The sequence below is a fragment of the Punica granatum genome, chromosome 5 (genome assembly GCF_007655135.1).
Source record: "Punica granatum isolate Tunisia-2019 chromosome 5, ASM765513v2, whole genome shotgun sequence".
NCBI classification, from domain to species: Eukaryota; Viridiplantae; Streptophyta; class Magnoliopsida; order Myrtales; family Lythraceae; genus Punica; species Punica granatum.
Genome location: NC_045131.1, coordinates 21,304,538 through 21,376,626, shown reverse-complemented (window position 1 = coordinate 21,376,626; position 72,089 = coordinate 21,304,538). Strand labels below are relative to the sequence as shown.

The 72,089-nt window shown below is 40.7% G+C and overlaps 2 protein-coding genes across 4 annotated transcripts; both read left to right on the top strand.

Annotated features, from left to right (window-relative positions):
* Positions 1-2,691: 2,691 nt before the first annotated feature.
* Positions 2,692-6,288, top strand: LOC116208025 (beta-amylase 1, chloroplastic). Its single transcript, XM_031541201.1, has 4 exons — positions 2,692-3,281; positions 4,674-4,884; positions 5,000-5,110; positions 5,208-6,288. The coding sequence occupies exons 1-4, from the start codon at positions 2,692-2,694 to the stop codon at positions 6,015-6,017; spliced, it is 1,722 nt and encodes a 573-aa protein (XP_031397061.1). The 3' UTR covers positions 6,018-6,288.
* A 12,273-nt stretch (positions 6,289-18,561) lies between these two features.
* LOC116208046 lies at positions 18,562-46,223 on the top strand. 3 transcript variants are annotated; one of them, XM_031541249.1, is made up of 18 exons: positions 18,563-18,941; positions 19,276-19,334; positions 19,585-19,666; positions 20,270-20,337; positions 22,409-22,478; positions 25,067-25,148; positions 27,371-27,435; positions 36,507-37,535; positions 37,689-37,751; positions 37,838-37,884; positions 38,395-38,440; positions 38,557-38,636; positions 41,700-41,813; positions 42,610-42,691; positions 43,066-43,191; positions 43,860-43,940; positions 44,733-44,858; positions 45,663-46,223. In XM_031541249.1, the coding sequence occupies exons 1-18, from the start codon at positions 18,621-18,623 to the stop codon at positions 45,726-45,728; spliced, it is 2,607 nt and encodes an 868-aa protein (XP_031397109.1). In that variant the 5' UTR covers positions 18,563-18,620; the 3' UTR covers positions 45,729-46,223. The 3 variants fall into 3 exon arrangements, with proteins under 3 accessions (XP_031397110.1, XP_031397109.1, XP_031397111.1); XM_031541250.1 differs by lacking the exon at positions 41,700-41,813 and having other exon boundaries at positions 18,562-18,941; XM_031541251.1 differs by lacking the exons at positions 18,563-18,941; positions 19,276-19,334 and having other exon boundaries at positions 19,586-19,670.
* Positions 46,224-72,089: the final 25,866 nt, after the last annotated feature.

Genomic DNA, 72,089 nt, shown 5'->3' with positions numbered 1-72,089 from the left:
GTGATAATTAATAAATTTGGCTTATGAAAAAGACGCTAACAAACACAAAATGAGGACAGAAGAGATATAGTTCAGTATTATAGTAAATAAAATAAATAATAAAAGGTTTATCAATCTTGAAAAATTTACCTTATTATTATCATTCTTTTGTAAATTCATAAGAAAAATAATGCAAGGCATGTGATAATTAATAAACTTGGCTTTTGAAAAGGATGCTTACAAACACAAAATGAGGACATAAGAGATATATAATTCAGTATTATAGTAAATAAAGTAAATAATAAACGGTTTATCAATCTTGAAAAAGTTACCTTATTATTATTATTCTTTTATAAATTCATTATTTTTTGTTGTATCCTACATTCTTCTCATCCATCGCTGAAAATAATTATTTTGAATAGCGATATTAATTGTAAAATAACCCATGCAGTGCATGAGTACTAAACTAGTTTAACGTAGTCAACTCATGTGCTAACTTGATAATATCTTGGTGACATTGTCCTAATAAATTGGACTTGTTGATTCTTTTAGGAGATATTGCTGGGGCATATATACATATATGTATATATATATATAAACAGTGAATTTTGATTTATTATATATATATATATATATCTTTGTACAAGTGGCTTATTGTTGTCCCTATATTTCTGCATATATAAAAATAAATCTTTTTCTCAATAATCCGAAATCAATTTCTTGGCAAAAATTTTATAAACAGGTTAATCTTTAGTGCACCAAAATGATTATGCAGAATACGAGCTCTTAAATTATGTAAAAATTTTGTGGTGAAAAAAATTACATAAAATATCATCTTCTTGCTCCATCTCAAGCATTCTCCTAGCTCGCATTATCTTTATTGCCTCTTTTACAAGAGAATGTTATGTGAGGTTAATACATTATGGTAGCATATGCGAATTTCAATAAAAATGTTGAGGAAAATACAAAAGAAATAGGTGTTTTGAGTTGCACAAAACTATGTGAAAAACTTTGAATGAAGACGCACACCACAATGTATGTGATTATAATTAGAATCATTTTTTTTCTTTTGGTAATTGAAAAAATTATATATTTGGTCCTCTAGGTGTGGATATTTTTCTATTTTAGTCCCTTTTCTATTTTTTTATCGTTTAGATTCTATGCTTTTAAATATTTTTCTATTTTAGTCCTTTTTCTTTCTTTTAATTAGTTTTCATCTAATACCTTTGATTACTTTTTTATTTTCGTCATTTTATCATATTTTTTATTAGAGAAAATTTGAACTTTGAACCTCAACCTTTTAAAATTATTCTTTTATCTTAATTCTTTCTTTGGTTCCATTTTTTCTTAATATTAAATGTTTTGTTTCTTATTCTTCATTCATTCAAATTTCCATAAAAATGTTCACACGACATTTTTGAAATTTATAAAAAAACTTATTATTAAAATTTTAAAAATAAAACAAAATTTATCGAAATATATTTTGAGAGGGAGGATGGTAAATTGAGAGGGAGAGAGAGACGGCGATAGCTGATATGGGATGAAATCGGGTACCACCACCCTAAGAAAGGTCACATTAGGCCTATACCTCCATCAACGATTATACTTTGTAACATCATTACGTGCATCAAGGTTTACCACGTTCTTGCTTAGTGTGTCACTACCAACTTCATAGGTGTGGTTGTGATTATCGAACCACAATCACCTTTACTTTTTATGTATTTTTTCATTTCGTTACTCACAAATTTGAGTAACGATTCTCCGAACGCAAACTGCCATTCCTCTGTCAAGATTGCCTATGACCACAACGCTAGTCCTTGCTCATTCTCTCGAGTAGATTCACGATCTTTCTTTTATTATTTTGATATATTTTGTTTTAATTTTGAAATTAAAATAATAATCTTTTCATATTTTAATTTATGAGAATCCAAGGGGTAGAACCATAGCAGTATAAGAAATAAAATGTTTAATATTAAGAAAATTTGAACAAAATAAAAGAACTAAGATATAAAAATAATTTTAAAAAGTTGATGATTAAAGTTAAAATTTTCTCTAATAAAAATGAAAATAGAAAAGTAATCAAAGGTATTTGATGAAAAAGAATCAACAAAAAGGAAAATGACTGAAATAGAAAAGTATTTGAAAGTGTAAGATTTAAACGATAAAAAAAATTAAAAAAAGGATGAAAATAAAAAATTATACAAACTTAAAGATTAAATGTATACTTTTTTCCTCTCTGAGTAGAATTAGATATTTTGACATGTGACTATAAATTTTTTTTTTGTAAGAGTATATGTTGGGATTTTCACTATTTCTCTTAATTATGGCATCATTAATTATTGGAGCCACATATGGAAAGCTACACACGTCACGCGAGAAGGCGTGCTCTGTCAACAACTGGTTTTGTTTTGCCCTCGAAATTGTAAATAGACTTTGCCCAAAAGGAACAATTTCTTGGCAGGCTGAGATGCAATAAAATATTCAGGGTCAAATATAGAAATATAACGAACTTTGAGAGGTAAGTTGAAATTAACCACAAAATCTTATCTGATTGGATCCCTATAAATTGCAAACGCTCCCTCCACCTCTCGTCAAAATCCAAACCTGACAGTTCTCTTCAAAGTTTCGAATTCAAAGAATTTTCATCCCAGCAAACGCAGAAGAAGGAATTAGAAGCAGAAGCAGCTTCGATTCGGAGAGGTTTCGGTATCGATGGCGTTGAGCATCACTCATCAGATTGGGGCCCTAGCTGGGACTCCGATCCAGCCGGAGAGCAGCTCGGGGGAGTCGACGGCGACGGTGAGCGCGGCTGCTGTGTGGAAGACCCCTGCTGCGGGGCTACGGTGCAGGGCCAGGGCTCCGGATGCGGTGGACGCTGTGTCACCACCGGTGAGCCCGTGCAGGTCACCGGGGCTAGGGCCAATCCGCGCCGATCTGACGGCGGCCTGCTCGGCCTTCGAGGTGGAGGCGCCGACCAGGGAGTACGTGGAGGGGAGTCAGAAGACCGGGGCGAAGGGGAAGGGGGTGCCGGTGTTCGTGATGATGCCGCTGGACAGCGTGACCATGAATAACACAGTGAACCGGCGGAAGGCGATGAACGCTAGCCTGCAGGCGCTGAAGAGCGCCGGGGTGGAGGGTGTGATGATGGACGTGTGGTGGGGTTTGGTGGAGAGGGACGCGCCGGGGAGCTACAACTGGGGAGGGTACGCTGAGCTGCTGGAGATGGCGAAGAAGCACGGCCTTAAGGTCCAGACTGTCATGTCCTTCCACCAGTGCGGTGGCAACGTCGGCGACTCTTGCTTGTGCGTATTCTCACCTCTCTTTCCTCTCTCCTCATGACTTTTCTTTGACAGTAGAAAGAGACGGTTAGCCATTGAAGGAGAAAACATGAAGATACAATCTTTGCCCCTTTTTGGAAAGATGTTTAACGAATCCGCCATCATGTTTTAAGTGTTTTGGCAATTAGATGTCCTTGAGAACTGAAAAAGGCTGTTGATTAAACTATTCAACCCTTTTGAAATTTTGCTGTTGTGGAGAAGAAGATTTTGCATTTAGATTTTGAGGTTGGTCCTGTTTATCGTACTTTCGGCATCTCTGTCCTTTCTTGATGGGTTTTGTTCTTTTTAACACTCTCCCTCTCTCTCTCTCTCTCTCTCTCTCTCTCTCTCTCTCTCTATATATATATATATATATATATATATGTACGGTCCCATATATGCAACATAAGATACTTTTGTCTATGGGGCTTGAAGGAAGGTGAGGTAGTATTAGTAAAGGTTCTGGATAGGAAGGCGTGTGGAGGACCAAAAGGAAGAAGAGGGACCAAATTTAGGAAAGGGAATAGATGATATTTAGACTTCTCTTCTTTCTGGTTTATTTATGGTTTGTTATCGAATTATTTAAAGTAGCATGTTGGAGAACCGTGCACGATATAAATGGTGGTAAGTCGGCTTCTTTAAGTCTCAGTCACCAATGAAAAATGAGACGGGAAGGAAAGAGGGGGATGGGTGGTTGCGTTTCCGTGAGATTTGAATGAATAGTTCGACTTTTTTGCTGGCTCTTCTTAGCTGTAACAAAGTTTACTAAAAGTAGCTTGTCATTAGTTTGCCAAAACGTTGATAAATAGAGCAGTGCAAGTTAGAATGGAATGAATGATCGCTGCGAGATCCAGGGAGATGATTCTCCTTTTCTTCATTTTGTTAAGCGGTCTTTTCTCTCGACAATGATAAAAGTAGAGAACACGTTGCTTTTATTCTCAATTAGAAATTTTGAGATCTGAATCCGGGTTATAAAAGAATCATCTATCTAAACTGCTATGCTGCTCAATAAGTTGACTTTTTATTTAGATTACTTGTTTAGACAATAAACAGCATAATATATTCCGGAGATGGTCTGATGAACATGTGTTTGCACCAGTTTTGGAGAATCACAAAATTGTCATTCAAATTAGTTTATTGCATTCTGTCTCCATATATGTAACCTTGTAGAATCACTTTGAACTAATACCGCCAGCCGTAGTACGCTGTTATGTTATGCGAGCTTATGCTTGCTGTTATGTTATGTGAGTTTATGCTTGGTCATGCAGAAGCTGTTGCAACATTTGAATATGTGCCTGTAAATGGCTCAAAATCTATAATTGTGATAACTGAGTTCTGCTACATATTCCCCATCTAACGGCTGTATCGTTCATGCAGTATTCCTTTACCAAAGTGGGTCGGTGAAGAAATGGATAAAGATCCTAATATTGCATACACTGACCAATGGGGGAGGAGAAACTATGAATATGTATCCCTTGGCTGTGATACTTTGCCAGTCCTCAAAGGGAGGACACCTGTCCAATGTTATGCTGACTTCATGCGAGCATTCAGAAACAACTTCAGTCACCTTCTTGGTGACACCATTGTGGTATGTGCTAATTTATGCTAGCCATTGCGGCTTCTCTTCCCTTTTCTTTGAGTACGTGTAAGAGTTTGGGCTAAATGGAGCATCTGCTAAAGTATTTGTGATTGGTGTCATCCAGGAAATCCAAGTAGGAATGGGTCCAGCAGGGGAGCTTCGGTACCCTTCATACCCAGAGCAGAATGGAACCTGGAAATTTCCAGGAATTGGAGCATTTCAATGTTATGACAAGGTAGTTATTATGTCTGGTTCCCAAATTGTTTTATAACCTTAGCTGCTTCCTTTGATCTTGTTCTATGTCTAAACTTGTTATCACCCACTCTTTGCAGTATATGCTAAGTAGCTTAAAGGCTGCAGCAGAGGCTGCCAGTAAGCCCGAGTGGGGCCACACTGGACCAACTGATGCAGGTCACTACAACAACTGGCCTGAGGACACCCCCTTCTTCAGGAAAGAAGGTGGAGGTTGGAACAGCCCTTATGGTGAATTCTTCCTCTCTTGGTATTCCCAGATGCTACTAGACCATGGGGAGAGAATCCTGTCCTCAGCGAAGTCAACCTTCGAGAACACAGGGGTCAAGATCTCGGTGAAAATCGCTGGCATCCACTGGCACTATGGGACGCGATCCCATGCACCCGAGCTTACCGCAGGGTACTACAACACGCGGCACCGAGATGGGTATCTCCCTATTGCGCAGATGTTGGGCCGGCATGGTGCAGTATTCAATTTCACATGCATTGAAATGCGGGACCATGAGCAACCACAGGACGCCCTCTGCGCTCCTGAGAAACTTGTGAGGCAGGTGGCCTTGGCCACTCGTGAGGCCCAGGTCCCGCTTGCTGGTGAGAATGCTCTGCCTCGATATGATGACTATGCGCTCGAGCAGATCTTGAGGTCCTCGTTGCTAGACATTGAAGGTTGCCCTCGCGAGGACAGGGAGATGTGCGCCTTCACGTACCTGAGGATGAACCCCGACCTGTTCCAGGCAGATAACTGGAGGCATTTCGTGGCGTTTGTGAAGAAGATGGGGGAAGGAAAGGACCTCCACAGGTGCCAGGAGGAGATCGAGAGGGAGGCCGAGCGCTTTGTGCACGTGACCCAGCCTCTTGTTCAGGAGGCTGCTGTTGCTCTCATGCATTAAGATGGGCTTTGAGAATGAAGGTTGCAGGTGGCAAGTGTTAGGATTACTATGAAACAATCTCGCTTTGTATCTTTAATTAAATTTTTTCTTTCTTTCTTCCATCTGAAGGGTTACAGCTTGGTTCATTGAGTTGCTGTTGCTGTGACCACATATAGTAATGAGGATGTTAATACATGTATATCATGAACACAGAAGCATATCGTCTCTTATATATGACTAAAAAATATGCAATATACGAAGTTTCTATGCTTAGTTAGATACGATGCTGTGATGATTCTTTGTTCCAATATATCTGGTGGGTGGAAATCGTCTTTTGTATAAAGAAACAGCAGCATTGGCTTTAAGCGGACCAGTTCCAACTATTTTGCTCTAATGGATCTGCGTGGTATTCATCTTTACTTGCTCTGTTATTTTCTTTGCCATGGAACCTTCCGCTAAGCTCTATTCATAATGATCCTGTTGGATGGACCTTATGAGTACCTTCCTTGGAGTTCTAAGCGATTCTTTTTTGGCGGGGATATGCTCTGACTCGGACTTTGTCATGAGCTAAAAAGTAATTTGATCGATTGATTCTGGTGTGTCAGGCTCAGTTGATAGGCAAAGTTGCCATGGAGATTCTGTTGATGTACTGGTGTTCTTTTTCTTTCTTTCTTTTTTTTTTTTTGATGAAAATGTGCTGGTGTTCGTTCACGAGCAAACGTTATTGTTCCACTGCATGCCAGTTGCCCGTTGCTTTCTGTGATCCCTTAAGCGAAAACTGCTAGTTTTGACCACTAGTGAAACAGTGACCAATCAAGACGGGCAATTGATTTTTCGTACCGAAGATGTAAATACAGTTTTTCGACGGACACGTGATCCTTTGCTGGAAAAAAGGAGAGTAGAAAGCTGGAAGGGCTCTGCCTTTTGCTGAGCATTAGACATCAATCACATGAAAGATGGTTCAAGTCGGCTCCAATTATTGGGATCCGTTGTAACATCCCGTCTATTAATAGAAATAAATTACTGGTTCATATTTGAGCTCACAAGAGTGTGTTATATGCCACGAATTTCCGGTGTGCAGCCAATGGGAGGACACGTGAATGATCGAGAAGTTTCAGGAATAAAGACATGCTTCTAATTTGTATAGAAACCGAAATTTTGGTTCCCCATCAAATACCGCATGGGATTTGAATTCTTAATTTGGTAACATCTTTATCTGTGATCGGCATTTCGGCTGGAGGTCCCAACTCTGGATCTATCCGGAATTAGGATTCCCTGATGGCGCTGCGCTCAATGGTAATTCTCTGTTCATGGAGGAATAAAGGAAATGAAATGAAATTACGCATTTGCCCACGTTTGATCACAATTTTCTTTTTTTTTTTTTCATAGGACGTTTGGTTTATCGGTATGGCTATCCTTAGGGACCACCGTCTCCCACCAAGGCGCTAGTCCTGAGTGGGAAACGGCTTGCTTGAGCTCCTCGGATTCGTGTTAACTCATCTGCAGACTTTTTTGGCGATACACAAAATTCTTGCCGTAGGTGAATTACGGTCGCATGGGAGGCGATTCGAACTTGGAACGTTAAAGTAACTTTTTCAGCACAATGTAACAAGAACCGTGTGGTGTATTAACACCCAATTACCTAACAAGTCTCATTTTTTTCGCTGAATAACCTAACGAGTCTCATAGCTATGGAGCCGCGAGTTCTCCACTAATTATCGCGAGACGTTGGATTCGACCATAAGTGACTAACATTGGGTACAATAGGATTCCCCAACTCACACTTTTTAAGGACATAAGTCCTATAGTTTAAAAAAAATAATATTTTTCGAGGAGCGCTGAGGCGACTAGTAGCTTTGATTTGGTTTCAAAATGGGGAATCGAGTCTGGTAATTCTGTTACAATTGAAATGATGGCAGGACAATTATTCACACTAAATCGATATCCTAGCAAAGTTTACAAGCTCATGCGAGATATTGGGAATCTCGAGTAGATGCATTTGTAGAAATTTCTCAAATACTGTGCGTTTGGATTCAGAGTTAAAGTAACTTTGATTTTGATTGTGGAAAAGGACAAATGAGTTGGGATTACAAATTTGACTTGGAAAATGTGTGTGTTTGTTGTATAGTGTGTTGAGTTAAAGTTAAAATTTTTGACTTGAGAAATGTATATTTTTATTATGTAATGTGTTGAATTAAAATCAAAATGATTTCAACTCCTAAAACAAACATGCCTATAGTTAATATTGGTATTTGGAAGTTGTAATAACCTGATGTGGAGAAAAATATCGGACAAGGAATATTCTCCCACCAAGGGGAATCTCACTCGATGGATACCCGATCTCCTTCTATTCTTGTCTTTCACTTCTTGTGCCTGCATCAATCTCACGTGTTTAGTTGTCACTATTCTGAGTTCCGTGGACCAAGGAAACCAAGGTCAGCGGGGGACTCGAGAAGATTTGCCGAAGAACCCCCTCGATGCTTAAGTTAGGGTCTTACTAAAGAGAGGATTCAATTCACAATATAGGAACAACCAACTTACTTATATCTGAGTGTAAGGTCAATATTTATAAGGAGATGCTAGAAACAGTGCCCGAGCTATTGTGGGCCTGTTCGATCGTTATTTGGGCTTGGGCCCATTAAGTTGGGTCGAGTCCGTTTGTCTGCGACTGTCCAATCCCGCTCGGGAGAGGGCGCACGAATTTATCGGCTCGAGTCGATGGAGGCTCAGTGAGCCTCCCACTCGTGGACGTGGGAGTGGAGGACGTTTGTGATACTTGATGGGCCCATTCAGGGGTTACCGATATCTATTGAGCCTAGAGGGGTCCGATGGGCCTTCATGGATCTGTCAAGTCCGGTTCGGTATATTTCCCCTATCATAACCCTTGGTAGTTAGAAGCCCCAATAATATGGACAGATGTACATGCAGGTTATATAAGGGGTTTTCCTCTCACTTGTAGTATACAGTCATTTGAGCATTAAAGATTCTCTCCTTAAAATCTTGTGCCGTTTATTAAGCATTAGAGATTCTCTCCTTAAAATCTTGTAGTGTTTATGAGGCTAACTTCGGACGAGCTCATAACACTGAGGACTTTTGAGCAATATACAATTTAAGAAGTCCTAACTATATTTTGGATAAATCAAGGAAAGATTTTTGAAAAGGAAAGATGTGATGTCTTGATCCATAAGTTAGGAACAATAGGTTATTATATTTTATTTAGTAATTAAGAAGATAATTATGAAATATTCTATAGGAATATATAGGATGTTTACGATTTGATTTTTACTTTGATTTTGTTGTTAGCTCTAAGATTCTAGTTTCCTATTCTTGGTTGTATTAGGATTCTATTTAAACCTGTAGGCCTATGACCATGAGTTGAGAGTTTTCTCTTTTATCGTAACCTTTTAGATGCTATTTATCAAGTCTAGACATGTTACATTCCGTTCGAGTTTGCATTAAAATTTAGACACGAGAAACCGTAGTCCACGCTACGTTAGTTGATATTAGAGCAAAAACTTAAGCTAGCTAATGAAGTTGGTCATAACCATCCTCTTGTCGAAAAACTAGGGTAGGCTATCTGATCACTTGATTAGAAGTCGGTGTTTTAATTCATGGAGGTAAAGATTAGGAGGCTAGATGCTTTCATGAATGACAGAAACTGGGACGAGGAAGGCGGAGGTAGGGAATATCAAGTGTTTCCTCGTGAGCCACCTAACGTTCTATGCGTTCTTGCGAATCGTACAATCCAAGTCTATGATGTCCGGATCAAGATGGAGGGTACAATATAATTGTGAATTTTTGCAGGAGCATAAGATATCTATGGAATCCATCCAAAAAGAATTCCTACTTTTGATGAAAGAGTACGCGATGAGTAGTTTATGGATTGGATTTTTGATGCAGATCAATTCTTTGATTACTATGAAATTTCAAATAATGGAAACTGAGTGGATAGGGTGGTTTATTTATGGGAGAGACTGCAACCAGACCGTATAGAAAATGAGAAAGACCCTATTTTTACATGGAGACCTTCCAAGCGATTACTAAAGGTCCGATTTCTATTGCAAGACTACAAGCAATATTTGTTTCTACTAAACTAAGGTTGTATGCATGGGCAGTGAACAGTACATGAGTATTACGATGAAATCCGAATTTTTTTCGAAAGGCAATGCATTTAATGAGTCAAAGGGCCAATGAATCGCCAAGGAGATGCAGTCAACAATTCGAGAAAAGATGCAGTTTAAGGCCGGTACTACAACTGATCCTCAAAATAGTTTTGAGAGCAAGATTATGGCCGACACTGAGGAATCGAAGAAATCACAAGTGATGCTTGTTCCAGAGTTGCCATCGGAAGAGCGAATTAAGGAAATTCCGAAGAAGAGTGATGTTAAAAAAAAAGAAGGCTTCACATCTCGAGGTTAAGTATTTCATTTATAAATGGTTATTGATATTAATGAGAATAAACAAATACCATGTTTGTAGAGGTTACAGTGAAATAAATCTTACGTTACGAGGTCGGCCTTTCCTCTAAAGATCACCCATTATAGAGCTGATCATGGCAATACCTCTTCCCTGCACATTTCATGTGGACCTTTCCTAGTTTGATTTATTTTCAGGAACTTTAAAGATTAATGATTTGTTTGATTTTAGGATTAAAATTTTACTTTATCTAACTCAACACTATTCTTCCCCAAATTCAACATTATAACCATTATTATTTTGTCTTTTTTTTTTTAATAATAATATCTCACTCTTATTTTTTTCTAACCATTTTTATAATCAATTTTTTTTTATAATAAATTCCATAGCTACTTTACATTTATACACACACACATATATATATATATATATTTAATACATTCATATATTTTTTTAACATTTATAATAATTATTTTTTGTCTTTTCTTATTCCTTAAAATTGAGTTAAGTTGAGTTAAAATCTCAACTAAAAAACCAAACACATTGTAAAAGATTTACAATTAATTTTCTTAGATTGTGTAATTTGGGTTTAAGATATGAAAATTTCGCATAGGGTACTAATCTTATCGCATAATAAATTCCTTTTTTTTGGAAATTCATAATTTATTTAATTTCAAAGATTATTTGCTAATTTAAAGTTTTATAAAAACTGTGGCTCGACGCTTATTCCCCTTAAATGATATCTCATGTTCGAGTATTGTAAATGGAGAAAATCTATAGTTGGAGAATTTCACTCCCTTAGTAGGTGAATTCAACTCGAATTGAATTAATCGACGATCTATTGAATTTTTGGATATTAGAATATATTGAGAAAAAAAGTTTGCGCCCAACACGCAATTTTTTTAAGAGCAATTACAGTTGCGAAGCCTGCCTAGCCAAAGCGTTGATGGCCGGGCCCGTCTTTCGATTTCCTAACGCACTTGGGATCACACATAACGCACTAGCATCGGGCAATAAAATTCACCCCTCGATTTATTCAGAATTACATGTTCGCCACTACCTCCTCCACACCAAAATCGATCAAACCCTAATTGAGGTGCCTTCTCTTCCGATTCAGTCGTCAAATTCCCCCAGCCACGTCAAGATTTCTGCAATTCAGTCTGTTGTCCGTGATCCGAAGTTGAAATCGTGGTTGTTTTCCAGTGAGAAGTTGAAATCGTGGTTGCTGCTGGTGAGAAGTTGGTCGCTCGATTGTTGGTTACTGCAGGAGTTGGAACTTGGCAGTGTTGATCATCCATGAGCATTCGATTGTTGGTTGCCAAGTTTTGAGCATCCGAGAAGCCCGATTGTTACTGATGGGGAGCAGGTCAGTTGAAATGCCGATTAATGGTGTTCTGCTGTGTTGAAAAGTCCGATTGTTTTGGTTTTGGTTTGTTGTTGCAGATGGCGTTATGCTGTGTTGTTTTGTTGCAATGTTGTCCGATTGTTCGTAATGTTGCTGGATGGTTTGCTGCTGGAACCCGAGCTAAGATTGTTCGTAATGTTGCTGCTGGAACTCGAGCTAAGATTGTGAGGCTTGAGGATGGATAATTTTTAACAGATGGTGTAATGTTGTGTAGTTTTGGTTTGTTTTTGGGTTGTTCTGGGACAAATGTATTGTAATTCGTCAATTCATACGTGCTGTAATTCATGGACAACTCCTCATCCAACAAATAGAAAAAAATCAGGTGTCTTGAATTTTAGTTGTCCTAGGCGAATTATTATCGTCAAGTCTATACATTTCAACTATGAATTTCATTTTGAACAAAATGAATCGGCAGTACATCTTCCCCTCATAAAGTTCTTCACTTTCTTTGATGGAGAATGTTATCCCTTTCACTAGGTTGATCCTAAATTGAATAATACATGCACGATATATTAAAAATTATGCTTTCTGTTCGGTATTAGATTTATATTTACTATATTGTTTGGTTTTATGAAGGAACGATTATGAGGTTGGTGAGGAGAATAATGTTAAAGGATATGATGTAGATGGACAGAGGGATCATTTTGAATATGAAGGTACTGAACATGTTGATTCAGGGGTTTACTGGGATGAGGAATGTATATTTAATGACGATGTTGAAGGTCATTTAGGTGAAGAAGAAGAGCATCCTGGTGATCGATTAGATTTTGAAAATGGAGTGCAGATAGTTGTTAAGATTATCACAAACAACAGCGAATATGGTCATCTCCAGTGATGAAGAGGAAGGCTATATTTCAGAAGAGTTAGTGAACAAGTGTATCTCTGATGATGATAAGAGTGAAAAGGAGTTGAGAAAGTACTCCGAGTTTGATGAAAATGCCACATTTGGGGAGGTTCAATTATAGTTACACATGTTATTCCTGAACTTAATTATGTTCAAGAAAGCTATGACAGATTATAATATGGTAGTAGGAAGGGTATTCAAGTTTGTGAAGAATGACAACGAAAAAGTTAGGGCAAAGTGTAGATCGGAAGGGTGCAAATGGGAGATCTTTTGTTCTTGGAGTAATGAGGTGAAAACTTTCAAAGTAAAGAAGTTCGTGGAGCCACATACTTGTGCTAGGGGGTTCAAAAACAAGCAAGCTAATAAGAAGTGGTTGGCTACTTAACTTGTTGATGAATTAAGATCATACCCGACGATGTCAGCACATGATACTTTTGAGTGGTTTAAAAGGTATAGAGGTATTCATGTAGATGACTATCAGATATACAGAGCAATGAAGTTGGCCAAAACAATTGTAGAAGGATCTGAGAAGTTGCAATATAAAAAATTGTGGGACTATTGTGAGGAACTTAAGAGGCGGAATCCTAATTCTACATTTGGTTTGCAAGTAAATAGACCTATTCTAGAGTTGCCACCAACATTTGATAGGCTATACATTTGCTTTAATGCAAATGTTCAGGGGTTTAAAGCAGGATACAGGCCCCTCATTGGGCTGGATGAGTGTTTTCTAAAGGGATACTACGGAGGACGGTTACTGTCTGCTGTTGCTCAAGATGGCAATCAACATCTCTATGTGATTGCAATAGCTGTTGTTGAGCAAGAAAGTAGGGGGATACATGGAGTTGGTTTTTGACAAATTTGCTAAGGGATATTGGACAGTACAATAACAATGGTTGGAACTTTATATCAGATCAATAGAAGGTACCTATCAACCAAGCAACTGTAATTTTTTAACATTGACTAAAACTAGAATTTTATTTGACAATAAAGATTCTTGGAGGGTTTGAAATTGGCTATGGAGGAATTATGTCCTGGTGCTCCACATAGGAATTGTGTATTGCACATATGGATGAACTTCTACAGCAAGTACAAGAACATGGACCTAACCAAGCAACTCTGGAAATGTGCAAGAAGTACCACAATGGTGGAGTTTGATCAGAATATGATGATAATGAAGAGAATGAATGAGGATGCATGGGCATGGCTGAAAAGATTCAAGCCTGACGCTTTGGAGCAAAGCTGGATTCAGTGATTATCCTAAGAATGATAATCTACTAAACAATACTTGTGAGCAGTTTAACTCGAAGATTGTGAAGTTTAGAGGTAAGCCAATCATTACGATGCTTGAGGATATTAGATGTTATTTGATAGGGAAGATGAATAAGCATAGATTGAGGGCAAATAGCTTTGTGGGTCTAATTTGTGCAGTAGCACAAAGTAGGCTAGATAAGTGTAGAAAAGATAGTTCATATTGGACCCCTGAATGGGTTGGTGATGCAGCGAGTTACAAATTTCAAGTATGGAAAGCCCCAATGTAAGGTGGTAGATTTAGGTGCTGGACTTGCAGTTGTAGAATGTGGCAGTTAACTGAAATACCATGTGCACATGTTATTGCTTGCATGGCTTACAATAATTTGGAACCCGAGAAGTATGTTTATTCATGGTATTCCACTGAACGATGGAGAGTAACTTATGTTCCATACATTGAACCAATTACTGGTGAAAATTACTAGCACCACACTGAACTGCCACCAATTGAACCACTTGCATTTAAAAGACCGTCTGGAAGGCCTAAGCAAATGAAAGTAACTCTGGTAACTCCTCCAAGGCAATAAGAAAGTATGGTGAGACTCACTGCTCTAGATGTGGAGAGGCCAGGCACAACATTAGAAGATGTACGAAAGAAGCTACTAATGATGCTCCAAATAAGAAGGGAAACAAAATAACAACTAGGGGTCCTAATGCATCTGATTCACAGGTATAGTAATTGTTTATTATGTTAACTATTATAAATTCAATTGGCTTTGTCTCATAAATGTTCTTTTGCTCTTTTGGTAGGTTGAACCCCCATTAGGCCCCTCAGGCCCCATTGTAGGGTCTTAAGACTCTATCATCCTCGGGTCTAGCGTACCTGTTTCAGCTTCACATTCTTCTGCTCAGGTTGATTGAATATACTTGAGTATTGAAATTATTTTTTCTTAAGGAAACCAACATATAAATCTTGTTTTTATAGGCTTAACGAAGGCCTTTTAGCTTTGGAATGGGGATACCAGCAAACCGAGGTCCTAATTGGAGGCTTCCAACACCATTTAATCAATCTCCAAGTCCAAGAACATTTCCATTCATGTTACCTGCAGCAGTGATGGGTAGAGGTAATTGGAGTACTCATGCTTATAGACCCCCTCCTATAAGGCTAAAAGTGCTTGCACTAGTTTCAACAGCTTCAGCGTCAACTTCCCATTCAAGCTCATCACAAGGATCAAACACCATCAGTCGAAGATATTGAGGAGTTACTGGACTTAGGCAGTTTGTATAGTTTTGATTCTAGTTTCACCTAATTAAATGTCAACAAGACCTGCAATAGTTGTATGTTTATGGTTCTGTATTTTATTAAAAAAGTTCATTTGGTTATGTATTCTGTTGAAAAGTCTATTTTGTTATGTATTCTGTTGAAAAGTGCATTTGATTATGTATTATGTTGAAAAAGTGCATTTTGTTATATATTCTATTGAAAAAGTGCATTTGATTATGTATTTTGTTGAAAAAGTGCATTTTGTTATGTATTCTGTTGAAAAATGCATTTTGTTATGCATTCTGTTGAAAAAGTGCATTTTGTTATGTATTCTGTTGAAAAGGGCATTTGATTGCATTTGGTTATGTATTCTGTTGAAAAAGTGTATTTTGTTATGTATTCTGTTGAAAAAATGCATTTGGTTATGTATTCTGTTGAAAAACTACATTTGATTATGCATTCTGTTGAAAAGTGCATTTTGTTATGTATTTTGTTGAAAAAATACATTTAGTTATGTATTCTGTTGAAAAACTGCATTTGATTATGTATTGTGTTGAAAAGTTCATTTTGTTATGTATTCTGTTGAAAAAGTGCATTTTGTTATGTATTCTGTTGAAAAGGGCATTTGATTATGTATTCTGTTGAAAAAGTGCATTTGGTTATATATTCTGTTGAAAAAATGCATTTGGTTATGTATTCTGTTGAAAAACTGCATTTGATTATGCATTCTGTTGAAAAGTGCATTTTGTTATGTATTCTGTTGAAAAAATGCATTTGGTTATGTATTCTGTTGAAAAACTGCATTTGATTATGTATTGTGTTGAAAAGTGCATTTTGTTATGTATTATGTTGAAAAAGTGCATTTTATTATGTATTCTATTGAAAAATGCATTTTGTTACGTATTCTGTTGAAAAAATACATTTGGTTATGTATTCTGTTAAAAAACTGCATTTTGTTATGTATTCTGTTGAAAAGTGCATTTTGTTATGTATTCTGTTGAAAAAGTGCATTTGATTATGTATTCTGTTGAAAAAGTGCATTTTGTTATGTATTCTGTTGAAAAAGTGCATTTTGTTATGTATTCTGTTGAAAAAGTGCATTTTGTTATGTATTCTGTTGAAAAAATGTATTTTTTTCTTTGACAATGCAAAACAGTGGTTATGGTTTTGTATTCTATTAAATATGCAGCAAGAATTGAATGGACACTCAGAATAGACAACAATAACAGAAGGCCACGCAATGCCAAACATTGTATTTTATTAGCAATAACAGAGTCATCTCAATACAAATTAGAAGTTCACAATCCTACAGTATCTCATTCACGCGAGGAAACATGTTACCATATCCTAAGACAAACACAAACTAAGACTAAAATAAGGACGAAAATCAATATACCACATACAATCTTTAGCATTTTGTTTTCTTGTTAATACAATTACATTTTCTGCTTCATCTTCTTCATGAGCTTGTTATCTTCTCCAGTTCGGGATCTTGCAGTCTGCTGCACTTCAAGCTGCTCCTCATTATCAACCCATTCAAAGTATCCACAGGTAATGCCACTTCTTTTTCATAAAGGACAACTAAGGAAACGCCTACCATAACTTTGTTTCCTGGTAAATGTTTGCAACGGGAGCTTCCTTCCACACTCACAGAGATTGACTGATTCCTCAACTGGTGAAGAAGCTGTGAACTTTTGAACATATTGCTTTGTCCCACTCCAATGGCTTCCCTCACCTCCCATATCTGTTGTGATTCCTCGGGTTGTTATCTTCACTTGTACTGTCTCTATTCAATGTCGCTTCCAAATGGCCTAAGAATCTGAAAAGCAGAACCAGGAAATTAAACATACATGTGCTGAGAATACAAGCACAAAGCACATGCACGGAAACAGACCAAGCAAAGCAAATGCATGTAATACCGAGTTCAGCAGAAAAATCACAGCCTCAAGCACATGTGCTGAGAATACAAGTTCATGCGATATCAAGTTCATTAGAAAAATCACAGCCTCAAGCACATGTGCTGAGAATACAAGTTCATGCGATATCAAGTTCATTAGAAAAATCACAGCCTCAAGCACATGTGCTGAGAATACAAGTCCATGTGATGCCAAGCTCAACAAAAAAATCACAGCCTCAAGCACATGAGTGCTTCACATATTATAGAGAAACTTCAGAGCAAGTTGCATTTAGGATTCCATTTAGGATTCCATTTGGATCATAGCAAGTTACAATCGAAAAGCTTACAACAAATAGGAAATACATGTACTTCAGTAGAGACATATAGAGAGAGAGAGAGGGATAAGTAAACAAACTAAACAAACTAAGCCACCACATATGGTGGTAAGCAGCACATGTTACCACCAAGCCACCACTAACCAAAATAATGAATACGATGTCAATTTTGTCATACAGTTACCTATTTGTTGGATATATACAATACAAGGAGCATGCTTCTCCTTCCATAGGTTTTGAAGACGGGAAAGATCCAATGAAGAAACCTGAAAAAAAACTAATCAAATTAGAGCACCTGAAAATAACTAATCAAATTAGTTCACCTGTGTCCACCCTCAATTTCAATTTTACGAATGATAATATGGACTACTGAGCTCTGGGCAAGCATGAATTTACGAATTACGATACATTTGTCCCAGAACAACCCAAAAAAAACCAAAACAACACAACATTACACCATTACACCATTTGTTATCCAATTACGAACAATCTTAGCTCGGGTTCCAGCAGGAAACCATCCAACAACATTACGAACAATCAAACAACATTGCAACAAAACAACACATAATAACACCATCTGCAACAACAAACCAAAACCAAACACAATCAAACTTTTCAACACAGCAGAACACCATTAATCGGCATTTCAACTGACCTGCTCCCCATCAGCAACAATCGGGCTTCTCGGATGCTCAAAACTTGGCAACCAACAATCGGATGCTCACGGATGATCAACACTGCCAAGTTCCAACTCCCCACAGCAACCAACAATCGAGCGACTAACTTCTCACCAGTATCAACCACGATTTCAACTTCTCACCGGAAAACAACCACCATCAACCATGATTTCAACTGTGGGAATTTGATGACTGAATCGGAAGAAAGCACCTCAATTAGGGTTTGCTCGATTTGGGGCAATTTGGAGCTGCAAAACCGAGAAGAGCAGGGACCTGCGTTTTTTCACGATTAGGGTTTGCTCCATTTGGGGCAATTTGGGGCAAACGGTGATTTTCATGGCGTGTAGGGGTTTCCGTCAGGGACTTGCATTTTTTCGAACGGAAGGACCAATTGGTTCAAACTTTTGAAATTGTCGGAGCAATTAGTACACATAAAATCTTTCAGGACAAACTTGCCTTGAGTCGTATATTTGAGGTACCAAATTGTCCATTTTGTCATTTTCAAACGCACTTTCTCCAAGCTTGTCGGGAATTCGTCATGGCTTCCCCGATGCAACTTTCCGCAGCGAGCCTCCAAGCGTACAGCCGCCTACCGCCGCTCCCGCCCGGCCGCCGCCGTTTGAGAAGCCTCAGGCTCCTTTGGAGGTTGCCGGGTTCGTTCTCCATCAAGGTCAATTTGTTGACTGTTGGTAGAATCAGCAGACTCAGGGATGCGAGGAGCTCGTTACGCTGCCTTTCAATGGCAAACACCGAAATCGAGGCGGTCGAATCCAGGGAGCAAGTTGAGCGCCCGCCCTTCGATATCAATCTCGCGGTTATCCTTGCTGGTTTCTCGTTTGAAGCCTACACCACTCCGCCCGTAATCTCCTCTCACTGTCTTTGGCTTCCATGAAATCGTTGATGCTTTTTGGTTTAATTGCCACAGTTTAAAGTTGTAATTTGTCAAGCGAACGTAGTCTTGTGGATGTGATTGCCGAGTGAGTGACTCGAGCTAGAAATTAGCTGAAGTATATTGTCTTCTATGATCAGAATAAGGAAACCTTTGTGTCTAACCAGCAATCAGATTGGGGTGGCTGCTATTTTGCTTTTGTGATTGGATTCTTCAATATGGAGGACATATTTGAAGAGGGTGGGGGAGAGTGGCTTCAGTCTTAAGCTGTTAACATTGTTCTGTTGGTGTTGTTGGTGATCAGGAGAACATCGGAAGGCACGAAGGCGATGCTGCTGGTTGCAAGACAGTGTATCTCTCGGAGTATGTGCTTATTTTCTGAAATTGACTAAAGAAAAAAAAATAACAAACGATCTTTCAGGATAGTCAGCTGAATTGTTTTTGCACATCTATTGTCTTTGCAGAAGATTCATTTTAGATTAATTACATGCATGTTTGCATCATTGGATGAATGGCAGCTGAAATCTCTAGTATCTGTGTGACAAGTTACAACGACGCACATTGGTTAGTGGTAGAATTTCGATATAAGTTGTAATTTGTCTTTACTCTGCAGGTCCTTTGTCCGTGAAATATATGATGGTCAGTTACTGATAAAGCTGAAAAAGGGTATCGATTTACCTGCCATGGATCCATGGGTTGGTACTACTTCTTTTTGTTTATTTCTGCATGGGGATGATTACTTAAGTTTACTTTTATGCTTCCACATCCTCTGTTTCGGAAATGAGTGTAGCATAACGGTGCATATCCTAGTGGACGACTTGCCTGCGCTCTGGAACTAGAACTGGAATGTTTTTAGTATTTGAACTATATATCTTAGTAGTCCTTGTTGTAATGGTTAGGAACCCATAAGGCAGAAATACTTATCTTGGCAGTTGGCACTAAACACCAAGAGGGAGAATCATTTACTCAAAGTCATTATGAATGTGTTTGGATTTAGAGTTGAGTTGAGTTGAGTTTTGGTTTTAATTAGTTTGTAATGATTGTATTATTGAATTATGTGAAAAAGTATGAAAAAGTAATGAATAGTTGAGATAAAGTAATAATTAAGTAATGATTGTGATGTTGAATTATGAGAAAAAGTGTGAAAATGTAATGAATAGTTGAAATAAAGTAATGATTAAGTAATAATTGTGTTGTTGAATTGAAGATAAGTGGGGTTGAGTTGAGTTGAGTTAAAAAAATTTAAAATCCAAACACACCTTATATTGCCCTTTCAATGTCTTATAAATGTATTGCAGGGAACTAGTGATCCATATGTGGTCATGCAAATGGACGGTCAAATTGTTAAGAGCAAGGTTAAATGGGGGTAAGTATTTCCGCATATTACACAGGAGTTTCTCTCTCTTTCTTTGCCCCTCTCTCTCTCCCCCCGTACTTTTCTTCTTGTCCAAACAAAATTCAAAAGAATCCAACACCATGGAATGATCGGATTCGCTAGTATGCAGTATTAATACTCACTGTTTATCCATTGATATGCAATTTGCACTACTTTTTTTTGAGTCTATCCTGTTTAAAATCCACAAAGGGGAAGTTAGGAAATGAAGTAGTAGATTCATTCTTCTAAAAGAGACTAAAAACTCACCTAAAGACATGAAAAACTCTGACCTTCTACTAAAATAAAATAGAATGTTAACGACCTACAATTAAACTATAAACTACCAAATTCAATTACAAATCTATGACTAGCTTGGATTAAACGCCTTAATAACTCTATTTTCATAGAGATAACCCTCTCTAATTGGCTTTCGTTTTGGAGCATAGCTGCCTATTCCTGTTTTGTAATTTGCTCTTGGCCATGTATTGGTCTGTTTTTGGCTCCTCAAAAGTTAATCATTCTTCATTTTCTCCAGAGTTCATTTAGAGTTGGAACACCTACCCAACAGCAATTGATTGTCGGCTTCTTTGTGCAGTTATTTGCAACTACTCGCTGTGCCCTGATTTCTAGTGATCTCACTAAAATTCTTAAACTAGATTATCATCAATAATGTCGAAACATGGTGTTACATCGAAAGGCGGGCTCTAGAAGAGGCCGAAATATGTGCCCCACCAATCTTATAAATCTGAAACCCTCGCGCCTAATGATATAATAATGTCCAATTACAAATTATACCAATTTAATCCCTTAAAAATAAGATTACAATGTACCTAAATTTCCTATACACTTGATAACAAAACCCAAGTCTAGGCGGCTGTACCGGTTGAATATCTATAATCTCAATTACACGAGTTCACACTAATAAGCTAAAAGATATAATAAATTCTTTAAAGTCAGGCTCAAACTCCGTACATGGATGCGTAATTACCCTGTTTAATGAAAAGTAGAACCCTTAGAATTCTTCTGAGCATGTTAGATATCCAGTTGGATTCCTTTGAATTCTCATAGTCAGCCCCTCACCAAACCAAGAACTTCAATAAACTGTAGATAATAAACTCAAGACATGCCAGATATAATCCAGAAGCTTGAACTTGCATTGATCGGTCTCTCATTCTCCACACCGGCCTGCCCCCGCCCCCCCAACCCCCAACCCAAACATATTTCTATTCTTTTCCACTTTCCCTCTTATCTTCCTCTGTTACTCCTACCTCGAGCTGTTGATCCTTCTTGCTCTGTCATGCTTACTTTTTCTCTTCATTTTATTCTGTTTTATATTGCTACCAAATCAATCTAATCCTCCAATTTAAAGTTTTCCCAGAATTAAAACTAATTCTTAATCTGATATGTCAATCATCTTATAGTAAGTGGTGGCCAAAAAAGGAAAAGAAAATCTTATAGTAAGTGCACAAGGCAATATAACTGACCAAGAATTCTCACACAAAGTGCTGGGTCAACTGATTGGGGCCTATAAGTGATAATTTTTCTTATGTGGCATCCCTCTCAGAGCTGCAGGCATAAGAACTTGAATTGTATAGAGGGTAGATGAAGTTATTACCTTATCTGGACCATGCAGGAAATAGTTGTAGGGGGATCTTTCTTTCTTCTTCTTCCTTTATTATTATTATTATTATTATTTTTAAAATATAAATTTAATTTAATTTAATTTAATTTTTAATAATATAAATATTAAATATTTTGCATACACCATAATTAGTGTAGTCGCGTCCTTATTCAGTTTCTTTTTGGTGCTTCAATAGCCCTATGTGATTAATTGATATCATTTTTACTCCTGCAAGTTGGACAGGAGTGATTTTTCTGTGTTATTTGATGGTGCTGCGATTAGGATTTTGCTATAACAAATATAAGATATTCTCTTTACCAATCAAATCTGTCATTGCTTCCTCAGAATATAAAATATGTCATGATGCAAATTGAAAAGACTCTTTGCCCAGGATTCATGGATTACTTACTTTAACTTTCTTCTATTTGAAATCTTTTGTAGGACAAAGGAGCCAACCTGGAATGAGAATTTCACTTTCAACATTAAGCTTCCACCAACCAAAACTCTTCAGGTTATGCCTTACCATGTCGTTTGTACTTTTGAGGAGTTGGAATTGCTTTACTTCCTCTCCTTCAATCAACAATTGAAATTTATCATTATTTGAGAATGATGGCTGGCATATTGAAATGTCTGGGGAGGACTTCATTTATGAATTGGCTCTTGAATAGTTGTATTGATAGTTTCACCTTTTCTTTTTCCTTTTTTCTTTTAACGTTACTCTAGTCATAATTGTCTACTTTGCTAAATATTTAGATATCAAGTGTCTTTGTTTGGAAAAGTAAGATCAAGGGTTACTCAAACCTGAATTTCTAAAATTAAAGTTGCTACTCTTTGCCCTTATTAATTTTGATGCCAATCCCTGTTTAACATCTCTTTCTCTCTCAGTCACAGACAGAAGGAAATGAGACATCAAGACCTTTTTGTTGCATGGGTTGATATATATTGCTCTGTTGAGGGTCAAGCCAACCCAAAATCTAGAAAAAAGAACATCAAGGACAAACGTATCAGCTGACCTGCCTAGGGCCTTTGAAATGATAATTAACAAGATGATACCTTGCATCATCTTTTCTCTAGTCTTTACAGATTCCTGAAAGGGAGTCAGGAATGAATCTTCTGTGGCCTTTCTACCAAAATTCCCTTCTACTCAGAAAAAATATCGATGACATCAACCTGAGCCAGTGATTTCTTTAGGCATTTTTCTGTACATGAAAATGCAGAGACCAGATATTACCCATTGAGTAAGATGGCATTTTTGGATGGTAGATCAGCTGTACCCATGGGATAGTGAAGTCTGATGGCTGAACTTTGGCGTTTGGTTTATGTTAGTCTGACAAATCTCCAGTAAGATGCAATGCCCATGCTTCTCTCATTTGTCATGGAAGATGTGAGAGAAAAATGCATTGGAGTATTCTTCCAAAGGAAATCTTAGAAAATTCATAAACAGTAGATTTGTTGTGCCAAAAATTCTCTCCGCTTTTCATATTTTGGTTGAATTCTCTATTGATCAAGCATTGTATCTGAACGGGTCAGCTGCTTTTGCACATCGTCTTGGATTTTACTCAGCCCCAAAACTTGAGAGCCCTCCTGTCAAATAAATCCCAAAAAGATTGGTATTAGGATTTAGCCGATTATTTATTTCCATTGCTATTTTGTCGATGCCTTGCCTGCTGTGTCACCTTTTGACCAATTGTCAATATGTTGCTGTGCGTGTCTTAGTTGTACAATAGTACAGTCATTTGCATGGGATTATTACATAATTACTTTTCGGGATTAATAAATTTTTTCTTCAAAATGTAAATGTTTAAGTTATATGTATTTATGCTTATTTATACACAAGCTCTATTTAGAAATGCTTGAAAAATATATAGATTCATAGTTATGGATACGTCTTATTGCATAATTTTAATATATATATGCAATAAAAATATATGTTTTCAAATTTAATGTCTGTAGACATATTAAGGTATTGAGAATACCTTTGATACAATTGTTTCCATGTTACTACTGAAACATATAGTATGTGGGTGTATCTTCTTGGAATTTTAAAACCAAGGGCATATTGTGCACAGAACTTTTGAATTGTATAAACGTCTATTATTTTTATATTGATTGTTGCTGCAATCAGTTTACCTTATTTATATTCTCCCAATGCACAATTAACTTGGCTTCTTTTACAAAATTACGTATAGACCAGAAAAGAGGAGTGGATCCATTAATTTATGGACAACAGGACACATTTCGCTCATCTTTTGTGGTCAAGCAGGTTTCTCATGTACTGCAAATGAAATACTTGATCTTATTTACAATTTTTTAATGTTATTCTATCTTGAAATTATTTATAGTGTCTTAATAATTACCTCATCAGTATTTTTGAAATTTCACACAGAGATTCTTCATGATGCGATTCACTGTGGATGAAGTCTTGGCGAAGATACATTACATGTTTAAGTTCATATTCACCAATTATAGAAATCATTATAATTTTAATAGTGAATTTATGTTTTTTTTTTGTTCTTGTATGTAAATTGACTAAAAATATCTTAAATAAATAGCATAACATTTTAAATTTTTTCCTTCGAGGCTGGGTGGATTTGTATCTCAATATTGAATTAGTTGACTGCACTTGTCATTTTGATTATATAACTCATGAAATTTTACTTTTTGGAGCGCAAGTTGGAAGTTTATCTATTTTTTGTGATTTATTGACTGCAGTGGTTGAAAATGCATAAACAAATGTTTGTTTTATATGCACATTAAATTAATCATTTGTTTATTGATAATAAAAAAGTGTCATTGATGCACAATAAATTTAACAATTCTACTTTACCATATCTATTACAGATAGATTATGGATGCTTTGTTGTATGCTGAAGTCCTTGGTCGAGTTAAAGCTTCTTGTTATGCTTGGGATAGCTTCCTCTACTGTTAATGTCATTATCTTCCCTTTTAGTTCACATCACCTGTGAATTTGAAAGATCACAATTTAAGTGATAAATCTAAATTCTCATTTATGAAGTAGATTGGCAAATCATTGGAGTGATAGACTAAAGCCAAGTGGATCAAAGTTGTCACATTCTTTGTGTTTACATTACATTTTAGGTCGCTGCTTGGGATGCAAACCTTGTGACTCCCCATAAACGCATGGGGAATGTGGGCATTGGTCTCGAGCTTCTTTGTGATGGTGAGATTTCTAAAGGAAATTTCTTAATGCATCATGTGCATATTACGACATATGATGAGCTCCTCTTTTGGCCTCATCTTCACTTTTCAACATTACCACAGTGCATCAACTCTCTCTGTTTCTGAGGTTATGATGGCAAAATTATTATAAATGCCCAGCCAATCAATACTCTGTCCTCTATTTCTTTCACTCGATGGTGAGATTTCTGAAGGAAATTTCGTAATGCAGCATATGCATATTACGACGTGATGAGCTCCTCTTTTGGCCTTATCTTCACTTTTCAACATTACCGCAGTGCATCAACTCTCTATTTCTGAGGTTATGATGGCAAAATTGTTATAAATGCCCAGCCAATCAATACACGTTCCTCTTTCTTTCACTCACATATGTTACCCTTTGCACCCTCTCTCTTTCCCTCTCTCCCATTTAATTAAATTATCAATATTAAAATAGCAGAGCAATAATGATGAAGAATTCTCACAGGATGCCAATTCTGATGATTGAAAGTGGAATATTTAAGCAACATTTATTTTGTTTCAAGTAATGATAACTGGTTATATTAACTTAAATGAAATCCGTTATTAAGTATGATTTGGTGTCTAGTGTGGGAACTATTGCATGAAAAAGAATACACACCTCGGAAGTACCCTTATCTTTTCGGAAAGAAAGTTCCTCCTTCATTACACCTGGGATGCTTCTATTGTAATGAAGGATTCCCATTCTATGTGGAAAGAGCCCATACTAATAATTATGATTTTACATGTGGAAAATTCCTCAATATCTTTTTTTTTTGGCCTCCTTCAATATCTTGTTCATTCAGCCGTATATTGACTTTTAATTGCACTTTGAAAAGGTGGCAACAGCTGGTAAATCAGAAATAACTAATTTTGGATAAACCAAGAATAATATTTTTTTTTTCATTATTGAATAGACAGATAGATATTCATAGGTTATAAATTTCATTCCGCTGCTAGATCCTACTATTATTGAGTCAGACTTCTACTTTTTCAAGTGGCAACAAAAAATCTTCATGTGTGGCCTTTTCCTAGCATTTTACTGTTGAGCATTTTTGAGACCTTTCAATCTAACTTCCTATCTTATTAAGAATAAAATATAGCTGAACAAAAATGAATGGGGATATTGAAAAAATGTAATAAATATAATAAATATATGTCTTTCACATCCAACTGTAGGAGATGAGAAGTTTTCATTGCAGATCCAAAGAAATGTTCTTTTGTACCAAAAAGGCGTATTAGCAGAAATATTTGGGCCTTTACATTAGTGAAGTCTCTTTTCAACTGGGAATTCGAGAAGCTTTTTTCACGACAGATAAATTGTCAAACACTGACCTGAAAATATACCCTGTTTTCAGTACATTTTCTCTTCTCATTCCCAATGGGGACTCTTTTTTCCTTCTAACTGTTCACTTTTGACAATAATAAATAAGTTATTGTTTTTTACATAAAAGAAGATATAAGATCTTTAGGAAAAATAAAAATAAGAAAAGACGGTTGAAATGAATTGATGAAATATACAAAATTGTTTTGTAACTTCAGCAATCATTATTTTTCTCACTAAGTATAGTACTTTTGATCGAAAAATCAGTTTGATTTATGTCGCACCTTTGTCCAGTGAGAAAATGGGTCAGGCTCTAGTGGATCAAACATGTAGGAATTAAATAATGTCGAATTGATGGGAAAAAAATGGAAATAAAATATAGGAGGAAATTAGAAAAAGAAAAGAAAATAGAGGAAAAAATAATTAAAAAATGTATATAAATAAAAATAAAGTAAAAGAACCCATTTTTCGAATGGACAATTTCAAACTTGAAAAGGATCTTTCTAATTCTTGAAGAATGAGGGACAAGGGGATTGATCTCTTGTTAATTGTGATTGGATCAGCAGATGTTGGTTAAAAGAATGACACGTTTTAGAAGACCAAACTTTGATCGAAGAGAAGCAAATGAAAAGGCTTTCATATAAAATTTTCATATAGTCGAAAATGAGGTTTTTATTCTGTTCATGCCAGATCATGAATTAGAAACCGCATCCAATCTCTAAAGATTTCTAATGCTTTCCATTTATAGCAGTTAGTGATTTTGCTTAAATTTCGTCATAGTAATAACATCGATGCATTTGCAAAATAACATGTCGACATAATAGAAAGAATGGCATCACCAAAGAATGGCATCATATGGGTATGAAAAGCTTGCGTTTTGCTAGGAAATCTGCATGAGCTGGTGGTGGAATTGGAAGGAATGGGTGGTGGAGGAAAGCTACAGTTGGAGGTAAGTTTGTATGTAGATTTTCAATTGAAATATCATTTATGGAAAGAAAGTGTAAAATTTGTATGCCATCCACAAGTTTTGAAAGTTACTGCTGAGTGCATTGAAGACATTTCTGAATAAATGCTTGGGGTTGATTACCTATGACCCAAGCAAAAGAAATTGAAGGGCAAAAAGTTTTCTTGATCATCAAAGTAAAGGGGAGAGAGAGAGAGAGAGAGAGCGGGGGGGAGGGATGGAGGGAAGGAGATGTGGGTGCCCTACTGTAAACTTGAAATATCACCATCCACCTTGTCTACTATACCTTCCTTCAACTCAGCATGTGGGCACACAAGTTCTTTTCAATGATTAAGTTCCTGCCTTATGAAAAAGGCCAATCAACAGATTGAAATATGCTCTATAACATGCTAATTCGGATTGTACCCGTACAACCCTTCCCAAGAATCAACTAATCTAAAGCTCAGTGTTGGCCAAACCCAGGTAGGCTTGGAGTTAAAGGTGCCGATTACAGGCTATTGCATAAGCTCAACATTGTTTATGAACAAAAAAATTGGCAGCGCCTTATCGCTGTATGGCAATCATCTATCAAATCATTTTGTCCCTTCATGTGAAGCAAAAAATGCATCTGTCCCTCGCCTCCCCTATGGCACCCAAACTCCTAACCAAAGCAACTGTAATGCTATTTATGTTTGTTTGTCACTGCAACAACCACAACCTGCAAATTATGTTTGTTGCTCATAGAGATTTTTGTTCAATTATTCTTATAGTGTCTTACAATTTCATCTCTGGATCTGGGGAAGCAAGAGCAATAATTTCAGAGTACTTAATTCATATTTTTTAAGTGATCAGTGATTAACTTTTGGGTCATTTATGCTTATATCACCTATAAGTTTGCTAAAGGAGACATGCACTCCCTAGTTTTCAAGTTTTCAATTAAAACTTATGTAGGTCAAACACACTAACATCCCTTGCGAATTTTTAGAGAGACACTGACACCCCTTGCCTGGCCCATCAGAGCTGACAGCAACCAGTGTAGACTGCCGAGTCAATGCTGATTCAAGCCTTAGGTCAGACAACCTAGGTTGGGATCAGACATGAAGTATCTGTGTCCTTTTGAAAATTTACATGAGTGTAGTATATTTGAAATAGAGGGTGTTTGTATTTGTCTAAAATTTGGATTCAAGTATCCTTTAATAAACATAATAAACTTAGGGGGCATGTGATGAATTAAGTGCTTAAAAATTAAGCACTTAATTAGTTAAAAAAAGAAACGTATAGGAAGAGAGTTGGAATTATAAGGGTGAGAGAATGTTTTGTAAGAGGTTGGGAGCACCACTAAGTGAAAAATGACTTATTTCATTAAGTCAAAATTTTTTCCAGTGGTTTTTGACTCAATCATTAAGTAGCTAAGACCATTATCTTTCATCTTTCTCTTTCTCTCCTATTCATTTTTCCATGTAACTAACTTGTAATTAACTTTTAAACACTTATTTAATTAAGTTATAAACAAACACATCCTTAGAGTGGGTTCCAACTACATATTATCCGTTTTCATCAGTTGCATAGTTTCTTTCTTTATTATATAGAATGGCTATTAATAAACCACATGTTATGTCACTTAGAGAAAGATGACAATCTTTCCTCTTAGTTCAGTCTCGGGATAGATTTAACCATAAGCAAAATGCTAAGTTGTAAATGTCGGAAAGATATTGGCAAATGTTCCTGTTGTTACAGTTGGGAAAAGTTTCATTGTTCCTTACTTGTGGACTTTCATACTGCTGATTTTGTTTAAGGGTTTGCTGTACAATTGTTACTGAATTTGATGAGATCCAGAATGCTTAAGGAATTACATTGTTTACATTTTGAGGCTTCTTCCAAAAGTGTGTATATATGTATATACGCACATATTTATGTATTGATCATTGGCAACCATCAAGATGCTGCCAATTTTTGTGCACAACTGATGAGGAGTCTAGCTCAAAATGACGACCCATATTTTAGAATACTCTAGCTGTTGTGAGAAGTGAATATTGCTATAATATAATTTCTCTTAATTAGATATTATTTCCTATGTTAGCTTGAGCCAAAAGTCTTATAGTTTGTTTGGTTTTGGGATTAAAATTTTACTATACTCAACTCAAACTCTATTCTTCCACAAATTCAACATTACAAACATTACTGTTTTGTTTTGTTTTTTTTTTCTTTTTATAAATTCCCTATCTCCTTTATATCTCTATATACAAACATATATATATTCTCACACATCCATAAATTTTTCAATATTTGTAATAATTATTTTGTCTTTTTTTATTCTTCAAAATTGAGTTGAGGTGAGTTGAGTTGAGTTAAAATCTCAACTCAAAAACCACATACACTATTAAGTTTCCAATTCCATATTGATTCCTTTTCCCATTTTAGGAAATTTATCTAGAAGAATTTAGTTGTCACTTTTCTATTTTAGAGTAAAGGGAGGTGCTTTTCCCCTTTATATATATATATATATATATATATGCTATTCACTTCATTATAGGAGGATATCTCAGAAAAATCTATTGTTTAATAATACTTTGAGTTTGTCATAACACTTTGTTTTCAACATATCGCTAGGGTTTAAACGTGTTTTACACCTTTCGAGTCTAAATTTGGATTTAGGCGTTGAGAAATTGTGATTCGTGCTATATCAGTCGGTATCATAGCAGGTTTTAACTAAACCTGATCATGACGAACGAAGCGATTTACAACCATCCTAATGCCAAAGAGCAGGAGGTGGAAGTGATTCAAGCACTGGAGCAGAGGATCGAAAGGATGGAACGGACTCTCGAGCAGAGGTTGGAGCAAAAATTAGACCAGATGTTTGAGGAGTTACGTATCATGCTTGGCGCTCTAAACTTGCATGCTGATCAGAATGCGGGAGATGGCGGTCAGGCACAATGAGTTCTTCCTTGTGAGCCACATGTTGTTCAACGTGTCCCTTGTAGGATTCGATATTATGAAGATTCAGATGAGGAGAGTGGAGTTGCATGCAATCGATTTGCTCATCAACGAGGGAATAAAGCAAATCGCCAGGATGATAGAGACTTTCGTTTGAAGGTCGATATTCCTGTTTTCATCGGATGCTTGGACATCGAGGAATTCTTGGATTGGCTATCAAAAGTCAATTGGTTCTTCGAATACACTAAGCTTCCCGAGGAGAAGCACGTAAAGCTGGCGGCATACTGATTAAAGGGAGGAGCATCTGCTTGGTGGGATTGTGTGCAAGAGAACTGATGACGTGCAGGGAAGCAACCCATCCAAACTTGGGAATGCATGAGGCGAATATTGAGGGCTAGATTTGTTCCTCCAAATTATGAGCAATATTTGTTTATGAAATATCAGAGATGCGTACAAGGGCTGAGGTCCGTCCATGATTACACAATCGAATTCTTTAGGTTGGCGGAGTGTAATGCATTAAACAAATTAGAGAGCCAACAAGTTGCTAGGTATGTGGAAGGTTTAAAACCAACTAGCCGAGATGAGGTTGGAGTGCAGATCGTAGCAACGGTGGGTGATGCTCAAAGTTTAGCTTTCAAGGCTGAGATGATGCAAAACAAGGAAAATTCATACCGCAGGAGTTTGTGTAAAATTATTACAAACCTCTCCGGAAAGAAGCCGAGTTACTAAACAGCTCGGATTAAACAAGTAAGATTAAGGAATTTTCGATAAATCAACTAGTAAGAAGTCGGCAACAGAGATTTGGAGCTCCAAGGAACCAAAACTCTCTTGCCAAGCAATTCACGACAAAGTGCTTCAAGTGCAACCAGTCGGGTCATCGATCGAGTGATTGTCCTCGGCGAAAGGCTATTGCTTTGGCGGTGCAGGAGGAAGATGTTGAAGATGTGTTTTGTGATCCTGAGGAAGAGGAAGAAGAATAATACAACAGTGATGATGACTATGAGTAGACGTCCATGATTCGAAAGTTGATGCTTACCCCTAAACAAGAGGATCAAACCCAACGAAATAAGTTATTTCATACGAGGTGCAACATTCAGTCTTGCACTTTCAACTTAATTATTGATAGCTGAAGTCGAGAATATTATAGGAGGAGTTGTGGTTGAGAAACTCTGGTTGCCTGTTGAGAAACACCCAAATCCTTATTCAATTTGGTTAGATAAAGTCAGTGAGTGATATCTAAGTGGTTGAACGATGCAAGGTTCCTTTCTCCATTGGCAAATATTGAGATGAGGTGTACTGTGATGTTATGGATATGGAAGCTTGTCATCTATTGTTTGGGAGACCTTGACAGTATGAGATCGATGCAAAGCATCTCGACAAAGAGAATGTGTATAAGCTCATAAAGAAAAGGGTGCGTTACATCCTAATGCCCTTATCAGAAAAACCTAAATCCAAAGCTGTCCCGAAAGTGGAGGGTGAAGTGTTTTTTTTATAGAGACTCGTTCTTATCGGGAGATTGAGACTGATTTTAAAGAGTTAAAGGATTTGCATGTGTTGATTGTGAATTATTTACCATCAAAGAAGCAAATCGTGGAGGTGCTAGAGGAGGTGAAGCCCCTACTTGCTGAATTTGAAGAGATCACCCCTGAGCAGTTGCCAAATGGGTTGCTTTCAATGAGATATATTCAATACCAAATCGACTTGATATCTGGAGCAAGTTTACCTAATCTTCCCCATTATCGCATGAGTCAACATGAGAGTGCTATACTATAGGAGAAAGTAGAGGAGTTGCTACGAAAATATAATATTCGGGAGAGTTTGAGTCCTTGTACTGTGCTTGTATTATTGACATCGAAGAAAGATGGGAGCTGGCGTATACATGTCAATAGCAGAGCAATCAACAAGATTACGGTGGGGTACATGTTTCTCATTCCAAGGTTCGATAATATGCTGAATCAATATATAAAGCGGTGGTGTTCTCCAAGATTGATCTTTGGAGTGGGTACCACCGGATTCGAATTCATTCAGGAGATGAGTGGAATACCATGTTCAAAATTAGAGATGGACTTTATGAGTGGTTGGTAATGCCATTCGGGTTGTTGAATGCCCACAGTACCTTTATGTGTTTGATGAACAGGTTCCCAAACCTTTTATTGGTTGGTTTGTAGTTGTTTATTTCGATGATATTTTGATATATAGCAAATCGACTAATGACCATCTCAAGCATCTATATAAGGTGTTGATTGTGCTGCGGAGGAATAAGTTGATTATCAACTTTAAGAAGTGCAATTTTATGATACCGGACTTGTTATTCCTTGGGTATATAGTAAGCTCGGAAGGCATTTGGGTTGATGATGAGAAGGTCCGTGTAATTAGAAACTGACTTATTTTAAAAACGGTTGGAGAAATTAGAAGTTTACATGGCCTAGCTACATTTTATAGGCGGTTCATACGCGGCTTCAGCACGATCATGGCCCCAATCACCGAGTGCTTGAAGAAGGGGAGGTTTAATTGGGGAGAAGAAGCAGAAGCTAGTTTTGCATTGATCATGGAGAAGTTATGCTTAGTCCCAGTTCTAGCATTGCCTAGTTTTGAGAAATTATATGAAGTATGGGAGTGGTATTGGCATTGGAACTGTACTATCAGAAGAGAAACGACTGGTCGCATATTTTAGTGAGAAGTTTAATGATGCCCGTCGAAGTTGGTCTACCTTTGACAGAGAGTTCTATGCTATTTTCCGCGTCTTGAAACATTGTGAGCATTATTTGGAGGTCGTTTTGCACTCTGATCAACAAGCACTGAAGTATTTGAATAGTCAAAAGCAGATCGGCAGTAACATGTATGCTCGGTGGACTACGTTTCTTCAAAAGTTCCCTTTTAAACTAGTGCACAAATTAGTGGTGCAAAACAAGATTGCTGATGCGTTAAGCGGGCATGCAGCATTGCTGATGATGTTGAGAAGCGAGCTTATCGAGTTTGAAGAGTTGAAGGAGCAATACGTGGATGGTGAGGATTTTGCCGAAGCTTGGTACAAGGTACCAAATCGCCAGGCAGCTGGGGAATTTCACATCCATGAGGGATTTTGGATGCGAGGTAATTAACTTTGCATTCCTCGTTCATCCCTTCGAGAAAAACTGATTAGGGATTTACACAGTGGAGGATTAACTGCACATGTTGGACGAGACCAGACCTTAGCTGCTGTTTGGAGAGGTTTTATTGGCCAAAATTGCGTCGCTATATTGTGAAGTTCGTGCGGAGGTGCCATATATGTCAGACTTCTAAATGACAGACACAAAATATTGGTCTCTATCATTGTTGCTGGTACTTGAAGATGTATGAAAGGATTTGTCAATGGATTTCATATTGGGGTTATCTTGTATTCAGTGGGGGTATGGATTCCATCTTTGTTGTTATCAATAGATTCTCGAAGATAGCACACTTCATACCATGTTGAAAAACCACAATGCTCCAAGGGTGGCGAGATTATTTTTCAAAGAGGTGGTTCGTTTGCACGGTGTTCCTAGGTCCATTGTTTCAAATCGAAACACCAGGTTCCTTAGCCATTTTTGGCTTACCTTATGGTGAATGTTTGACGCCTCATTAAGGTTTAGTAGTACAATTCACACAGATGGTCAAACGGAATCGATGAATAAGACCTTTGCAAATATGGCTCGTAGCAATTATGGAGAAAAACCAAAGCAATGGGACTTCGCTATTGCTCAAGCTGAATTTGCCTACAATAATGTAGTTCATAGTGCAACTGGGAGATCTCCTTTCTCGATAGTTTATCAAAAGGTTCCAAGGCATGCTATCGATTTGATCAAGCTACCAAAGACTTGCAAAGGCAATGTTGCAGCTGAAAGTATGGCGAAGGAGGTGCAATCAATGCAGCAACAAGTTCGGCAAAAGTTGGAAGCTATGAGTGCAAAGTATAAGAAGGTCGCCTACAAGCATTGCAAGGAATGACTCTTCAGAAGGGGATATGGTGATAATGTTCCTTAGGAAAGAAAGATTTTTAGTTGGAAGTTATAACAAGTTGAAGTCGAAAAAGTATGATCCATATAAGGTGTTGAAAAAGATAAAATGACAATGCTTATGTTATAGATCTTCCCAAGTCCATGGGTATTTCACGTACATTCAATATGGCAAATATTTTTCCTTACTATGATTCGAAGGAGCCATTATATCCTGATTTTAACACAAGCTCAAGGACGAGTTTTCCATAAGTGGGGGTGACTCCAGCAGCTAGGAGAAGTGAATATTGCTATAATATAGTTTCTCTTAATTAGATATTATTTCTTATATTAGCTTGAGCCAAGAGTCTTAAGTTTTCAATTCCATATTGATTCCTTGTTCTATTTTAGGAAAGTTATTTAGAAGAGTTTAGTTGTCACTTTCCTATTTTAAAGTCAAAGGAGGTGTCTTTTCCTATATATATATATATATATATATGTGCTATTCACCTCCTTGTGGGAGGTATCTCAGAAATACCTATTGCTTAATAATACTTTGAGTTTATCGTAACTTTTTGTTTTCAGTATATCGCTAGGGTTTAAACGTGTTTTACTTCATTCGATTCTAAATTCGGATTTAGATTCAAGAAACCGTGATCCGCGCTTTGTCAACAACCTAGGTTGAGCTTATGTAAGCCTGTAATCCGCACCTTTAAATCTAAGCCCAACCTGGGTATGACAAGTCTTGGGCTATGGATTAGCTGATTCTTGGGATGGGTTGTATAATATTGGTATAATCCAAATTAGCATGTTGTACTGCATATATTAATTTCTTGATTGGTCTTTTGATATGGCTGGAACTTAATCACCGACAAGAACTTGTGTCCCTGCATGCTGAGTTAAAGCAAGGCACGCTAGACAAGTGCATGGTGATATGACCCGATTAAAGTAAGGGCCCTGCATCTGTGAAGTAATCAGGTTGGCTTCAATCAATTGAAGCATTGTACACTAGAATACTTGTTTGCCGTTCTTCTTGAACTTCACATAAAGGGCAATTGCCTACTGGTACTGCTACTACCACCATTATTGCCGTTACTACTAATACTGCTACTACTATTAATTATCATTGTTATTACTTCTATTAATATAGCACTCTAAAAAATTTAAGGTTTCTAGAGAAATTGCATAATGATGAGCTGGTGAGTGTTCCCTGTTATTAGGTGCAAGTATGAGACTGAGACTTACTATTGATTTGAATATCAGATTGGTAGGGTGAGTTCATAATTAATTTTGGAGTAAAATCTGCAACTTTTCATCCTTGCCTCTCTTTTCTCAAGCAAACACTGGTCATATTTGTTTCATAGTAGGAGCAGATTTTAGCTTCTTCAGGGTGCCTAGGTTATTTGACAAACTGCACTAGTACTTATATTTAAAGATTCATCTGACTTACAATACCTCTTTTGGGTTCTCATGATTCAATATTTATTGATTAAATTGGGTTGTGCACAAGGCAAAAGATGAACCAAAATACAGGTAAGTTGCCTTTCCTGGTTTTTTTTAAGACAAAGGTTTTCTGTGAATTTGTTAAGTAGAATAAGTGGGAACTCATCAGGAAGAATGCATTTTGATGATAGTTTATTAAGTTATATAAGCCACTTTTAACAAGTTGATTTTTAAATCTAGAACAAGGATTTATAAGGCAACACATCATCATGTCGATAATTTGCATGTCAATTTCATGTTCTTAATTTTCTAATGTGGCTTGTATTCCCATTTTAATGTTGATCTTTCATAAAGTGGGGTTTCGGGTATATCCCGTTTGGGTTTCTTTCTCATATTATTGAAGGAAAGAATTTGAAAAAGAGATCTCTGTTGTTCAGGAAATTGGGTTTTCGAGCATCTAGCTTCTTTTTGTTTTAGAAGGCATTTGGCAAGTTTTAGTAATTTGGACTGCAGTTTACAATCAAGATGCGTTCATATTTAGGTTATAAGGCAGTGTGAAATCAATGAACAACATGGGTATGGTTCACTTTTTCAGGAATTTAACAGTTTGGGCGTGGTTCACTATGTCAGGAATCTTTATATATGACTTACTGTTTGTAACAGTTGTTCCTGCTTTACTTAAGCCTGCCAGTCAATCAGTTTTGGATGTGATTTCAAGGTGATGAAACCTTTTGCCCATAATTTTAGGTAAGATACAAAAGTTTTGACGAAATCGAAGATGAGAAGAAGTGGTGGAGGCTTCCATTTGTTTCAGAATTTTTTCGGCAAAATGGTTTTGGAGCTGCTTTGAAGTCGATTGTCGGATCTGAGACTGTGCCAGCGCGGCAGTTTGTTGAATATGCTTTTGGGCAATTGAAGTCCTTTAATGGAACATACCTTCAGAAGGAAAAGAGTGCCAGCAGTGACAAGTATGTCATTGAGGACAAATCTATTGATTCTATTGTTGCTTCTGAGATAAATTCAGATATCAATGTTAGTTTGTCACGCTCTTTCAATGACCAAATCACAAATGAAGAGAAAAATAAGGGTGAGGCTTCACTCAATAAAAATGGTCTAGAAAATGGACATGGACCTAGAGCAGAAATACAAGTTGGAGAAACTACTCAATCTGATAAAAAATTCTGGAAGGATTTAAGTAATGTTATAAATCAGAGAATTGTTCACAAACTTGGACTCCCTGCCCCGGAGAAAGTAAAGTGGGATGGAATTGATCTATTAAATAAAATAGGTTTGCAGTCAAGAAATATTGCAGAAGCAAGTTATGTTGAATCTGGACTTGCAAGTCCTGAAGGTCAAGAAACTGATAGTAATAAAGAGAGTGGCTCTCTTTCAATTAGTGCGATACAATCATCAATTCCTGAGATAAAGAAGGTGACACAGGATCTGCTACGGCAAACTGATTCTGTTTTGGGAGCTCTGATGGTTTTGACTGCAACAGTATCTGAGTTAAACAAGGATGGGAAGTTACTAGGAAAAGACGAATCCAGAAAGCAAGATGGTATCTCAACCTATCTTAAGAGCGAGGAGCTTGTTAGCTTGGAGGACACCTTATCTTTGGATGAGAAAAAAGCAGAGGAGATGAGAGCCCTCTTCTCTACTGCAGAAAGTGCCATGGAAGCATGGGCGATGCTTGCCACTTCTTTAGGCCATCCCAGTTTCATTAAATCTGAATTTGAGAAAATTTGCTTTCTTGATAATGCCTCCACTGATACACAGGTAATTTCTCTATATTCTTAGTGGATCTGGTTCTTTAGAATACTTAATGGAACTTTCCTCCAAGGAAACGAAAAGTTGAGCCAATGAAACATGAATTATCATTTTCTGGCTGGTGGTTTGTGTCATCTTTTTCTGAGCTAAAGAAAGTTTCAGGTGGCAATTTGGCGAGATATTGCAAGGAGAAGATTAGTTGTTGCTTTCAGGGGGACAGAGCAAGTATGCAGATTTAGAAGTACTCTTTCTGTTGAAGTGTGTTATTTATATCTAGAATTAAGTAGCATAACCTGTTTTGCCCATTTCAGTCAAGGTGGAAGGATTTGCGGACCGATCTGATGCTTGCTCCTGCTGGGTACTACGATAAATCAAACTTTTATAAAGGCTTTTTTGGCAGATCCTCGTGTACTATTATTTGTTTAAATGAATGTTTGCTCTCCGAGTATGTATCATTTATTTTTGCAGTTTGATATATTCCTTCGTGAAATATTCTTGCTACAACTTAGAGGATTTACAGTGTTGTATGATTTCTGGTATGTTTGATTGTGGAAATTGTACTCAATAGTTCTTTTGTTGTTAAACTCCTCAGTACTGCCATAGTTATGGTCCACGTCAGGGAAATACCATGGGAAAGCTCTGTATACCTGTCTAGAAGCATAAATGTTTACCAATGTGACTATAATGAGCTTTAAATTGATCTCTGGTTGTCAGTTATGTTGCAGGATGGGCTGACCCACTTTTAGAATCTCTTTGCTTGAAGCTGTAGACTTGTTTTTATAAGTTGTTTTCTGTTAACTTTGGATAGGAGGTGTATAAAGCCACTCTTGTTATTGATTACCTTAATTCTTGTGTCTTGCTTCTATAGGTTGAACCCTGAAAGAATTGGAGGAGATTTCAAGCAAGAAGTTCAAGTATGCAATTTTATCTTACATGTAACATGTTCCAAGGCATTTTGGGGTACTACAGGACGGCAAGCAATCATGTGCTTTTTTCAGTAATCCCTTTTTAAACTTCTTTGTTGTTCCAGGTGCATAGTGGGTTTCTAAGTGCGTATGACTCAGTCAGAATAAGAATTATATCACTCCTCAAATTGGCCATAGGTTTCAGGTAAGTTGTATTTATGTGATCTTCAGTCATGTATACGTGGCTGTGTTATGTTGAAATCTACTCTATCTTTGTTTATTGGCATGAGATATACATTTTATTATTTCAGCGATATTATATCCATAAACAGAAACGATAAGCACAGTTCATTTCTTATACTACCAGGTATCATTATCATGAATGAAATCCTAATACTGAGTCAACACAATAGATGAGGGCAAATGATTCTTATGGTAAAGCTGCAAGGATAGAGAAATTGAAAAAAGGAAACTCGACTTGGCATTTCTAGATGAGAGCACATTGTTTTCATTATTCTGGGCTGACCTAACCAACAAGAAAAAGTGGGTTTTCTGGAAGAGGTCTGATTTTCGCTTTAGTAATTCGTTCTTGGTTTCAGTTGTATTTTGAAAGAACTCTATGGGTGTTAATAGAGAGTGGGTAAGAACGAGAAATTTTGAGAAACTGCAACATGTCCTCTGCTGTGGCTTTTCATTCTATTTATTATATATTAGAGTTTACATACTGAAAAGATAAATACCCCTTAATAAAAGATACCATAAACAATTGAACATTCCCAACGCTACTCCTTAAGTTGGAGCATATATATCATATGTTCCTAGCTTGTTACAAATAAAATCAACCTCACTACCCCTCACAGACTTAGTGAACAAATGAGTGAGCTAATTTCAGATGCCACATGAATAGTCGCTGACTTTCAGATGCAACATGAACAGTCTTTGTTGTATTTTCCATGAGCTTCTCACGAATGAAATGGCAGTCAACTTTGATGAGTGAGCTGATTTTCAGATGCCACATCAATAGTCGCTGACTTCCAGGTGCAACATGAACACTCTTTGTTGTATTTTCCACGATCTTCTCACGAATGAAATGGCAGTCAACTTTGATGTGCCAATTTTGTGAAATATTGGATTAGATGCAATGTAGATGGCTGCCTTATTGTCATACATCAACTTCATTGACTGAGAGTGTTAAACACCAAGCTCCTTCAATATATTCTTCAACCATATCAACTTACAAGTAGTAGGGGCCATGGCTCTATATTCGGACTCTGCACTGGACCTCACCCCTATAGTTTGCATTCTACTCTTCCATTCACGTCTGTTTGGTTTTGGAGTTGGAATCCAATTCCACTCCACTCCAGCTGCTAGAGAGAAAATAGATAATAGTAGATGGGAGAATTTATTATTATAAAATTGGTGCAATAATATTTAGAAAAAAATGGATGTGAATTTATTATCAAATGGGAGAAAAAGACAAAAAAAATGCATGTTTATATGTATGAATGTAAAAGTAGATGGAGAATTTATTATTAAAAAATTAATTGTATTAATCATTTGAAAAAAGTAGGTGTGAGAATTATTATTAAATGGGAGAAAAAGATAAAAAAATGTAATGATTATGTTGTTGAATTGAGGGAAGAATGGAGTGGAGTAGAATTATATTCCGAAACCAAACGCTACTTTTTACCACCAATGCAATATCCTGTAGTGGGGATCCAGCCCAATCCGCATCAGTAAAACTCTGTATGCGAGTGTGACAATGACCTTAATACAATAGGCCTTGACCCAGAGTGCCTTTAAGATACCAACACTACGGATTGCTTTCTATATTTGGACTCTGCAATGGACCTCACCACTACAGACTGCTTTCTACTCTTCCAAGAAACGGAATTACCACCAATGAAAATGCAATATCCTGTAATGGAGATCCAGCCCAATTCGCATTGGTAAAACTCTTTGGAGTGCGACAATGACCTTAATATGATAGGCCTTGACCCGGAGTGCCTTTAAGATACCATAAAATACGCACGACAGCTTCCTGGTGACTGTCCGCGTTGGATCCTGAAACAAACTGTCTGCACTGATGGCAAAAACAAATACAGGTCTAGTAATTATCAAATTAGTCAATGTCCCAACTAGCCTCTTGTACATTCCAGCATCTTTCGGCAATTCTCTTTGATCAGCTACAAGCTTTGTGTTAGGATGCATGGGAGTATCAAGCGGCTTCAACCCTGAAGTTCCTGTCTCAGTTAAGAAGTCGAGAACATACTTTGTCTGAAATAGGAAAATACCTGACTTTGCCCTGGTAACTTCAATATCCAGGAAATATTGTAATTGTCCCAAGGTTTTAGTGTCGAACTCACTGCAGAAACGATTTCAGAAGTTCTGAGAAACTAGCCGAGATGTTCTCTAGCTGTGGCTTTTCATTCTACTTATTATTATAAAGTTTACATACTGAAAAGAAAATGATAACCCTAAATAATTAAACATTCCCAACAATGGGCCCCAATTTCAAATTGGTTCAGCCATAGTTGGGCCTACGCTAGCACACACAGCTGACTTTGTTACAAGGTCATCAAGTGCAAGCAAGTCCAAATTGAAATTAGATATTCAAGTGCAAGCCAAGCTCAATTTCTAGGTCAGGGTTCAGTATGAATTACTCTATCCCTAACAAGTGAATCGAGAATGAACTGGCGCTAGCCACCTTCATTTTCTCCTGCTCTGCACCTGGTTATGGTGAAGACAACAGTTCTATAAGTTCTGTGGGGAATTAGTTTGAATTTCAGGCCACACTTAAGTTGGGTCTATGGTACATTCATTTGACAGTATAGATTTTCCAGAGGCTTCTGATGGTACTAGTTATACTCACTCCGCCAACACATTATATGGCAGTTGTGATTGGTCTCCGTTTTTCCTTTTTTTGCCTACAAAGCATCTAACTCCATGTCAGTCCCACTTGGGAGGGCATAATCTCATCAGATTAACCAAAAATAGCGAAAACGGATATCTCAGGAAAGTTTATTTTCAAATGGAATTAAGAGAAATGGTGTTGGCGAGCCAACATGAGACTCACTTAGGCCATTGAAGACTGATGCAACTGTAATGGTTCTTTTTTTTTTCCCCCCTGATTGATAATTCTTTTCTCTGTTTATATTTCATCCTTTCTTAAGGCCAACTTTATATGTTGAGAGAAGCTATTCAAATGCTGCATCATGAATTATTGCTTTCTTCTTTATTAAGGAGGGGGTAAATTATGTTCTCACAGGGATGATGCTGGTGAGTCACAGAGCAAGTGGCATGTGTATGTCACTGGTCATAGTTTAGGGGGTGCTCTGGCCACTCTTCTTGCTCTGGAGCTCTCGTCTAGTCAATTAGCAAAGTAAGCTTCCTCTTACACCCCATGGAATTACTGCAGTTTCACTGTCAGTAAATGAGTTTATAGATACAAATTGACAGGCATGTATTTAGCAGCAAAATTTAGTTTGGACAATGAAATTGTAGAATGTTATATTCATTATAAAAGTGGATTATGCTATTGATGACCTTAGAATACTGAGGGTATTAGCTGTAACAGTGTCGTAGTTATGAGATAAGGGCTATGAATAATTTCATCTACTTCACTTGCTTTCCTAGCTCCTCTATGTGATTCATATGATTAGGGGTGGAACTCCTCGTGGATATGTATTTGCCAAGTCAGGTTGCTTTCTTTCCAGTTTTCAATTCATGCTCTTATCAAGTGCTTTAAACTCCGGAATTCTAGCTAATCCCTGCAACATGCCTATTATGATCATATTGAGCTCTGTTCTGCTGTTGTAATATGACTGGTTGAATATGCATTTGGTAATGATACAATTGTTAAAGAAGATACTTGCTAGATGTCGGCATATAGACAAAGGGATGATGTTTGATTTGAAGACTTAGAAAATGGAGGATGATAAGCCTTAATGGATAATTTTTCTACCAGTGACTCTTGCAGTCCCATGTAAGACCGTATCAGTTAACATCATTATCATTATCCTGTTAACGATTGAGTTGTTCTTGAAAGTGTGTGTTTTTTACTAATTGGAACTTGAACTTAAGTGAGACCTTTAATTAGTGAATGGCTCGTTCTTATTGAATTGATGATCAACAATAGTTACAATATCAGGGAAGTATCTTTTTTCTGTGCATATCAGGCGTGGAGTGATATCTGTGACCATGTATAACTTCGGATCTCCTAGAGTTGGTAACAAGAGATTTGCTGAACTCTACAATGAGGTAAGGAAAAACAGCATATGTTAGAGCTTTATTATGAGATAGTCTATTAGGGTCTAGACATTTTCTGACGTGGAATGTTTTTTAATAGTCTTCTGGGGGACTAGGACGTGGAGTATATTCTCTAACTTTTGTTAAGCTCTATATAACCTGCATATTAAGTTCTGTGCATTATAATATTCACCGTGTTATGAGTCTTGACAGGAAAGGGCTTAGAATTTAAAGTAGTTGCTATATAACATGATGCTAATGGAATTTCCAAATATTTGTTGGTGAATTTTATGAGTATACTGTCTAGCTTACCCCATTTTTATTTCTCATTTTCACTTCAATAAACATACTAGTTGCTGATTAAAGCTTTCATATTTTCCTTTCAGAAAGTCAAAGATAGTTGGAGGGTTGTAAACCATAGAGATATTATACCAACAGTACCACGCTTGATGGGATATTGTCACGTTGCACAACCTGTATATTTGGCTGCTGGAGATTTAAATGATGCGCTGGTGGGTAGTTAAAATGATCTATCTCAGAGCAGCCCGTTTTTTGTTTTCTTTGTTTTATGAATTTTTCGAATGCTAGTGGAATGTGTGTTGGGCCAAGATGTTTCATTCCTTTGCCTTGGAAGACGTTTTTGGTTGTGGTTACATGGGGAGACATATAATCAAGAAAGCTTCTCATGGTGGAATATTTGTGAGTTGTAACCAATATTTTAGGATTCCCTAAATTAACGATGCCATATTTACTGCAGTTCAATGCTCTAATGAGATACGGTTTCCTACTTGATATAATTAGGTCATGGCATGAGAACTCCCTCTGAAAGAAAACTATCATCATTGTCGTGTTTATTTATTTTAATTTATTTCTTTTCTTTTATGCAAGTTGAAATGTATTTAGTACCTGATTCACTTTTTCACCTATGCTAAAGGATATTAGATCCTCCCATTAGTAAATTCATTCTGTTGTATAAACCGTGAAATCTTTGTGTTCTACAGCTTCATTGAACCTAGCTTTTGTGTACAAGCTTCGATCCAGACAGCTTTTATTTTAGGCAACTGCAGATTCATATTCAATTTGTATTAGTAGAGGTCGTTGAGGCCAGGTTCTGTTTATCTAAATTTCTTGGGGCACACTGCACCTCCTTATAGATTGGCCTGTTGTCATGGTTGTTCAGATAAACATCGAGCTCTTGGGTGATGGATACCAAGGAGACTTAGTTGGAGAAGCCACACCTGATGTTCTTGTTTCCGAGTTTGTAAGTTCTTTCTATGATTCCTGAAATGAGTGCCGCATGCTTAGTATTAAAACAGGTCGTTTTGCATGTTTTATAACGTTTAATATATGCTGCAGTTAAATATATTTGTTCTTTTAGTATAGTGGTAATAATTCTATTGAGAGTCTTGGCTGTGTTTGCTGTCTTATACATGTGGCTGGGTGAAAGTTTCTATCACAGAACAAATGTGCAGATGCTGAGAAATTCTTGCAGTAAGTCAATGGAATAATTCTGCATGCATAGATGCAGAAGATTGTGGGCTTTTTATGGAATGGTGATGTTAAGGTCACAGTTGATACAGGAGAGTGGAATGGAGTGAAGATCTCATCCTGACTCCATCTCTTTATTTTACTACACTTTTGGGAGTTAGAATGGGAATTCCACTGGGATGAGATTTCTTTTACAACTTAACGGAGTGGACAATGCTTCAAAGAAGCTCAGGAATGTTCATTCCATCACTTCAACAAATTTTAAATCAAGAAATTGAGAACACGAACATGCCTTTTTTATTTTTTTGGATATCATCTTAGTTAATATGTCCTTTTCTAATAATTACATTCCATCATTTTTTTTATAAGTCAACAAAAAACAACCACGTTTTCTCTCTATGTCATATGTTATGTTATTCTGAGTCAGTTCTTTTCCATTCACCATACTGAACATGACCTGAGAGTCCCGTTATTCGGCATGCTTATTTTAATATCTGGAACTCTGTCTTCCTCAATTTTACTTATGAGATGGAAAAGTATTATTACATGCGTATCTTTTCTGCAGATGAAAGGTGAGAAAGAGCTCATAGAGAAGATTCTGCAAACTGAAATAAACATATTCCGTTCCATCAGAGATGGAAGTGCACTCATGCAACATATGGAGGACTTCTACTATATCAACCTCCTAGAGGTACATATTCTGGTTGTACAGTTATTTAAGTTTCGTGATGCCACTTAATTAAGTTCAATTAAAATCAACTTAGTTTGATCAGACTTGTTTTCATATGTTGAGTGGTGGTTTTCTTTAAAGGATTGGGGTTTCTGGGCAACTTATCTGATATGGAAAGGGGGATCTGAGCATTTGAAAATTTTGATAGCTGCCAGACCTGAAACCTTAAGGAAGACAATGATCTTTTACGAATCATGCATGCGTAATATGACTGGTATATGACTCATCCAAGAGAAAAAAAAGTTATAAGAGAGAAAAAAAATATATATATATATATATGACTGGTGTATGGACTTAGTAGTTTGTGTTTCTCCCAGTCATTCATTGTGATTTTCTTTGAAGGAAAAAAGATGGAAAGTAAATCTCCTTAATGCTGCTGAAAAAGAAATATCCTTTGATGCTGTTTTCTTTATGATATTTCTCTTTAATATCAAAACAGATTCAAGGAGATAGTGAAATATTAATGTTGAACATAAAGTCGTGTTGACTCTAGTTTCTAATGGATAGCTGGTACCCTTATAGCTGCTCTAGACATTAAAATGTCAAACTGAATGTTTAAAGGGTTTCTCTTCAGAAGTCATATCGATTTAGAAGCACGCTTTATCTACAGCTACTTAGGTCACCCATGGTTGAGCTGGATATCTCTTTTCTGCTTTCTGTAAACCCTGCATGTTCTAATGTAGGAAGGAGGATATTTTTTCTGATGAGCTTCATCATCTTCTGGTTTCTATAACATGTATCATGAATCTCTGCTGCTCCTTTCAGAAAGTGAGGTCAAATTACCGAACCTCTCAGCTTGGAACATCTCAAGTTCGTGAGCGGAGTGCCTAAGGTCGGGATGATGTTTAGAAGCCCCAGAATCAAGCTTGTACATAAACCTTTCCATTTCTTGTGAATGGTATATACCTGCACCATGGAGGATGGAAAGAACCAATGGAGGCAAGGGAAGTGCTGAAGATATCAATATCAATTTTACTCGCAGTGTATTACTGCATTGTATATGCCAGATACTGCTCTTTGATAGAATATAGTAATAAAATTGCGAATTATTCCTGTTTGCTTTCTTAGGACCAAGTTAAATGAAGTCTGTCTAACTCCTCATGCTCCGCAGCTATTTGAGATTTTTGAGGGCATCACCTTAGGTGGTTGGATCCTCTTCGGACTAGACTGTTGTACTCTTGAACACTACGTTTACAGTGCAGAGATTCTCGGTTTTGGTGTAGGAGCAGCAATCAAGCTATGTAGATTAATACGGAGGTCTCTGTACTTTTCATCAGTCGGAAATCCCTTGCCAATTGTTACAACTTGTAGACGGTATTTTGGTCTTCCATTGCTCTATTGTCAGTCAGTCAGTCAATCTTGAATTGTGTATCGTATGATCGGGAAGAGAAAATCTAAGTAATTAATTATGATAATATGATTCACCATTCGTTGCAATGTAATATTTCTAATGTCACGCTGTGTTGTAAGATCACTGAACAATCCATCCATGGGAAGTGTTAAAGGTCAATTTTTGTCATTAATTGTAAGTGACAAATGTCTACTTTTATGTCATTAAAAAGACTTCTTACCATAAAGGATGCTTTTGATCGACCAATTCTAGTATCCTCGTTCTGTGCGACATTGAACTACATTGAAAGGCGTAAACTATTTAACTAAGTAAAATCTGTACGTCGCGGGGTAAAGAGTTCTTTCAATCTTTTAATAGTTAGTAGTATGAAATAATTACATACATTTTCTTGAAGATATTTTCATTAGAAAATTGAATGAACTATGTTATGAAACTGATTTCACTGGCTCGTTTATAGCCTGTGTAGGAGAAATTTATTTGACAATTAAGTTACAACGAATGCCGTTAGCTCTTAGCTTTTCCTAGTCACCACTAAACTATTTTAAGATCCTATTGATTAGTGGATGTAAAACTATCCCTTGAGGATTTTATTGTCGGACCATGAAACTGGCTCGTGAATTAAGAGGACTAGGACTGCTGGAATTTTGGGTTTAAGGAATCTGCACATATTAGTCAAATTATCTTCGGTTCTTTATGGACATATGTTTGGCCAATACGTTTAATCTTATTATTGACAACTTTGGTGGCAGGGTTACAAATTTCCATGGACGGTAGGTGGTCTAAATTAACTATTTGCTTAACAATAAACCATGGTATATAGCTGTGAAATTCTAACAATATACCATGGTCTAAATTTTTAAAGGTTGTATTTATTAGATACAATGAGGTTTATTTTATTTATTTTGTTACGTACACTTCCCTTCACATGTCGGCTTAAATAGTTTTTGAAGGCTTATCGTGTGAAATTTAATAAAATAAGAGCAAATGCGTGTGTAACATATCCGACTTGCGCTCTGATATCATGTTAAACCAAAAATTTTCTCGGTTAGTGATGACTCCAACTTATATAAGCCCAATTGTTAAACATGCGTGCCTCATATTAGTACACTGTTGCTCGGGCACGGGAAAAGAAGCCCAGCTTGTGGTCTAGTTAAAACCCAAGAAAACGGAAAAGAAAGCTCGACCCATGATTGGGTGAGGACTAGTGTTCAAGAACACATGATTAGAAGAACCACAAATTTATACGAGACATGAATTCCAACATTTATTGATGGTATCGAGAGCTTGAAGCGAGGTAGGGGCGTGATGTTTTTGGGAATTGAGTCGCCGAGTTACGATGAAGCTCCAACGAGATGTGAGAGAGAAACGTACATGAGAAGCTTTTGAGAGAGAGAGAGAGAGAGAGAGATCTTCCCAGTTTGATGGAAAATCGCCCCTTATTAGGAAATTGTTGCTTGCCCTTCTCCAATGAGAAAATTACCCTTTATACCCAGGCTTAGCTAGGATTCTCCCCTTTAGTCTCGGGTTTTTACCGAATTGGGTTGGGCCTGCGACGCGGGGCTCGTGACGGTTAACTTTTGACGAGGATTGATCAAGAAAAGCCCAAGTTATATAGGCCAGAACCAAGGAGAGCTAATCTAAAGGGGAATGCCCGAATGCAACACAAGCCCAACCCGTGAGCCCATTGATGGTGGCTGATTTGAGAAGAGGAAGTGCAAGATGCATTAAAGGATGGTAGTATGATGGAGCCGGCTTTGACAGCCCACTGGAGCAGGCCCAATATTATGAGCGACTAGCCCGCTAAATAGGCCCAGTAGAGCAAGCAACTACCTTAGCCGATTCGGCTCACCCGCGTAGCCTAATTAAAGGGCGATATCAACCCTCTAGAATATGGGGTTTCCTAATTTACATAGGAGAATATCAAAATGAATATCTCTAAGATATCCCAAATCCCGAATATCTCAGGATTAGATCATCTCATCTTCCCTCCTACATAACCTTTTATCAGGTATCACATCTAATCCCAAGCACTATTACTGTATTTTAGACAGACATTGACTTATGCATCGGAGATATCAAGGAACACCCTTCGATTACCCTTATTTGTAGGTACTAGAGTAAAACCAAGTCCTAGAGTAAGATCAATACTGGAGCGATGTGGAGTAAACAAGCGAGGAGCATGAAGACAAATCGTGGAGCACGAAGGCTGATCAAGACCTGTTGATACTGGAGTACGATTTCAGACCCAATCATTTAGCGCCATTTGTGGAAAATCGATCAAAAGGTCATGATGGATACAGGAGCAAGACTGCAGTAGCATAAGGAGCGAGGACTGGCAGCAGTTTGGATGTTGTTGCGGGGACAAACGACCCGCCCCCTCTGATGCAAATCGTAGCATGACTTCAAGGGATTCAATTCAAGTTCCAATTGGACCGATTACGCGAGCACGAGTAAAGAAGTTTAACGATGAACTCAACGGCCTGATTCAAGAGGTTCGGGCTCAAGCAAATTCGTGGAGGCTCATTGGACATGAACCACGTAATCAACAAAAATCTATCAACATGATTCAAGTTATAGAATATTCCGAACAAGGCTAAATTCAGCAAGTATTTGAGGAAACTTCTAGAATAGTTGATGATCAAGAGAAGATATCATCAGATTTGTTTGAACTTTAAATTTCATGGAGATATTCTGAGAATATTAAAGATTTCATATCTTTATAGATTAAGTCATATCTCTATCAATATTTTAGGTTTTTATTTTCCTTATCTTTAAGAAGAGATATGGCCATATTAGGATTACTTTATGTCTATATATATTCATCTTAGTTAATTTTTAATAAAAAAAAACATTCAGAAAATTGTGAGAGTATTCTCTTTGGTTCTTGAAAAACTAATGCGAACTTATCGGAAGTTTCCGTGGCTGTCAGCACCCCATTTTGGCTCACCATTCCAAACAATGATATTAGCAATGACCCAAGCCACGACTTGAGCAGAATACAGAAAACGGCTCGGCAGAGCAAGAAATCACTATTCATCCTCAAGTTGGCAAAATTGAGCAAATGGCCCATGGACATGACAGAAGGACTCTAGGGGTCACCAAAGGGGAACAGAGCGACCAAAGAACTCAACAATGTCCAAAACCGGCGTTTTCAGTGTATTACACGGACGGCACTATTTTCCGATAGTTCGCTCGGTCATCGGAAGATAGTGAATATTGGACTCCAAAAATCCACACCAGTGCCAAATAGATGAAGAGTGTCCCCAAAGGCATTTTGCAAATCATCTGTTCTATACAGAACAACTTTCTGTATACAGACAACTTTTCAGTGGAAGTCCAAAAATGCCGGTTTCCTAGAGAAAAGTTAATTCCAAATATCAGACGCGGCCATGCCCCATCAGCACACAGAGTAGGAACAACGCTTCAGATTGTCTTTTGGAAGTCACACAGACACTTCAAATGACTTCCGAACGGCAAAACAAGCATACCCCTCTTCAGAAGAGCATAGCCGGAGAAGGGTCTGATGGAATTACGGCAAACGAAGTTCATACTGCATTACCCAGAAAACTCTAGCAGACATTCACAATTGGGCAAAACAGACAGCAAAACCCTTCGCGGTTTCCCGAGTAACCTCCGAAGAGCGGAAATGACCATTTTCAGTGGAAATCCATATCCGGAGGTCCTCTTTGGGGAAATTTGACGCCGAATGCTTACGTTACACAATGCTAGCCTTCTTAAGGCTCAATGTGGAGTCGTCGGAATAATTCACACAACTCATCTAGATCTCTCAAACAGTGCTTTAGAGGTCTCAGATACACTCTTCAAGTCCTTGGAGGTCTAATCTTGACAAACAGAGATTACAGTAATCTCCGGAGTGCCCAAGCAACTCAGAAGTCATCTTGAGAAAACCAGTCTCGGCCTCCTAGGACGTCTCCGGCCCCACGTTAGCATTACCGGCTTAAGGGATGATTGTTCACGTGGTTTGACAACTTATGCCAAAATGACCAACATGAGATGCAGACACGGGATATGCTGTCAGAAGCGGACAACTTCGCCCCGATCACTTGCAATGGGCAAAATCGGCTCCCGAGCCCCACACACATCCGGGACATTTCTCAATAGAAAATGTCAATTTTGGGCTCATTAACTCCGTTTTCACGCGTATACAGACAATTCGACGTTCAATTCGAACCACGAACTTCGAATACGCGACCAATCGAGACCCGAGTCTTTTCCCGGTTTCTCCTCACAAGCCGTGGGACCCACGGGCTGCCCAAGGGCAACCGCCCTTTGCCCCAAACTTTTCGGCCTTTTCCCCTTTCCTCTCTTGCCCTCACCTAGCCCAAAATATCTTTGGTCTTCCAAGTCAACACTCAAGCCATTAACTCCACCTCCATTAATGCTTCTTGGCTCTTCCTCATCAAGATACTTGGATGACATTCATCCTCATCTCCATTAGGGCAACCGACCTTCATTAATGAGGCCCTTAATGGTGCTTTGTTTTGCTTAATTGCTCATTAGCTTCACATATATATTGCCTATTTGTGATTAAGCTAATCATTCATGAAGCACACCTCATCTTGCTAGTTTCTCCCTCTAGAAAATGCTCTCAACTCCTTAGGAACCAGCAGCAAGCAAAGAACTTCATGAAAATCAAGAATCAAGCCAAATAGCTTTGGAGTTTAGGTCGGGATCCATAGCGGGCACTATTCCGACTTATATCCAAAATTCTTCAAACTTCATAGACGACATGTTTCGGACCCAAGGATTCCATTTCTGAACCCAGTTTTTTAGTTTGGAGTCGTTTGCTTATCATTTTGGATCATTTCGGGTGAAGTTGGAGCTCTCGGGTGAACAGTGCCCGTCACCAGGCGTCACCGAGCGCAGCCAGGCGTCACCGAGCGCAGCCAGCATCCGCAGCCAGGCGTCACTGAGCGCAGCCAGCATCCGCAGCCAGGCGTCACCCGCGCACGCCCGCGCCCGTCACCGGCGCACGCCGCGCCCGTCACCGGCGCACGCACCGCGCCGCCCGCGCCACCCCACGCCCGCGCCCCACCAGCGCCGCGCCCGTCACCAGCGCACGCCCCGCCCGTCACCAGCGCACGCCCGCGCCCGTCACCGCGCAGCGACCCGCCCGTCACCCCACGCCCGTCCAGCAGCGCACGCCGAGCCCGTCACCCGCGCACGCCGCGCCCGTCATCCGCGCACGCCGCGCCCGTCACCGCGCCGCACGCGCCCGTCATCCGCGCACGCCCGCGCCCGTCACCCGCGCGCCGCCCGCGCCCCCGCCCGTCACCAGCAGCCGCCGCGCCCCGTCACGCCGCCGCCCGTCACCCGCACCCGCGCACGCCCGCGCCCGTCACCGCGCACGCCCGCGCCCGTCACCAGCGCACCCCGCGCCCGTCACCAGCGCACCGCGCCCGTCACCAGCGCACGTCCGTGCCCACTAGCTCCCGTCACCGTGCTCGACCGTGCCCGTGCACGTCCATCCTTGCACCCGAATACCCTTTTAAGGGTTCCACCGAGTCACCCGACTCTCAAACACTTCCCCGACTCTTTCCTCGTATTCCGAGGCTAGGTAAAACACTTTCGACTTAGAGGAGTTAGGACTTTTTATATTTTTGCATGGCTATGGAGTATTATGGTGTTTTCATGCATGTTTCATTCACAAGATTTAATTTTTATGCAATTTTATGTTATATTATACACGTACACTATCTTAGGACTTGCTACCATGTCGGAAAGGGGCTTGGATCATCATAAAGAAGACTATCCCGACCCTATTATGGCACATTAAGTCTCGGCCAATTCTCTAAAGGAGAGGGTTGAGATTTAAATTGCTCTTTTCGGGTTAAGATCGGTCTCCTTAGCCTATTCAAGTTAATTTCCGAGTTTGTTTATCATTATTGCATGCATGAAGCCGGTGTTATGTTATCCTTTTCCTTAATTAACACGTTTGTGAATGTTTGTATGTTTGAATGAGCTAAACAAATCGTGATAACGCCGGCTTTTGTTAAAAAAGGGTGCTATTTATCACGGTCGATGTTTGAGCATGCGAGAAATAATTAAACCACGATTAGGAAATCGTTCGTGACTCGGATAGAGCCATGAGAACCTTCGGCCACCCTTCACAAGATGAAGCCGAGGGCTTCTTGGCCTTCCTTGAGTCAAGAATGAATTCCTTATCTCAAGTTTAATTTGTTGATCGGATGATGTGAAGTTTTACTTCAATGTCTTTACGATTCCCATATTAAAATATCATGTAAAGACTCTTTTAAACAAAGCATGCATGGATTCGAGTATCGATGACTCATTCGGGTCCATTTGGTTATGAGGATAGTTTCGGTCATTAGACCAAATTATCCTCGATCCTTATGGAATCGTCTTGGTCGTCGAGTCGCGAATCGTTTTCACAATTAATGCATTCGGCACAACCCTTAAGCATTAATGCCACAAACTGGTTAATCGGGACGCTCACACGATTAAACTCACTTCACACTGATAAAGTTTACCCGAATTGGACATTAACTGATAACTCGCGTCGACGAGTCGTCAAAGGATGTTGGTGCCCTTTTTAAACTTATCAATTTCAAAACCCGAAACGCGCGGTCCGATGTAGCATGGACGTCTAAAAAGGGCTTTTGTGTCTCAACTTGAGTTTTCACTTGATTCCAGGTAACTCAGGTCAAGATACAGAAGATCTTTCTAGATCACTTCCGGACAGATCGACCGTTCTTTGGCTTTTTGGGGTTCTTGCACAACCCTGGATGATCCAGGGAATCGGTCGACACCGGCTACAGGCCGAGGTGGCCCGCACTGTGATGTTTCCCCTTTTTTCTGAAAACAATTTTCAAATAAAGGGCAAAATCGTCTTTTCACAATCCAGCGACATCTTAGGGTTAGCATAACAGAAACACTACAGTACGGGATAAGAACGGGCTACCTGTTCAGGTGCAGGTTCATCTGCATAGCCTTTTCTTATCTAACTGATGAGTTTCTGCTATCCTAACATAGACTCGGGTAACTAGAACAGTTGATCCTTGTCAGAAAACCTGTGAAATGCTGATTAACCTTTCACTCGACCTAACCAAACACTAGATAATGGTTAGGAGGAATTCTAGATTCCAAATCTAGAGTCAAAACACGAGTTTGGTTAATTCAGTGGTAATTCAGTGTCACAATACAGAACAACTGTAAAAGCGATTCACACACCTGAGATTTGACTCTCTTTGTCAAGTTCTCAAAACAAAGCCGAATGCTGAAACATTGGCATATGTTTGATTGTTTAGCATATGGCATTTGCTTGCAAAAACACCCCTGGGTTAATAATCTGTTAATTCACGTAAACAAGACAATAACAAACACTTTGTCTGTTATTAACCTGTTGCTTGTTATCTTTCTGCACCTGTTTGCCATGCGGGTCGGGCCTGACCCCTAGGCCGAATAATATTAGGGTTCAACGCCCTAATCATCGAGCACAGGGTCCAACACCCTAATCAACACTCACAGGGTCCAACGCCCTATTCAGTGAGAGCGTTCATTGAATTTCAGTTCTTCGGTCTTTTCCCTAAACTCACGGTGAGTTAGAGTGGAATAATAACCGAACGCGAAACGACTGGAATTCGACCCTTTTGCAATTTGTATTTATTGTTTTTGAGAGCATTGTAAGGATTCTATTTGGTGCATTTTATTCTGTAAGAATTCCAGTCGGTGAGCGAACGGTCCGAGAGTCGAATTAATCGAATCGGTCTAATGCTTGCCCAGACACAAGTGAATCCAAGATATCGCGGTTCTGGTTCACGCAGGGATTCAACCTCCATGGTTCGATGAACTGTAATGCAAGATTGTGAACCAATTCCCCGACATATAGATTTACTTCTTTCCCGGCTTCTCAACCGACATCGTTTGGTTCATCGAATATCCGGTGTCAAAACGTGCGAGCCGAGTGCAGCTTAATTCACGCGGTAAATAATAAAACATGCAAGCCTAGCAAACCAGAGTACCGAAAGGGCGTGCGGGATATAGGCCCGCACGTAACATGAACCCCCGAACACGGATTTTCCGGTTCCGCACAGATCAATGCCTTAACAACAAACTAGGTGTTCCATACCCCTAGACCCAGGGTAACTTATCCGCCCTCGACCTTCGGGTCGTAAAATGATAAGTGGCGACTCCTTCTCTCACGCGTGTCCGACGCGCGTCCCCGCGGGAAGGTGGACGTTCCGACCAAGCCGCGCGATCCAAAAGCGCGCGATGCGGGCCCCGACGAGAGTCCACATTCGGGTCCGTACAGCTTGGCGACTCCACTGGGGACATACTTAGTGGGTTCAGGCTCGATCCCGTTTGTTTGCTTGCATGTTCATTTACCGCTTTCTACAATTTTCCGCTTATCTACTTTATGCACCTTTACTTTCCGCACTTGCATTGCATCATACTAGTGGATTTAGGTACCTCGCCTGAAATCCCACGGGCGCCAATTTAGGAAGCTAGGTTAGTCAGAGGTTCCGAGTAAGGGAACGGATCGAGTCGGCTCCGCCACCGAACCGGCCCCCAAAGATCCTCGCTCGATTTCAAGGAATTGACACCCTTGAATCGAGGGCCCCCATCCCTAGTTAGTGGTTTTCCCAGTAGAGCACTGAAACCATGCATAAACAGGGACCGTCATGCTGGGCCAAAAATAACCTTCACGCAGCCTACCGACCCAAAAGTTGAGTCTTTGAGTCGGCTCGTAGTTTTCTTTTTTAGGCGAGCCTTTTGTTGTTTTCACTAAGAGAGTGTTGTATAATGTAAAGAACTCGTGCTATAATTTATTTTCTGTACCTGCATGCATATTTCCAAAACAAACTAGGACATTACATCAGTTTGTTTATAAACATTAAACCAATATCTTATCCATTTAGGTAAGAATGGATCGCCCGCGTCCCTGTCCTAGGCTGGATGTCATCATCACACCGTCAGCGGACATTACTCGCCTTTGGAACATATTCCGCCCAGTAGACCGCGCATTCCTCCGGCTCTTCATAGGAGACCTACCATTGCTCGCCGATTCTCCCATTGATTGGACCCTACTCAGAACTGCCATTAGTTTTTGGGATACTCAGCGAGCCGTTTTCAGCTTCCATGGGACAGAGTTAGCACCTACAGTAGAGGAATATGCGACGCTTCTTCAGCTGTCTACACCGGTTCATGACATCGTGGTGCCCAACCCGTTTGCCACGATACAGAAAAGACTAGCCGTCCTTTTAGGTCTCCGCAACGAAGAAGTTTATTGCGAGCTTCAGTATGGAGGGGAGCACAGCATTAGGACCACATGGCTCATAGACTTCATACAGACCAGTGCTTTGAATGCCACAGGAGAGTCTTATCAGCGCGACGCTTGTCACGGATTTCTTTTACTCATCTTCGGAACCATGCTATTCCCGTACTCGTCGAACCTCACAGACGGGGCACTTGCTCAAGTCATCCTCCAAGTGGTAGGAGGCCATAGTTATGTGGAAGCCGTTTTGGCTGAGACCATTCGGTCTCTTGACTATGTACGAGAGAATCGACGGGGCAGGATGAGAGGATCTCCACATTTGCTTCAGATTTGGCTTCTCGCACACCTCAGGCCGTTCGGCTTATCTCATCCTTTTTCATGTATCACCGACGAGCGATCACTCATCGCTCGCTTACTTCATGTGTTTCGACCTTCCGACCGTAACTACACCGACTGGATGCAGTTTATGGAGGAGCTCACCCCAGCACAGTTTTTATGGACTACACGTTGGAATCCTGGCGGTCCCATGATCATGGGATGTCCTTCGATTATAGGACTTCCCTTAATCAGTCATTTGGGGAGCACACTTATCTTTCCATCCCGAGTCATCAGACAACTCGGCGGGCTACAAGATATGCCTATAGAAGCAGATCGCACTTCACACTGCTTCAGATGGTCAAACACCACAATTTCACTCCCGGATAGGATTCTACGAGTTAGAGAGGTCCGACGCTTATGGAGCACGCGCATCGTCCAGCAATTGTACTTTCCAGAACATCCCACTGACGAGGAGCGAGCTTTTGCAGCTACAGCAGCGTATGTGATGCAGTTCCATCCATATGGATTCGCACCTGTTCGTCGACTACGCATGCCACGGATACTGCCAACATCGCACGCAGACATTTCGGATGCAGAGAGCTCAAGTCAAGGAGTCGCACGCACAGAGCTGCAGGTTATTAGGGCAGAACGAGATCGTCTTCGCTGTGAGCTAGTGGATATTCGCGCAGAACTCACTGATCACAGAGAGCTTCAGAGCGAGTTGGTTCAAACTCGTGCACGCGTAGCCGGCCAAGACAGGGAGATAGCGCGTTTGAACGCTACGCTGGATCTAGCGCAGGCAAGAGCGCGCAGGATCTCCCACCCTTGAGCTCATTTACTGAGCGTTTTTGCCTGTACAGAATTCGCGTAGCGCTCACTCAGCTACGGGTCGTAACAGTTGGCGGTTTAATGTTTATGTTTCCTTTTGAACAGACTGCCTTTGTAAATTATGAAACGCGAATCAAGCTGATGTAATGGCATTAGTGTTTTTAAACTCATACATCTCATGCATTTATATACTGTCATTTACATCTAGAAGATGGTTAACACATAACAATTGCACTTATACACTTACACATATATAGGTATTAACAACTGGCGTCGCATCGATACCCTACTCGGGCACGCGGAAAAATGGCTGAAGAGCAACAACCTGTTATCTCGGAGCGAGACGCGCCACCGATGCCTGCACAGTCCATCCCGGAAGATACACGTGTGATATCATCTCCAGCACCTACAACGTATTCCGGTGCTATTCCAACGCACTTCCCTTCTCCTGCACAAGTGTCACCCAATGTTGTCGATCCCGTGCGCTTTGCCGCACTTGAAGGGATCGTTAATCAGTTGGCTGCCAATATGAACACCAATATGACAGAGCTCATGGCAATGCTTCGGGATCAAAACCGAGCTTCCTCAAGCCATACTCCGTCTCCTGAACGCAGGACAACTGTTCATCGGAATCCGATTGACCCTCCTATTTATGTGACTGATAGCGAAGATATGTCTTTTCCAGCAACGACATATGTGCCGACAATCACTCCAGTCAGTGATCCTATGCCACCACCACCGGCTCCGACATCAGTGCCATTTCCACCCGCGGCGTTCCTATCAACAGATCCCGCAATGATCACTTTGCCGCCGCTCACCATACCTACTCAATCCCCCATTTACACCGTTCCACCACCGACGGTTCCTCCAGTCGCGATCACACAAGTCCCTGCTCCCACTATGGAACCTTTTTCATTCCAAGCTCCACAAACCCAAATGAGCTTCTCCTACCAAACTCCACCGCCTCTAAATATTCCTCCCACTGAGCCTGGCACACCTACTCATGCCGCACCTGCAATTCTACCGACGAACATTCCTCCTGAAAATGAACAGGAGAAAAGAATGAAGAGAATGGAGGAAACCATTCGAACCCTCCAAGCAGGCACGTCCCGTCATGACTTCAGCGACAGTGACTGGAATCTCTTTCCAGGCATGTTGTTACCCCCTAAGATCAAAATTCCAGATTTCAAGAGGTACGACGGGACCAAAGACCCTCGGCATCATCTCCGTCACTACCATAGCAAAATGCTTCCGTATTGGGATTATGAGGAATTTGTCGTCCAGACTTTCCAAGACAGTCTTACGGGATCAGCGCTAGATTGGTTTATGACCCTGAAAGCCGGCGACATCTCTACATGGACAGATCTCTCTCAGAAATTCCTCGACCAATACCGATTCTGTGCAGAGACACCTCCTACTCTTCTTGATCTTAGCATGGCAGAGATGAAAGAAAGTCAAACTTTCGAAGCATACGCAACGGAATGGAGGGGAAAAGCGGCAAAGCATATACCTCCAATCACTGAGCGTCAGCAAGTTCAACTGTTTCATTCTACGCTCAGAGGCGCGTATTATTCACATCTCCTGGCTCATACTTCCTCTTTCTCAGACCTGATTGAGGCAGGAAAGAAGTTGGATATGGGAGTTAAGTTAGGAAGAATTGAAGATCCGGCAAGGAATAAAGACAGAGAGACACCGAAGAAACAAACTGCCGGAACATCCAGAAGAGGCAAAAACGCGACTATCGGCATCGTCAATCCTGGACATCAAGCTCCACACCCAATGTCGGTGGACTACGCCCCTGCATTACCGATTTCTCAGCCATATGCGCATCCCGTGCAGTATATGCAACCTCATCAAACGCCGCAAGCTTACTTCTCAACCCCGCCCACTGTTATCCAGTCGCAACCTCCGCAACCGTACCCTTCTGTTCAAGTTCAACCAGTTAGACCCCCGACTTCGAGGCCTCCTCAGCCGGCTCAACGTGTCCCAGCTCCTAGAACTCAACAAGACAATACTGCTCAACCGCGTTCACGCAAGCAATACACCAATTTGCCGGCTCCTCCCTCTTACATATTCAGACAGCTCCTTGCAGGCGACAAGATCAAAACGGAAGCACCAAATCCTCGTTTCGATCCGTCCATGCAGAACCAGAATCTTCGATGCGAATTTCATCGGGGTGCTCCTGGTCATACCCTGGACACTTGTTGGAGACTCCGGGATAAAATTCAGGAGATGATTGATGCAAGACAAATCTCCTTTAATGAGGTGAAGCCGCCAAATGTCCGTGCAAATCCTCTTCCGGATCATGGATCAGGTGCAGGACCTTCTGTGAACATGATTAGCATTGCTGCTATTGAGGAGGAAGAAGATGCGCGAAAGCCCTCAATTCCATTTGCTATTAACTATGCTCCAGTAGAACTCGCATTCGCTCCCGCCCCGTTCGTTATAGAAGTTCCTGCAAAGGAGCCTTATCACGATAGTCGAGTTCCCTGGACATACGAGAGCGAGGTTGCCAGTGCAGAATTGAAGATGAGCACGATGGGAATCACGCGTTCGGGACGAGTATATCAGGGTCCAGAGCATATTGACAAAGGAAAGGCTCTTGCTACTGAATCCTCAATCGCTCCAAAAGCCGTGTCATTCTCTACAAAGAAGGTCACCGATCAAGAAGCCGAAGACTTCATGAAGGTGATCAAAGCAAGCGAGTACAAAGTGATCGAGCAAATGAGCAAGTCACCAGCTCATATATCATTGCTCGCATTGCTTTTGAACTCCGAACCTCATCGGAACGCTTTGCTGAAAGTTCTCACCGCGGCACAAGTCCCGAAAGATACTGCACCGAATAGAATTGAGGAGACGGTGAATTCTATTTTCTCAAATCAGATTTCCTTTTCGGAAGACGAAATTCCCACGGAAGGACAAGCACATTTGCGGGCGTTGCACATAGTTTGCAAGTGCAACAACCACATCGTTGGTCGAGTCATGATCGACAACGGCTCTGCTCTTAACGTTTGCCCCGTCTCCACGTTGAAACAGATGAACGTGGACATGAGTCACATTCGTGCAAGCAAGACCACCGTTCGAGCCTTTGACGGCTCTAAGAGAGTGGTGAACGGTGAAATTGATCTCCTAATCGAGGTGGGTCCTTGCTCATTCTCTATTACCTTCCAGATCTTGGAAATACCCAATGCTTTTAGTCTCCTACTTGGAAGACCATGGATTCACGCCGCCGGCGCCGTTCCTTCATCATTGCACCAGAAGTTAAAATTCTTTGCCGAAGGCAAACTCATCACTGTCAACGGCGAGGAAGATTACGCGGTCTATAAAGAAACGGCCATCCCTTATATCAGCATTGGAGAAGATCAGAATCTCCCTTTCCATTCTTTTGACATGATCTCCGTAATTCGAGACTACGGAGAGGTTAGTCCATCGCGAACTGATCGCATGATTGGAAAGGTTCTCTTGAAGAACAATTATGTCCCTGGAACTGGACTCGGGGCACGCGCACAGGGAATCCTTCGACCAATCGAAATGGAGGAATACCGCAATAGGAGGGGACTCGGCTTTCGCCCTTCCTGCCATGAGGTCACACAAGCCCGTCGCGGAAAACATCTACACCACCTTGCTGCACATTATGGGAAGCTCTATAGGGGCATGCCATTTCCACCACTCTCACAGTTTTTTGCAGCACCACCACAAATCATGGGAGACACCTCAGAGAACCCAATCACTGAAACAGATGACTTCTCTTCGGATGCGGTTGAAGCGTTTTTGGCTTTGCCAGCCATACATGCCGTCATTGAGGAGACATCTTCTAAGGTTCATATCCGTCCTGCACAGGAGGATGAGGAGCTTACCAACTGGACTTCAATCCCGCTCTACTCGGCCATAGTTGCCGATGTGTAAGACGGTCTTTATACATAATGCTACCTGCATGTCGGCAATGCCATAAGCCACATGACAGAAGAGGGGTTTTTGTTATGGCTTGTTAATAGAATCCCTGCATGTTTTTGATTTCCTGTCCCTAAATTCTCTCTTGCACTCGCTTCTAACATCTTTAATTTCTAAGACAATTCACTTTCATGTCCAGGCTCCAATCGAATCCAAATCATGGATATAACGATTCGGATTCACTCGAAACACATCTCGGAAAGTCCCTACCCATATACTTCGGGGAAGGACTTGACGAGGATGGTCGCGTGCCCGAGATAGAAGAGAGTTTGCATCGTCTCGAAAACCACCAACTCACTTCCGTTGAGCCAACCGAAGACATCAACGTAGGCAATGCAGACGAACCACGCACCCTTAGAATCGGAATAGGACTCGACTCTGCACAGAGGACCCGAATGATCGACTTCTTGACAGAGTACCAGGAGGTCTTCGCTTGGTCCTACGCCGATATGCCAGGCCTAGACCCCTCAATCGTAAAGCATTTCCTCCCACTCGATACTGAAAGATTCCCACCCAAACGCCAACACTTGCGACGTCAAAGAGCTGACCTTCTCTTACGCATTAAGGAAGAAGTCATCAAGCAAGTAGACGCGGGATTCCTGGAGGTATGCAATTACTCTGAATGGGTAGCGAACATTGTTCCAGTGGAAAAGAAAAATGGGAAAGTCAGAGTCTGCATCGACTACCGAGATCTCAATAGGGCTAGCCCAAAGGATAATTTTCCGCTGCCACACATCGATGTCTTGGTGGACAATACAGCACGCCACTCACAATTCTCCTTCATGGACGGTTTCTCTGGATACAATCAGATTCAGATGGCCGAAGAAGACAAAGTCAAGACCACATTCATCACGATGTGGGGTACATTTTGCTACAAGGTCATGCCTTTCGGTCTCAAAAATGCCGGGGCAACCTATCAACGAGCAATGGTCACTCTCTTTCATGACATGATGCATAAAGAGATCGAGGTCTATGTAGACGACATGATCGCGAAGTCCAAAGAAGGAGAAGATCATTTGGTTAACCTCAAACGATTGTTCGACCGCCTCAAGAAATACAAACTCCGACTTAACCCAACAAAATGCACATTTGGCGTCAAGTCAGGGAAATTGTTAGGGTTTATAGTCAGTGAGGAAGGCATCAAGGTCGACCCTGACAAAGTTAAAGCGATCATGGAATTGCCCCCTCCATCGACAGTGCGCGAAGTGAGGAGCTTCTTAGGACGGCTGAATTACATCGCGCGTTTCATCGCAAATTTGACAGACAAGTGCCAACCACTCTTCCGTTTGCTTCGCAAGAATGCAGCGGTCGAATGGGATGATGAGTGTCAGAAAGCTTTTGATACCATCAAGGCATATTTAAGTCAGCCGCCGGTGTTAGTTCCACCTTCACCTGATCGTCCTCTCATTTTGTACTTGACGGTGCGCCGACAATCCATCGGATGCATGTTAGGACAAAAGGACGAGTCCTCTCACGCAGAGCGAGCCATTTATTATTTGAGCAAAAAGTTCACTGAAGGGGAGTCCAACTACCCTGAGATAGAGAAAATGTGTTGCGCACTTGTGTGGGTCATGCAGAGACTCCGGCAATACACTCTCTACCATACTGTTCGCCTGCTGTCGAAGACAGATCCTTTGAAATATCTGCTTAGTACTCCGTCCTCCATGAGGAACATAGCAAAATGGCGTTGCCAACTGACGGAGTACGACATCGAATATGTGTCGCGCACATCAGTCAAGGGCCAAGCGATAGCAGATCATTTAGCAGAATTCCCGATTGTCGATGACACACCGATCGACTCTGATTTCCCCGACGAAAAAATCCTCCAAATGAGTGGTGAGGAGGAAACCACCAGATGGAAGATGTACTTCGATGGTGCAGTTAATTCCACCGGATCAGGGATTGGCGCAGTGCTGATATCCCCGGAAGGGCGCCATTTTCCTGTTGCAGCGAAGATTGATTTCCCCTGCACCAACAACATAGCCGAATATGAGGCATGTATCCTCGGCTTGCAGGCGGCAATCGACCTCAAAGTCAAGGAGCTTGAAGTGTTTGGAGATTCCATGCTCACAATCTTTCAGACACTCAAACAATGGAAGACGAAAGATCCAAAACTGGTGCCATATCATGAGTACCTTGAAGACTTGACAGAAAACTTCAAGGACATCTCATTTACATACACACCACGCATGAAGAACCAGTTCGCTGATGCACTCGCAACACTCGCTTCCATGGTTAGCATTACAAAAGAGAATCTCATCGAGCCCCTCGAATTTGAGATTGCTCAGGGTCCTGCCCATTGCGATGTAATCGACGCTATCGACGGCAAGCCGTGGTACGCAGACATTAAACACTTGCTACAAACGGGTCAGTTCCCAGCATTCACCGATCGACATGACCGGAGGACTCTTCGGCGCATTGCAGCAAATTTCTTCCTGAGCGGTGAAATCCTTTACCGCCGTTCTTTCGATGCCACACTGCTTCGGTGTGTTGATGAGAATGAGGCACAACGCCTCATGGAAGAAGTGCACGAGGGAAATTGCGGACCTCATATGAACGGGCTCATGCTAGCAAAGAAGCTCATGCGACTTGGGTACTTCTGGTCCACCATGGAGACTGACTGCGTCAAACATGTCAGGCACTGTCACTTGTGTCAAGTTTACGCAAATCAGATCAGAGCACCACCCAATGAGCTGCATCCAATGGCTGCTCCGTGGCCCTTTTCAATGTGGGGCATGGACGTGATTGGTCCTATTAACCCCAAAGCATCCAATGGGCACTTGTACATATTGGTAGCTATCGACTACTTCACCAAATGGATCGAAGCTATCACTCTTGCATCAGTCACTGCAAAGACCGTGGCACGCTTCCTCAGACGTGACATCATTGCACGTTACGGGGTCCCTGCGACACTTGTCACAGACAACGCCAAGAATTTGAACAATAAGCTCATCGATGAGCTCTGTGCACAGTTCAAGATTCTACACCGCAACTCCTCTCCGTATCGTCCACAAATGAACGGTGCAGTAGAGGCAGCAAACAAGAACATAAAGAAGATCATCGAAAAGATGACAGTTAATTACAGAGACTGGCACGAGATGCTCCCATTCGCACTCTTGGCGTATCGGACTTCTATCCGCTCGTCCACTGGATCAACCCCATACTCTTTGGTCTACGGCATGGAAGCAGTTCTTCCAATCGAAGTAGAGATTCCCTCTATGAGGATCCTTGCCGAGTCCAAGCTCAAGGAAGCAGAGTGGGCAAAGCAACGCTACGAACAGCTCAATCTCATTGATGAGAAGCGGCTAACAGCACTTTGCCACGGTCAGTGCTATCAGCAAAGAATGGCCCGAGCTTTTAACAAGAAAGTTCGTCCCCGCGAGTTCAGCCCCGGCGACCTCGTCCTGCGAAAGGTTCTGCATATTGCCCCTGATTCCAGGGGCAAATTCGCTTACAAATACGACGGTCCCTTCATTGTTAAAGAAGTCTTTGACGGTGGGGCAATCATTCTCAATGATATGGATGGGAACGAGAATGCTCTTCCGGTCAATGCTGATACACTCAAGAAATACTATCCATGATAGTGTTTCTCTCATTCCACGTGGATGTTTTCCTCAAATGCACATTTACATTTCTTTACTTTCTTCGCATGTACAATCTCCCAGCATTTTCATTTCCGCTTATTAATACACTCCCCGCTTCTGCCTTTTTCCCTTTCTCTGAACTTGTCCTGAGAGAAAAATAGTAAATCTCCCGCTAGGTTGAAAACCTCTTTGAGGCGGCCTAGGCAAAAATTAGGGAATGAGGGGCACGGTTTAAAATCCCGAAAAAGGGGAATCGTGGCAAAAGGAGAGTACAAAGCGAAATCCTCGCTAGAGTGAAAACCCGAAAAGGCGCTCTAGGCAAAAGTTAGAGGAACCGAGAGGTATGACCAAATCCAATTGGGACGGTCATAGCAAAAGGTGAGCTCTAAATGAGAAAAGAGTCTAAAAGAATACCCCGCTAGGTCGTCACGCATCTTGCGACCTAGGCAAAAGTTAGGGGCCTTCGGCAGCTCGACTATGAAGTAACAACTACACTCAGTGTGAAGCGACAACAAGTAGTAGTTTGGCAGTCTCCGATGCAAGCAAACTCTCTTTGACTCTCACAGCACAAGACACGTTTCGACATGCAGTCGAATCGTCGTATCCTTGATATGGAGGATCCCAAAATCCCTCCATTTTCCTTAATGCAAATTCTACGGGTCAAGCCCATTCTGTAAATATAAGCCTTTTGTCGAGTCACAATCTAGTGGGAGACGACCACCCCTTTAAATGGTCATCATGTTCAAATCCCCAAAGCATTATTATTCAGACTTCTTGATACATCTTCATTATGGCTATAGAGTAGGATTGACAACCACTATTAGCCCTTTTGATTCTAGTTGCAGGAAGCAGGATTTGAACCCCGAAAAGAGTTTCTTTTTGACGAATGCATGTCTGTCTTATGCCAAAGGCTACAGTCTAAATCCGAAGAGAGACCTTCAGGACAACACTCCAGGCACTCAGTTACATCGCAATCAGTTGGCGAGCAATGAAACGTCCCACCACAGCATTGATTGCGACATGGACGAAATCAACGAGGGAAGGAACACAATGATTCCTTCCACACCTCACACCACTCCCCAGTGTTTGCATTTACTTCTCACACATTTATTTCTGCAATGCACTTTCATTAGCGTGCACCCTCTCAGGACTGCAGTGCACATTTATTTCCGCAATGCACTTTCATTAGCGTGCACCCTCTCAGGACCGCAGTGCACATTTATTTCCGCAATGCACTTTCATTAGCGTGCACCCTCTCAGGACTGCAGTGCACATTTATTTCCGCAATGCACTTTCATTAGCGTGCACCCTCTCAGGACCGCAGTGCACATTTATTTCCGCAATGCATTTTCATTAGCGTGCACCCTCTCAGGACTGCAGTGCACATTTATTTCCGCAATGCATTTTCATTAGCGTGCACCCTCTCAGGACCGCAGTGCACATTTATTTCCGCAATGCATTTTCATTAGCGTGCACCCTCTCAGGACTGCAGTGCACATTTATTTCCGCAATGCATTTTCATTAGCGTGCACCCTCTCAGGACTGCAGTGCACATTTATTTCCGCAATGCACTTTCATTAGCGTGCACCCTCTCAGGACTGCAGTGCACATTTATTTCCGCAATGCATTTTCATTAGCGTGCACCCTCTCAGGACCGCAGTGCACATTTATTTCCGCAATGCATTTTCATTAGCGTGCACCCTCTCAGGATTGCAGTGCACATCGCAAGTCCACCGGGTAGGCGCCTTTGAACCATGCAGTTCATTCGGTATGCGCCCCGTGCATATTGCAAACTCGCCGAGCAAGCGCTCGTGCATCTCGCAAGTCCACCGGGTAGGCGCCTTTGAACCATGCAGTTCATTCGGTATGCGCCCCGTGCATATTGCAAACCCTTCGGGTCAGTCCCGACTACTTTTCCTGCATTGGGGTCAGTCCCCTTCGGGTCAGTCCCGACTACTTTTCCTGCATTGGGGTCAGTCCCCTTCGGGTCAGTCCCGACTACTTTTCCTGCATTGGGGTCAGTCCCCTTCGGGTCAGTCCCGATTACTTTTCGTGCATATTGCAAACCCCTTCGGGTCAGTCCCGATTACTTTTCTTGCATTGGGGTCAATCCCCGTCGGGTCAGTCCCGACTTTAATTGCCTGTTTCAGCTTTGTTCCGAACTCTACATGTTATTGTGCACATCTCACCATATTCCCTCTTATTAGGTACAACATCCTACATATCCAAAACAAAAAGGAGAGGGCCATATAGGAAATTCCATTTTGATCATTGCTATCAAACTGGGGTGCTTTTGAAATCTTTGATTGCATCCTCTACTCGAGCAAGCAGTCAAAGAGGGGCAAGCTGTCAGCACCCCATTTTGGCTCACCATTCCAAACAATGATATTAGCAATGACCCAAGCCACGACTTGAGCAGAATACAGAAAACGGCTCGGCAGAGCAAGAAATCACTATTCATCCTCAAGTTGGCAAAATTGAGCAAATGGCCCATGGACATGACAGAAGGACTCTAGGGGTCACCAAAGGGGAACAGAGCGACCAAAGAACTCAACAATGTCCAAAACCGGCGTTTTCAGTGTATTACACGGACGGCACTATTTTCCGATAGTTCGCTCGGTCATCGGAAGATAGTGAATATTGGACTCCAAAAATCCACACCAGTGCCAAATAGATGAAGAGTGTCCCCAAAGGCATTTTGCAAATCATCTGTTCTATACAGAACAACTTTCTGTATACAGACAACTTTTCAGTGGAAGTCCAAAAATGCCGGTTTCCTAGAGAAAAGTTAATTCCAAATATCAGACGCGGCCATGCCCCATCAGCACACAGAGTAGGAACAACGCTTCAGATTGTCTTTTGGAAGTCACACAGACACTTCAAATGACTTCCGAACGGCAAAACAAGCATACCCCTCTTCAGAAGAGCATAGCCGGAGAAGGGTCTGATGGAATTACGGCAAACGAAGTTCATACTGCATTGCCCAGAAAACTCTAGCAGACATTCACAATTGGGCAAAACAGACAGCAAAACCCTTCGCGGTTTCCCGAGTAACCTCCGAAGAGCGGAAATGACCATTTTCAGTGGAAATCCATATCCGGAGGTCCTCTTTGGGGAAATTTGACGCCGAATGCTTACGTTACACAATGCTAGCCTTCTTAAGGCTCAATGTGGAGTCGTCGGAATAATTCACACAACTCATCTAGATCTCTCAAACAGTGCTTTAGAGGTCTCAGATACACTCTTCAAGTCCTTGGAGGTCTAATCTTGACAAACAGAGATTACAGTAATCTCCGGAGTGCCCAAGCAACTCAGAAGTCATCTTGAGAAAACCAGTCTCGGCCTCCTAGGACGTCTCCGGCCCCACGTTAGCATTACCGGCTTAAGGGATGATTGTTCACGTGGTTTGACAACTTATGCCAAAATGACCAACATGAGATGCAGACACGGGATATGCTGTCAGAAGCGGACAACTTCGCCCCGATCACTTGCAATGGGCAAAATCGGCTCCCGAGCCCCACACACATCCGGGACATTTCTCAATAGAAAATGTCAATCTTGGGCTCATTAACTCCGTTTTCACGCGTATACAGACAATTCGACGTTCAATTCGAACCACGAACTTCGAATACGCGACCAATCGAGACCCGAGTCTTTTCCCGGTTTCTCCTCACAAGCCGTGGGACCCACGGGCTGCCCAAGGGCAACCGCCCTTTGCCCCAAACTTTTCGGCCTTTTCCCCTTTCCTCTCTTGCCCTCACCTAGCCCAAAATATCTTTGGTCTTCCAAGTCAACACTCAAGCCATTAACTCCACCTCCATTAATGCTTCTTGGCTCTTCCTCATCAAGATACTTGGATGACATTCATCCTCATCTCCATTAGGGCAACCGACCTTCATTAATGAGGCCCTTAATGGTGCTTTGTTTTGCTTAATTGCTCATTAGCTTCACATATATATTGCCTATTTGTGATTAAGCTAATCATTCATGAAGCACACCTCATCTTGCTAGTTTCTCCCTCTAGAAAATGCTCTCAACTCCTTAGGAACCAGCAGCAAGCAAAGAACTTCATGAAAATCAAGAATCAAGCCAAATAGCTTTGGAGTTTAGGTCGGGATCCATAGCGGGCACTATTCCGACTTATATCCAAAATTCTTCAAACTTCATAGACGACATGTTTCGGACCCAAGGATTCCATTTCTGAACCCAGTTTTTTAGTTTGGAGTCGTTTGCTTATCATTTTGGATCATTTCGGGTGAAGTTGGAGCTCTCGGGTGAACAGTGCCCGTCACCAGGCGTCACCGAGCGCAGCCAGGCGTCACCGAGAGCAGCCAGCATCCGCAGCCAGGCGTCACCGAGCGCAGCCAGCATCCGCAGCCAGGCGTCACCCGCGCACGCCCGCGCCCGTCACCAGCGCACGCCCGCGCCCGTCACCAGCGCACGCCGCGCCCGTCACCCGCGCACGCCCGCGCCCGTCACCAGCGCACGCCCGCGCCCGTCACCAGCGCACGCCGCGCCCGTCACCCGCGCACGCCCGCGCTCGTCACCAGCGCACGCCCGCGCCCGTCACCAGCGCACGCCGCGCCCGTCACTAGCACACGCCCGCGCCCGTCACCCGCGCACGCCCGCGCCCGTCACCAGCGCACGCCGAGCCCCTCACCCGCGCACGCCGCGCCCGTCATCCGCGCACGCCTGCGCCCGTCACCCGCGCACGCCGCGCCCGTCATCCGCGCACGCCCGCGCCCGTCACCCGCGCACGCCCGCGCCCGTCACCAGCGCACGCCGCGCCCGTCACCCGCGCACGCCCGCGCCCGTCACCCGCGCACGCCCGCGCCCGTCACCAGCGCACGCCCGCGCCCGTCACCAGCGCACGTCCGTGCCCACTAGCTCCCGTCACCGTGCTCGACCGTGCCCGTGCACGTCCATCCTTGCACCCGAATACCCTTTTAAGGGTTCCACCGAGTCACCCGACTCTCAAACACTTCCCCGACTCTTTCCTCGTATTCCGAGGCTAGGTAAAACACTTTCGACTTAGAGGAGTTAGGACTTTTTATATTTTTGCATGGCTATGGAGTATTATGGTGTTTTCATGCATGTTTCATTCACAAGATTTAATTTTTATGCAATTTTATGTTATATTATACACGTACACTATCTTAGGACTTGCTACCATGTCGGAAAAGGGCTTGGATCATCATAAAGAAGACTATCCCGACCCTATTATGGCACATTAAGTCTCGGCCAATTCTCTAAAGGAGAGGGTTGAGATTTAAATTGCTCTTTTCGGGTTAAGATCGGTCTCCTTAGCCTATTCAAGTTAATTTCCGAGTTTGTTTATCATTATTGCATGCATGAAGCCGGTGTTATGTTATCCTTTTCCTTAATTAACACGTTTGTGAATGTTTGTATGTTTGAATGAGCTAAACAAATCGTGATAACGCCGGCTTTTGTTAAAAAAGGGTGCTATTTATCACGGTCGATGTTTGAGCATGCGAGAAATAATTAAACCACGATTAGGAAATCGTTCGTGACTCGGATAGAGCCATGAGAACCTTCGGCCACCCTTCACAAGATGAAGCCGAGGGCTTCTTGGCCTTCCTTGAGTCAAGAATGAATTCCTTATCTCAAGTTTAATTTGTTGATCGGATGATGTGAAGTTTTACTTGAATGTCTTTACGATTCCCATATTAAAATATCATGTAAAGACTCTTTTAAACAAAGCATGCATGGATTCGAGTATCGATGACTAATTCGGGTCCATTTGGTTATGAGGATAGTTTCGGTCATTAGACCAAATTATCCTCGATCCTTATGGAATCGTCTTGGTCGTCGAGTCGCGAATCGTTTTCACAATTAATGCATTCGGCACAACCCTTAAGCATTAATGCCACAAACTGGTTAATCGGGACGCTCACACGATTAAACTCACTTCATACTGATAAAGTTTACCCGAATTGGACATTAACTGATAACTCGCGTCGACGAGTCGTCAAAGGATGTTGGTGCCCTTTTTAAACTTATCAACTTCCGGGCAGATCGACCGGTTCTTTGGCTTTTTTGGGGTTCTTGCACAACCCTGGATGATCCAGGGAATCGGTCGACACCGGCTACAGGCCGAGGTGGCCCGCACTGCGATCTTTCCCCTTTTCTGAAAACAATTTTCAAATAAAGGGCAAAATCGTCTTTTCACAATTCAGCGACATCTTTAGGGTTAGCATAATAGAAACACTACAGTACGGGATAAGAACGGGCTACCTGTTCAGGTGCAGGTTCATCTGCATAGCCTTTTCTTATCTAACTGATGAGTTTCTGCTATCCTAACATAGACTCGGGTAACTAGAACAGTTGATCCTTGTCATAAAACCTGTGAAATGCTGATTAACCTTTCACTCGACCTAACCAAACACTAGATAATGGTTAGGAGGAATTCTAGATTCCCAATCTAGAGTCAAAACACGAGTTTGGTTAATTCAGTGGTAATTCAGTGTCACAATACAGAACAACTGTAAAAGCGATTCACACACCTGAGATTTGACTCTCTTTGTCAAGTTCTCAAAACAAAGCCGAATGCTGAAACATTGGCATATGTTTGATTGCTTAGCATATGGCATTTGCTTGCAAAAACACCCCTGGGTTAATAATCTGTTAATTCACGTAAACAAGACAATAACAAACACTTTGTCTGTTATTAACCTGTTGCTTGTTATCTTTCTGCACCTGTTTGCCATGCGGGTCGGGCCTGACCCCTAGGCCGAATAATATTAGGGTTCAACGCCCTAATCATCGAGCACAGGGTCCAACACCCTAATCAACACTCACAGGGTCCAACGCCCTATTCAGTGAGAGCGTTCATTGAATTTCAGTTCTTCGGTCTTTTCCCTAAACTCGCGGTGAGTTAGAGTGGAATAATAACCGAACGCGAAACGACTGGAATTCGACCCTTTTGCAATTTGTATTTATTGTTTTTGAGAGCATTGTAAGGATTCTATTTGGTGCATTTTATTCTGTAAGAATTCCAGTCGGTGAGCGAACGGTCCGAGAGTCGAATTAATCGAATCGGTCTAATGCTTGCCCAGACACAAGTGAATCCAAGATATCGCGGTTCTGGTTCACGCAGGGATTCAACATCCATGGTTCGATGAACTGTAATGCAAGATTGTGAACCAATTCCCCGACATATAGATTTACTTCTTTCCCGGCTACTCAACCGACATCGTTTGGTTCATCGAATATCCGGTGTCAAAACGTGCGAGCCGAGTGCAGCTTAATTCACGCGGTAAATAATAAAACATGCAAGCCTAGCAAACCAGAGTACCGAAAGGGCGTGCGGGATATAGGCCCGCACGTAACATGAACCCCCGAACACGGATTTTCCGGTTCCGCACAGATCAATGCCTTAACAACAAACTAGGTGTTCCATACCCCTAGACCCAGGGTAACTTATCCGCCCTCGACCTTCGGGTCGTAAAATGATAAGTGGCAACTCCTTCTCTCAGGCGTGTCCGACGCGCGTCCCCGCGGGAAGGTGGACGTTCCGACCAAGCCGCGCGATCCAAAAGCGCGCGATGCGGGCCCCGACGAGAGTTCACATTCGGGTCCGTACAGTGGCGTTCATCATTGACTTATCAAAAGGCTTTCCAACACCGTTTGTGGCGTCTTCATCGACTTATCAAACGGCTTTTCATCACCGTTTGTGGCGTCTTCCTATATACCGAGGTTCTTGTTTTGTAATAAACAACGGGTTGAGGTCATTTATACCAAGGTTCTTATTTATATTGTAAACAACGGGTTGAGGGTTTGTCAATCAAATCTGATCGTGAAACGATCTTGGGTTCCTTTAGTTATCGAGTCTCGTCATTCTTGACGGGAATCGCATCACCCTCGTCAGGGTGATCCGTCTTAGC

Bases quoted from the DNA above. Each gene is read 5' to 3' on its own strand.
- LOC116208025 (XM_031541201.1), top strand. From the start codon at position 2,692: ATGGCGTTGAGCATCACTCATCAGATTGGGGCCCTAGCTGGGACTCCG. The intron at 4,885-4,999 runs GTATGTGCTAAT...GGTGTCATCCAG, and splicing joins TTCTTGGTGACACCATTGTG to GAAATCCAAGTAGGAATGGG. The intron at 5,111-5,207 runs GTAGTTATTATG...CACTCTTTGCAG, and splicing joins CATTTCAATGTTATGACAAG to TATATGCTAAGTAGCTTAAA.
- LOC116208046 (XM_031541249.1), top strand. From the start codon at position 18,621: ATGGCTTCCCCGATGCAACTTTCCGCAGCGAGCCTCCAAGCGTACAGC. The intron at 19,667-20,269 runs GTTGGTACTACT...AATGTATTGCAG, and splicing joins TACCTGCCATGGATCCATGG to GGAACTAGTGATCCATATGT. The intron at 22,479-25,066 runs GTTATGCCTTAC...ATTACATTTTAG, and splicing joins CACCAACCAAAACTCTTCAG to GTCGCTGCTTGGGATGCAAA.